The sequence below is a fragment of the Phragmites australis genome, chromosome 18 (assembly GCF_958298935.1).
Source record: "Phragmites australis chromosome 18, lpPhrAust1.1, whole genome shotgun sequence".
NCBI classification, from domain to species: domain Eukaryota; kingdom Viridiplantae; phylum Streptophyta; class Magnoliopsida; order Poales; family Poaceae; genus Phragmites; species Phragmites australis.
This window is the reverse complement of record NC_084938.1, coordinates 3,604,279-3,665,999: the sequence shown is the minus strand read 5'-3', so window position 1 is coordinate 3,665,999 and position 61,721 is coordinate 3,604,279. Positions and strand designations below refer to the sequence as shown.

At 42.6% G+C, this 61,721-nt stretch overlaps 6 protein-coding genes across 10 annotated transcripts; 3 read left to right on the top strand and 3 right to left on the bottom strand.

Annotated features, from left to right (window-relative positions):
• Positions 1-4,316: 4,316 nt before the first annotated feature.
• Positions 4,317-10,275, bottom strand: LOC133899213 (uncharacterized). Its single transcript, XM_062340186.1, has 13 exons — positions 10,047-10,275; positions 9,806-9,920; positions 9,640-9,718; positions 9,477-9,552; positions 9,297-9,380; positions 9,091-9,195; positions 7,846-7,926; positions 7,685-7,749; positions 6,868-6,937; positions 6,705-6,782; positions 6,196-6,293; positions 5,970-6,105; positions 4,317-4,817 (listed from the first exon to the last, which is right to left on the bottom strand). Exons 1-13 carry the CDS (start codon positions 10,101-10,103, stop codon positions 4,671-4,673), a joined length of 1,191 nt encoding a protein of 396 aa, XP_062196170.1. The 5' UTR covers positions 10,104-10,275; the 3' UTR covers positions 4,317-4,670.
• Positions 10,276-12,352: 2,077 nt separating this feature from the next.
• Positions 12,353-18,604, top strand: LOC133898710 (DNA topoisomerase 1 beta-like). The gene is made up of 16 exons (XM_062339386.1): positions 12,353-12,516; positions 13,062-14,322; positions 14,464-14,658; positions 14,887-14,967; positions 15,311-15,370; positions 15,458-15,552; positions 15,645-15,801; positions 15,881-16,006; positions 16,376-16,456; positions 16,551-16,641; positions 16,766-16,899; positions 17,314-17,382; positions 17,471-17,560; positions 17,653-17,756; positions 17,839-18,007; positions 18,090-18,604. Exons 2-16 carry the CDS (start codon positions 13,117-13,119, stop codon positions 18,156-18,158), a joined length of 2,727 nt encoding a protein of 908 aa, XP_062195370.1. The 5' UTR covers positions 12,353-12,516; positions 13,062-13,116; the 3' UTR covers positions 18,159-18,604.
• Positions 18,605-20,445: 1,841 nt separating this feature from the next.
• LOC133899767 (sm-like protein LSM2) lies at positions 20,446-26,380 on the top strand. Of its 2 annotated transcripts, none has more exons than XM_062340830.1 (4): positions 20,446-20,631; positions 20,877-20,920; positions 21,026-21,184; positions 25,929-26,380. In XM_062340830.1, the coding sequence occupies exons 2-4, from the start codon at positions 20,918-20,920 to the stop codon at positions 26,046-26,048; spliced, it is 282 nt and encodes a 93-aa protein (XP_062196814.1). In that variant the 5' UTR covers positions 20,446-20,631; positions 20,877-20,917; the 3' UTR covers positions 26,049-26,380. The 2 variants fall into 2 exon arrangements, with proteins under 2 accessions (XP_062196814.1, XP_062196812.1); XM_062340828.1 differs by having other exon boundaries at positions 20,447-20,651.
• A 9,336-nt stretch (positions 26,381-35,716) lies between these two features.
• LOC133898497 (oxysterol-binding protein-related protein 2A-like) lies at positions 35,717-43,426 on the top strand. 4 transcript variants are annotated; one of them, XM_062339213.1, is made up of 10 exons: positions 35,717-36,135; positions 37,871-38,233; positions 38,481-38,559; positions 38,788-39,182; positions 39,647-39,802; positions 40,093-40,260; positions 40,358-40,498; positions 42,281-42,508; positions 42,612-42,725; positions 42,822-43,426. In XM_062339213.1, exons 1-10 carry the CDS (start codon positions 35,788-35,790, stop codon positions 42,975-42,977), a joined length of 2,148 nt encoding a protein of 715 aa, XP_062195197.1. In that variant the 5' UTR covers positions 35,717-35,787; the 3' UTR covers positions 42,978-43,426. The 4 variants fall into 4 exon arrangements, with proteins under 4 accessions (XP_062195197.1, XP_062195199.1, XP_062195198.1 ...); XM_062339215.1 differs by lacking the exon at positions 35,717-36,135 and adding an exon at positions 37,403-37,466; XM_062339214.1 differs by lacking the exon at positions 35,717-36,135 and adding an exon at positions 37,524-37,609.
• A 266-nt stretch (positions 43,427-43,692) lies between these two features.
• Positions 43,693-46,878, bottom strand: LOC133898498 (uncharacterized). Its single transcript, XM_062339217.1, has 8 exons — positions 46,584-46,878; positions 46,316-46,422; positions 46,183-46,233; positions 45,857-46,000; positions 45,661-45,750; positions 44,329-44,435; positions 44,141-44,225; positions 43,693-44,021 (listed from the first exon to the last, which is right to left on the bottom strand). Exons 1-8 carry the CDS (start codon positions 46,777-46,779, stop codon positions 43,923-43,925), a joined length of 879 nt encoding a protein of 292 aa, XP_062195201.1. The 5' UTR covers positions 46,780-46,878; the 3' UTR covers positions 43,693-43,922.
• Positions 46,879-49,853: 2,975 nt separating this feature from the next.
• Positions 49,854-55,826, bottom strand: LOC133898763 (protein NRT1/ PTR FAMILY 6.3-like). Its single transcript, XM_062339468.1, has 4 exons — positions 55,598-55,826; positions 55,121-55,338; positions 53,950-54,545; positions 49,854-51,138 (listed from the first exon to the last, which is right to left on the bottom strand). Exons 1-4 carry the CDS (start codon positions 55,725-55,727, stop codon positions 50,271-50,273), a joined length of 1,812 nt encoding a protein of 603 aa, XP_062195452.1. The 5' UTR covers positions 55,728-55,826; the 3' UTR covers positions 49,854-50,270.
• Positions 55,827-61,721: the final 5,895 nt, after the last annotated feature.

The window sequence follows — 61,721 nt, the reverse complement described above, 5'->3', positions numbered from 1 at the left end:
CGGACTTGGAAATGGATTGCAAACGAGGGATTTTTATGCAAGCGAACTGCAGGACCAGAGTTTCAGACACGCGCCACCGAATCGAAAATACAAAAGAAATCGAAAGAAATTATTTTTTTCCCACGAGAAATTAATTGCGTTGAGATCAAGAAATGAAATCAAGAAAAGGAATGTGGATTTGATGATCCCAAGAACACGTATCACGACCAAGAGAAAAGATTTTCAACTCAAAAAGAAAGAGAAAAAGATTTTTTTTCCAACGTCGCTGCAGATTTATTTTGAGAGGAGAGGCCGGTCGTTACGGAGTTTATAGGACAAATCCTTGCATGAGAACGGAGAGCCGAAAAGACCACGACGAGATCGCGCGATGGAACGGAACTGCTCACGCGGAGAAGAGAAAATAAAGGAATTTTCAAGACAAGTTCATCGAACAAACAAACGTCAAAACTCGAAACAATTCGAAAAGATGACTTTTTCGCCAGATCGAGGTCTTACGAACCCGAAAAATGTAAGAAACGAGAGCGAAAACCATGGAAAAATTCTAAAGAAATTAAGAATTTGACAGCAGAGAAACAGAGAAGAAAGAGGACACACGCAGAGAGGGGTAGCAACAAGTAAGTGCCTTCTGCGCGGGGCCGAGGGGCTCCGGCGTCAGGTACGCCACCTCCCACCGTCAGTTAGAACCTCCGATCGAGTTTTCAGCGGTCAGGATTAGGTCATGTTTGTTTAAACTTTTGTTTTACATTTTTCTGAAAAATTATGTTTTTTTTTCTTGTTTGAATAATTGCTTTTGGAAATAATATATTAATTTTACAATAAATTTTTAATTTCTCAGCACATAGTTTCTCAGATAAATATCTCTTAGCGAGTTTTTTAGTTTTAGTTCATTTTTCTTATAAACAGACTTCAGCTTCTTCGTAACTCTATTTATTCAGCTTTTAACCTTAAAAATAGGAGAAACAGAAATAAAAACAGAAAACAACTATGTACTTAAGCGCGGTTAGCTACCGCCTCGGAGGGCATCATTTGCGTCATCCGTGCGAAGCTGAAACGACTATATGCGCTCAGAGGGCCTGCACTCGGAGCAGCTCCAGAGTAATTCGACCAATCATCAGCAATGCAACCACTATATATGCGCCAACAAAGACGGAGCTAGAAAATAAGCAGTGGATGTGTACAAGCATAACAACCTAATTAACCACATACAATTAGATTAATACTATACAAATTTATATCTAATATTAAACTAGGTACTTAGTAACATCTAGAATTTTAGAGAGTGCCTAGATATACCAGAACACCTCTAACTCCGCCAATGTGCACCAATATATGAACCCACTGATATGTAGAAGTAGTAGCCATAAGATCATATCCAATTGATTCTTTTTTATCCAGAATCCCTTCACAAAATGATTTCCGTTCACTTTATCGTTTCAACAGTTTTCTTTCACGGTTCACTTTACAAAGAGATTCTCAAGACCATTCCCTTAATAACGATATTTTCTTTTCTTTCTCTTTACGAATTTTTTCTAAAAGAAACTATTAGAGATAAGAAAAAAAAGAGAGAGTGAGAATGAGGAAAAAAAAATCAGAAAGAGAATAAAATGAAGAGAAAATTGTTAGAAATGGACTAAGTAAGAAGCACGGGAAGGGGGGAATTGCAAAGGAAACCAAAGGAGAAGGTAGAGGGATCTGGAAATTGCAAGGTTTTAATTATTTTTTTCTCCTCTTCCCACCGGTTAATTGCTTACCAATCCATCCACCGCATCACGCAGTCAATCGTGTAAGAGGCTGCGCGACGAGGGTAGCCGCGGCCTGGAGTTGGGCGCCCTGAGGAGGCGCGGACGATGACGTACAGGCGGAGTGTGCCTGCGCGACTAGGGCGGCAGCGGCCTAGAGTTTCTTCGACTCATTGATGCGGTGTTCCTCGAGCTGCAGCATGGAACGGGCCTTGAGGAACGACGGAAGGCGACGACGCAGCGTGATGTGGGGAACGACGTGGTGGAGCCGGGGGTTGAGGCTGCGCACGATGTTGTAGATGAGGTCCTTGTCGCTGACGGGAGAACCAAGGGCGGCGAGACGATCGGCCAACGTCTTCATGCGAGAGCAGTAATCAAGGACCGAGAGATCACCTTGGTAGAAGTTCCTGAACTCGGCGCCGAGATAGACTGAGCGGGTCGCCTTGTTGTCGCGGAACAAGGAGCGCACGCCGCTCCAGAGAGAGTAGGCGGTGTCGGCATCGGTGGAGACCATGGAGAGGAGCTCGGGGGTGATGCGGGTGTAGAGCAAGGAGACAATGGCGCAATCATTTTGCACCCAGTCATTGTCGCCCTTGGCCGGGGAGCCGTCGACGTGGTCACCAAGACCATACTGGCCGAACACAGCGGAGAAGGAGCGAGACCATGCGATGTAGTTGGCCTCATTGAAGTCGAGGATGAGCGGGACGCGCGACTGGATGTTGATGCCGTGGATGACGGCGGGAGCAGCAGGCTCGGTCTGGACCCGGAGCGTGTGTGGCCGCGGCGACTCGGCATCGGAGTTGGAATCCGACGAGGAAGAAGAGGAGGACGATCCCATGGCGGCGAAGGTGTAGTGAGCAGCGGAAAGAATGGATCGTAGATCGCTGATACCATGTAAGAGGAGGGAAAACAGAAGGATCACAACTCAAGTTGTATTGATCAGAGGTTTTCAGTTTTATACATGTACAGCGTATGCACTCAACTAACTGACTAGCTACAAACACGGAGAGCCACTTGACGTGGTGCTCAGCTCGCTAACAAACCGGCTGCCCGGCTGACCTTGCTCTACAACTTCGGCAATAGTCAGTTTACCACACCTACTGACTACCTAACACAAACATAAGCAGCGCAAGGCAAGTTAAAAACGCAGAATATGTGAATACTCGACACAAACATGTATTCAGTGTGATGCATATCAGCGTTCTTCCGTAAGTAGGCAATGGTGGCGCCTAACGTCTATTATTTGTAATCGTATAAAATACACGAGTTATAATATATTCAATTGATCTTTACTGTTCGACCGACTTGATCAAACGGTCGTGCAAAATTGGATTTAGTTCCTCCTTTTAAAAATATATTTCTATAAAATACACAAGTTGTGACAGATCCGATCAATCTTCAACGTCCACCCAACTGGATTAAATGATCACCGTGCAAAGTTAGATCCCGTTTCTTCTTCTAAAAATATATTCGATCTCTCATTATATACTTTGAATATCTAGACGTTCAATATTTGACTTTCATATATTCCAAAAATACATTTAATCCACTATTATTTATCTTTCATATCTAGACGTTCAATATTTGTCTTTCATACAATCATCACTAAATTTCTCCAAAGTGTACACTACCTTCTGCACTTCACCTACAACATTAGGTTTCTCCATAGGGTGTGCTGTCTCCCCCACTTCACCTACAGAGCTAACTTTCTGGAGAAGGTGCGTCACCACCCGCACGTCGCATCCACCACCGTCTACCACGAAGATCACATCCGTCATGCTATCTTTACACCAAGGTACTATATGAATTGTTTTCATCTCCTCACAAATCGGTTATCATTTTTATCATCTTTACAACGTTGTTACAAACGATCAACTCTAGAGATATGGTCCCCCTCCAATCTCTTATCTAGATACTCGCTATTCTCATTACTACTGAAACTACATAATTATGTTGTGAATTTAGTACATGCAAATCTTTTTTTATTATATTATTTATTTATTTATTTAAATTGCTATATCTTAAATTGATTTTACATGTACAGTTGCTAGTCGATTAAGCGGACTAGGCGAGAAGGCGAACGATTTTGAGCCGGATTCTGATTAGATGTAGTTGATGCCTCAACATTTTCCCGGTTTTGCCACGCCACGGTGCAATCTTGTGATCACATTGTCTGTTCTTTGGACAAGATATTCTAGTGACAAAGTGGAGAGCAACCACAGTTTATATCCTCTGATCCTCGGCAGCAGTCACAGGCCCATAGCCAACTGGAAACACCAGGTTGTTTTTGAAAGTAAGCAAAGTATACAAAGAACACTTGGAATCGCATAAGGGCACAGCTAACAAACTAATAAACCTCGGAGGCCACTAGCTCCGTCTGCACATCGTTACTTCTTCCATTACTCCCATGCCACGAGACTGGAAGGGAATTGAAACATTTCCTCAGTAACATCGCAACCATCTTGTACGCACCCATCCACCATTCAGAGAACCCAACATCAGCGGATTGGGGCGCCACTGCCTGCAGACCAGAATTCTGAAGAATGATGAGCCACACTCGCCGAGCAAACACGCAAGTAACCAGCAAATGCTGAATGGATTCAGCGACATAGGATGACTTTCACTAGCAGACATAGGGAATTATGGAACCAACGTTGCCAATGCCACCTGAATTAAGGAACTGTTGCCACCAGTGCGTGCTAGGACATTTGCAGGAAATACTCGGTAGTAAGTTCAGACCAATACAGCAGAGCATTTAAAGAGACAAGGATAATACTCATCTCACTGGCTAATGTAAAGCTGGAGCACTTCGTTTCATATCCCAAGAGAAGTGTTTTCCGAAGTAACAGGGCAGATGTCGGTCAGCGACATCCTTGCCTGTTGTTATTAACTCCTTGTTGGAACCGAAAACTGTCATACAGTGAGGCGTCCTTAAACGTTGGGAGGTGGCCAGATCTTCCCAAAGAGCTCCTCCACGCGGCGTGCTTGGTTCACGTATCCCTCCAATCCCGAAGCGAGTAGCTCTTCAGCAGCTGGCCCCATCGCAGCTGCTAGACTCAATTGGTCCCATTTCACAAGCTGCATGCATCATTCATCAGAAGTATGAACAATCAATCCGCATACAGATACAAGACCAAAACCACAGTATGATCAGCTTGTTTTTTCTTTGTTTTGTTTTATTTTATCTTCGTGAAGGTTATCAGAGAATCATTTTCGTTTAGCAATTCTGAAAGCAGAGTTTTCCCTTGCAGGCAGTTCAGCTCATTTGTTGAATCACGATTATACCTGCTATAAGCCTCAACATCACGTTCTGTTTTCTGAAGGGTGACATGTAAAAGGACCCAACTTCAAAATTATGCTTGGATTCAATATATCTTTTCCCTGTCCTTTTAATCAACTTCTCTTATAGTTCTTTTCTCTAGAGTGGTCTAGTGGTAGTGGAAATGCACATGCCTAGTGACGATAATATCAATTTAGATACAAAATCACTCTTACTCAGTGGCTTAGCATGGAATTCGAGTGACCCGGGGCAAACTTTTACTTTAAAATATTGGACACGGCATTATTAAACCAAAATAATCATTAAACATAGGCTCAACCTATCATGTTTTAACTATCATGATTGAACAAATAGGAAATAAAACAAAAAAAAAAGATCATATATATGGAGTACCGATTATGAGTCAAAGGATGAAGTTTGCCTACTTTGTATTGGCATTAGGGATAATACTTGAACGAATTTGGGAGGCAAAAAAAAAAAAAGCTTGCTGAGTCATATATGGTGCCTTGCTGATGCACTGCACATTGTTTGCCGTGCTCATCTAGTGCCCACCGCCTTCGTGCCGCATGGCCGCATCACACTGACCTGGGTGCACCTTCAAATTGCCAATCCCCAGTCAACAAGCCAACGATGGCAACAGAAATGTGTTGCGGTAAATATATTGGGTTACGGTGGGCTTGTAGTTTCCCAGCCCAAGAGCACCTAAGTTAGCCTTTTCAATCTTGGGATCAAAACATAGAGCGCTTCAGACCTAGTTAGCTTCGTTGCATCAACAATGATCGCCATCAGGGCCTACCTAGTCTCTTGCTAACTCTGGCGTACCCAGGGCAGCTGCCTGGGCTTGCCTCCCTGCTTACGCCCCTGCTCTTACTATGACTCCCACAGCGGATAGCTAGTTAAACGGCACAGATATGTGAATTTGACACAAGATCCAGTGCAAGTGGACGAACCTCTTCTTCAGTGAAGTCGTACGTCTTACCAATAGAAGGAGTCAATCTCGGGACATAACTGTACTTCACATCAGGATCAGTAACAGATTCTTCCAGAGACTGCAGTATCTTCAGAGGTGCAATGATGTAATCAATCCTAAATTTAATAAACGTCAGTTCCCAATTAGCACCCTTGACTTGTGAATTTGTACCTACAGTCCAGCAAAAATAAGTAACGAGGATTTACCCCAGAAGGCTAAGTACATCTTGCTTGTTCCGTACGGCAGCAGCCATCAACTTTGTTTTGTACCCGTTTCTGTGAATATAGGCATATACTTTCTTCACCTGCATTACAGTTCACAAGTATATGGAGTATTAGTTTAGTAGCAGAAAATGTAAGCCGTGCACAAAATATGGATGGAGCATACTAGCATCTAAAGGGCCGACAAGAGCTCTTAAGTGTACCATTGTTCATTCGTAACTAACACATGATCTGCTAAAAAATTACTGATATCAAGGATCAAATGATGGACACTCAAATAATGACGGAAGTTAGTACAAGAACTTTGAATCTTAATTTTTCGTTTTTAGCTAATTAGTCAAGCAGCAAACACAGGACTAGTGGAAAAAGCCAACACCAAGTATCAAAACTATCCAAGCCAGTAAAGTAAAGCAGATCCTTTTCTGAGACATTGGCTTATGTTTATCTATTCTGCAGAAAATGATCAACAAAATTAAAAGAGAACTGAAGCTAACCAAAGCAAGCCCAGCATCTTCTCCCTTCTTCAAAGTTTCATCTATCTCTGGGTCACCGGAGTGATTCCTTGCCCAGTCCTAGATAGTTTGTGGTCAGCATAACATTTTTGTTATTCGCAAAAAAAAAAGCATAACATCGGAAAAAAGGGTTTGATGAAATTACCCGAATCCGCCCAACAAATATCTGTACAACAGATGCACCTGCTTGTGCTGCCGCTGCTGCTTGTGCAAAGCTGAACAAGAATGATCAACCACAAAAAAGAAGCTGTACATAAGTTTTCAGTTATTAGCTATTATGTCACAGTTTAATATCTAGAAGTGAAAGCAATCTCTCTCAGACATTACCGTCGTGCCATCATATGTAAATAGCAAGGCTAAGTAAGTGCACCTGCAATAGTGCAGGTCCTCTAGTGTCCAACTTGTTTTCCCAAATTACTAGTCAGCCAGATTGAGTAATATCGAACCCTGGCACAAAGCCGGAGGGAGAAGACATCCCCCTGGCTTTGTCTTAAGGGAGGACAGCATCGAACCCTGGCTGGCCAGGAAACTCGCTAAAACCATTTCTCAGAGAGGTACCCACTTTTAGCAAGCACCCAGGTTCAAGCCCAGGTGGAGGCCTCTCAACTAGAGGGTCCACCAACCGAGCTATCACTTGGTTCTCAGAGTATTATAATCCACCAGACAGACTCAACAGAAAGCCTCTCTCCATGTGCTAATGCAAAAGCACAATTGTACTTATGTTGAGTGACAATCTAAGTGGATTGTCAACAGCTCATTAGCCCACTTACAAGTTTTCTATTGGTAAGCTCAATAAATGGGATGCAGTTCTCCTGCCCCGCTTGAAAAAAAAGAGGGGGCTGCTAAGCACCCAAACATTGCAACATAAAAATGTTTTGGGGTGAGAAGAAAAAGCATGCATACAGTTCTCCACTATAAGCAATAGGATAAGGAGCAAACGAAGTAAATATATTGTATGCTACCTGTAAACAAATGTTAGATGTGTTTGAATTCCTTCAGATTCAAGCAACCTTGAGGCTTCAATACCCTAATTGTAACGAGTTGAAAATAAAGATCTATAAAGACAGCAGGTATAACCAGGCAGAACTTACAGAGTAAATGGATTGCATACTTTAATACTTACTTGCCATGTAGCAGGAATTTTGAATAACAGGCGGTCAGATGAGACATCATGTTGATTGTATAGATTCAACAGTTCATGCACCTAAACATAAATATACAATTTTTTTTTATGAAACTGTGACTGAGGAGCACAGATGTTTTTCTCAAATAATATCTGACAGTTAACACAGTACATGCTTCGTCACCAACATGAGCCAGACAAGGGACATGGATAAGACCAATCTTTGAATGCCAACACTCAGATAACAAGTATCTTAACATGCTCGTACTGAGGTTTAGGAACAATTACAATAAATAGAAACATCAAATGAACACTACAGTTGAATTGTAACATCATGACTAAAATGTGATTTATAGAGTAATTAAAAGTGAATCAAATGTTTTGAACAAAAAATAATCAGTAATATTGATCACCACTACAGTAGGCTGATGTAGTTGACAAACTAAGCATGGCAGTGATGAAAGGATGCAAAGAAAATGGAAAAGGATGACATGATTCTAAAATATGTTCTAAGAAAAAGCTCACTCAAAGCTAAATATACATATTTGAAGTGTCAGAAGGATTGTTTTCCAAATGTGGCCCCATTAATCAGTTGACAATTCCATATTCCACTGTACATTTGTATATCAAGCTAAAGACTAGTTGTTGCTTTGTTCACTAGCTCTAGCTCGTCCGAGCCAAACGAATCCTTGTTCCGTGACAAATTTCAAATAATTTAAACACTAAAGATAAGTGATTACTAATCAATTTTTACTTGTACAATAATGTGATGGAAGTGAGCTACGAAGGAGAAGTGTTTCACAGGCATAAAAAGAAAGTTAGTACTACAAGCCCTAATACTCATCCTAGTATCCTACAGCTGGTATGTCCCCACTACTTTTCGTCAATTCAGCCCTCTTTGGAAGCTATGCCACAAAAAAAGTTTTCGTTTTACCTTGGTAGTACTGAGCTATCATTGTGCATATTTTCGTATAAAACACTAGCATTGGTAACACAAAAACTTAGATTGGAACAAAAGAGAGTCTTGTATCGTGTACACAAAAACTAGCATTGTGTACATTGGAGTGTCACGTTGCAGGTGCTTAACAAGGTCAAACAGAAACAAAGCTAACACGCAGACATTGTTAGGAGGAACTTCTCGCCGTATATAACATTCTACTGATTATGGGAGTACACACAATTGTTGATATGCATTACACCTCCACTCAAGCAACACGAGCAGCAAAAGAAGGAAGAATCTCATACCCTCTGGATAATGCCCTGAGTGTCATACGCCAACCGAGCATCTATTTCAGTCGAAACACGTCCAGGAACTAGATGAGCCAGTTCAGCTCCAACATTCGCCAGCGCCTGCCAAATTTCTTCTCGATTCAACTCCCCGGATGAACAGAACTCTCACATTGCCTAGCAAACAAAGTGGCAATACCGAAACCAAAATGCGATATGCTGACCTTGGTAAGGAAACAGGACATCCTGTCCTTGGGCTTCTCCAGTGCGTTACACTCACCATCTGCTAACGCAGTATCTATAGCACTCTGGAAAAATCAAAATAGCCCGAACAGTAACCATGTCACTCTTCCACTGCAAGATTAACAGGTTAACTAAAATTTTCGATAGCATTAGCCCCTCACCTTGAATTTGGTATTCGGGAGACTCGCGATCCCAAGCAGCAGCGACGAGCTCACTGTAGCCGCAGTAGGCGCAAACCTGCAGTAATTTGACAGCTCAATGCATCAGCTTTGATCAATCAGCGAAATTCAACGGGACAAGAGCAATGAAAGAAGCGACGATTACTTCTCGAAATCATCGAACACGACGGTGTCCGGCACGATCTCGCTGAAGCTGGCGACCGCATCGAGCTCAGTGATAACCTCTGCACCCACACAGGCCGAATCAAGAATCACGAACGCTACATATCACAAGAAGCAGGAAGACAAGGGGAGACCAAGATGACCAGTACCGCCCACGGGGGAAGCGGGGGCGTTGCCGGCGGCGGCCCGCGCCGCGAAAGCCGGCCTCCGGAGTGTGAAAGTCGCAGGCTTAGCCAACCTCGCCGGTGAACTACACCTGCCAACCTGAAGCAGCGAGCAAGGACAGGTGAGACCGGGGAGGGGACCAAGAAACGGCGGCGAGGAGCGGCCAGACTGGGCAAATGAGAATTTGCATGGAGAGACGGCGAGAGGAGGAGAGAGATTATGTACCTGGCGGGATGCGGCGAGGAGGGGGTACGAGGTGGGAGTGGAGATGGAGAGCGCCATGGGAGTTGGGATCGGAGCTGGTGCGACTGAGATCGAGGATGGGGAGTGGAAGAAGACAGACTTACTCACTTATAAAATCGAGAGATATCAAAAAATAATTAAGCATTCGAAATGACGAATTTGCCTCTCTTATAAAATCGAGCATTTCTCTTCAAAAGACTAAATTTTCATTCTGGCCATCCAAATATCTGGGGTTTGATAAAATTTCGGTAGATGTGGCATATGATCCGTTTGTCTGATCTTCAACATTCAGCTTCACATCAGATTTTAAAATTATAAATTAAAATAAAATAATTTAAGTATTAATTTATAGTGTAAAATAAAATAAGATGACTCATCTAAATATATTTAAGCTCAATTATATAAATTTTTAGAGTTAGTAACACCTAACTTCAGATATTTTTGAAACGAAAGCTCTATCAAATAGATCACACTTCTGCATCGTGTATTTATTTCAACCAATTGTTCTCTTTGAAAAATACATTCATTTTTTTTATAAACTTTACGAGAGAGTTTGTTTGCATAGGAGTTAAGGGCTCTTTTAAATTGTATGATTTTTTTTCGAATCTTGTGATTTTTTAGAAAATTAAATTGATTTTTTGAAATTTATGTGCCATTTTTGTGAAATTTACATGTTCCGAATAAGCCCTCAACAGGGTCATGAGTTTTGGTAGGGCAGTGGGCTGATTGGTAATTTGCGCGATGTTTATCCATGGAGCTCCATGGGGGTTCGTCGACTCAGGCATCGAGGTTTCGATACCACCGAGGAGAAAGATGATGCTGACGTGTACATACTACGCGACAGAAAAAAAGATTTTGGATAGCCATCTAGTAATAATTCGCTCTAGAATTGGATATTACTGACTCTTTGTTTTGTTCTTTATGGCCAGATTTGGAACGATTTAAATTGGAATATATATATATATATATATATATATATATATATATATATATATATATATATATATATTCTGGTGTTTTTTGGAACTAGGTTTAGGTTCAACTCTGGCTGTGTATGCTTATAATCAATTTAGATATCTCCTTATTGGAAGGATGTCCTTTCCGAATGAATATTTAAGAATTTGTCATTTCAGCATGCTGTGGTAGTATGGTTTATATGATATGCAACTCTGTCTGACTATGTATATGTTAGTGAGCCAAAGTGAAAAAAAAATAAAGTGTAATATTAAGGGTGATAAATTCTTAATGTCTTTTTCCCGAAAATTCAAATTGATTATCATACATATCCTTAAGCCTTACAACTACAAAGCCATAAAACCAACTCCTAAAAGAAATCACAATAAACCACATAATATCTTAGTTGCTGAATCTCGTACGGCACAAGATATGCATATCATACTAGTTGCATTAACGACCAGTAAAACAGTTAGAAAAGTATTTATGATGAGATAACTTGTGTCTACATATCTTTCATTTGTTTTGGTGATGAAATGTAAGCTTCATATTTGCCTGCACAGAAGAGATAGAGGGTGCATTTTGATCCTTAGACAAGGTTCATCTTACCTTGCCGAGTGAGATGAATGTGGATCAATGTTTGGTTGAGTGACGAGCTCACCTCGAAACTTGCGCAGGCAAGAAAAAGCCTTTCTAAAACCAAAGAGTAGATTTTGCTCGCATGCGCTAGCAAACAAGGCTTGCTCATGTTGATGAGGCTAGACAAAGCTCGTTTGATAACTAAACAGATCTAAAGTTTATATATAGAGCATGTTTATTGAAGTTTTTAGTGCATAATAGGTAGTCCCATGCTATCCAAACAAAAATCTTACACGCCATCGAATGAATGATCTTGAATTATCCACTACTTGAATGGAACACGCACTCCACAGGTCATCTATACATTTTCCAATTTTGGAGTCGCCTCTTGACGCTAATCCACAACCGCCGCACGTGCAGCCACTGACACCCCATCCCCACCGATAATTCGTCTCACCGACACGCGGGCCCGGGGCTCGGGTTCTCGCGGTGGTAGCTTCCGGTTCACCAAACAGCGAGCGAGCCGTGCGCCCGCCCGTCACGCATCCAACCCCTCTCTCTCTCTCTCTGCGGGTGGGCCCTTTTACCCGCCCTCTCACCGCTGTTTCGGTTTCTCTCCTCTCCCATCTCCCTGCGCGTGGGCCCCTTTTCTCCATCCACCCACCGCTCTCTCTCCTCGTCCGTGTCGCTGCCAGTGGGCCCCATCGTCTCTCTCTCTCTCTGTGCTCTGGGAGTCTGGGTCCGAACAAGCAACCAAAAAAAAAAAAACGAGGGAGAGACGAGACGAGGGCTGATAGATAAGCAAGCGGCGCGACCAGCCCAGCCCTAACCCTAGCTCCCTCTCTCCCGCCGCCGACCTCCGCGGGATCCATCCGGACGGCGGCCCTGCCCCGCCCAGCCCCCCGGGGCGCCTCGGCCGGTGCGTCCCTCGTCGCTGGCTCTCTATCCCTCTCCGTTCGTTCCTCGCCTCTCGCCGCGGGTGGCTGCGCGGGGCTGGGGCGGTGTGTCTGTGGATGCGCTGACAGGCCGATGGGGTCGTGGTAGGTGGGTCGGGGGAGGGTTGCGCCCTCCCGATCGGGTTGCGCCATTGGGGCGGCGTTTTTCTCTCGGCGCGGGGGGGGGGGGGGGATCTGTGAGGGAGGCGCGGGGAAACGTTGGTTGCATTAGTCTAGTGTGTGTTACTGATCTTAGTATGGTGTCAATCAGTTGATGAACAATGTTTTGGAATCCGAAGTTGGCTGTGCATAAGGCGATTGTGTTAGCGTCTAGTGATTATGTGAAATCAGGGCATGATAGGAACAACAATTCGTAGATGGGTTAGTTTCGAATAGGGTCTCAGATGAACAAATCATGCGATTTGTGGATAGACCGCTTCGTATGATACAATTTACTATACTGGTCTCCCTTGTTGAATCGGTAGAATGTCACATGTGGTTTGCTTACATGTGTCACCTTTGTTTGCAGGTGTGGCTGACTTGGTCCTTTTGATCCGGTGGTGGCAGGCTACCGTGAGGGAGCGATGGCTGTTGTCAACCCTAACAACCCTGTTATGTTTGATAATGATGACGATGACGGCCCGATTTCATTCAAGAGGTCAAGCAACTCCATGAAGAGCAGCCGACCTACCCCCTCGAAGCCGGAGGGCTCATCAGGAAACGCTGCTGCGCCTGTCAGGAGCTTAAAACCTGTGGCTCCGAATCCGCAGAAGAATGGGGTGACCAATACTTCGAGGCCACTGCATCTGAAGCCGCAGTTGTCTAGCCCAAACCATCGGCCTTCGGGATCTGGGCTGCCAAACAGGTTGGCAGAACATAGTTCTAAGATCAACAATGCTGATAAGAGTAAACTTAAAAGACCTCTTGTGAAAGAAGAGCAGGCTGATGATTCAGATGATGACACAACACCAATTGGGTTAAGGAAAAAGGTCGAGGAGAAGAAATTGAAGAGAGTTGATACAAGGGGTGAGAAGGCAGATGATTCAGATGAAGACCATAAGCCATTGAGTCTCAAGATCAACTCATCCAAAATGCCTGCCAATAGCACGAGTAAGGCTGTTTTGCAGAAAACTGCACCAAAAATTGAGCAGCCTGATGACGATTCAGACGATGATAAACCATTGGCAAGCAGGTTGCCCACTAATGCTGCTCCAAAAAGTGGAGGTAATATGTCTGATGATTCAGAGGACGAGAAGCCTTTGGCTGCCCGATTTTCGAAAGTTACTGGCAATGCAAATCTAAAATCAGGTTCTTCGAACAAGGGGTTAAATAATGATGCAAACGACCCACGAAATTTTGGTAAAAGGCCTCTAGATAATGATAATCAAACGAGTTTAGCTCTCAAGAAGGCAAAGCCTTCGAATGTTTCAGCTTCTGCAAGTGTCAAAAGAGAATCTAAGGCAGATGACAATGACAACATGCCTCTTGCACAAAGGCTGAAAATGGGCGAGTCTTCAAAAGGCAAACCATCTGCAAAGAATGTCACCAAGAAGAGTCCTGCATCATTGAAGAAGGACAGCAAGAAAATGAAAACGAAAATGAAAACAAAGAAGATAATGAAAAATTCTCAGTTCTCTAAGAAATTGAGGGTCCCTCCTGGATCTGGTGGTGGACAGAAATGGACCACCTTGGAGCACAATGGTGTTATTTTCCCTCCTCCATACAAGCCTCATGGTGTCAAAATGCTTTACAATGGGCAACTTGTTGATCTGACGCCAGAACAAGAGGAGGTGATATATGGAGCATTAGCTCTTTCTTGCTTTATTTGCAACTTTTGATCTGTAGCAACAAGAATGATGTAGTAATAAGATTACTCCTAAATCCAAATCTTGTTTTCTCATATTTGCTCCTTTGTTTATTCTCTATCGCAGGTTGCAACAATGTTTGCTGTGATGAAAGACACAGACTATGCGACCAAGAAGACATTCACCGAGAACTTTTTCAACGACTGGAGAAAAATTCTCGGTAAAAACCATATTATCAAGAAATTTGAGCTGTGTGATTTCACCCCGATATATGAATGGCACCTCAGGGAGAAGGAGAAGAAGAAGCAGATGACATCAGAGGTAACTGCTTGTGATCTTTGTTATAACAAAGCTACACATCTGACTTATTCTGTAGATTGAATTTTAAGTTAATGCATCATATTGATGTGCTCTTAGAGAAATTAGACAACCGGCCTTTTGGTGGTTTATGATAGGAATCGTGTCCAAACTGGAGTAGCCTGGGGAAAGCAATTTTTACCTTAATTCCTTGCCACCATCATCTGAGTCTTTGAAATGCTTTCTTTACAGGAGAAAAAAGTATTGCGGGAAGAGAAATTGAGACAAGAGGAGAAGTATATGTGGGCTGTTGTAGATGGTAAAAAAGAGAAGGTAATTTTCCTTATACTCTGAAATAGTTCGATAGCTTATGCCATGTTAATTTATAAATACTTCTCTTGTCCCCTTTTGTTCCGTTCTTGTACTAGATCGATACTTTTTTTTTGTTAGCCAGGATTTTTTTGGTTGACAAGGCTACTTTTCTTTGATTAAGATTCTTGCACTAGATACGAATAATAGGGTGTTAATGTACTATAAACAGTTTCCTTAGTATAACTTAACTTTTTCTATGATTCTATTATCGTATTTGTATAGTAGCTGTGTTTGCTATCTACTCTACTATTTCAAGAGCATTTTGCCAACATTTCTTCTGGGCCAAATTGTTTATTCGTTTCAGGTCGGCAATTTCAGAGTAGAACCACCTGGCTTGTTCAGGGGACGTGGAGAACATCCAAAGGTGCAGATATAATAACATGTAAAATACAGTTTTTTGCTGTTTTAAGTGAGTGCCTTCTTTTTTAGGCTTTTTGTTACATTGTTTTAGATGGGAAAACTGAAGCGACGCATTCAACCAAGTGATATTACAATAAATATCGGAAAAGGGGTTCCAGTCCCTGAGTGTCCGATACCTGGAGAAAGGTACCATTTTCCCTGATATTTTATTTATAAACTATATTTGTGAATAGGTTGTTTGCATGCCAGCAGTGTTTGATTGGCCATGTGTCCTGCAGCTGGAAAGAAGTCAAACATGACAATACTGTTACATGGCTGGCCTTTTGGAATGATCCAATTAGCCAAAAAGATTTTAAGTATGTTTTCCTGGCAGCAAGCAGTTCACTGAAGGGGCAAAGTGATAAAGAGAAATACGAGAAGTCCAGAAAATTGAAGGTGAGGAAGTTCGATTTGTGGGTTTGGAGGATTCAAATCTGCATGTACATATAATTTTCTTTCTGCATGTCCATGGCAGGGTCACATACAAAAAATTCGTGACAATTACACGAAGGATTTCAAAAGCAGAGATCAGACAAGGAAGCAAATTGCTGTGGCAACATACCTTATTGATAAACTAGCCCTTAGGGCAGGCAACGAAAAGGTATTATCCAGGAACCAAAGTTTGATAGCTATGACTTGTATTCTAAACAATTAGAATGTATTTTGTGATGTCTCTGTTGGCGATTTGGTTTTGTGCACAAGTATGCTTGCTTTTATGTAATATCTCATCTGCATCAGCGACATTATTATTTAAAATAATAATTTTGCATCAAGACTGATTTATTTCGGTTAGCTGAGGTGCTGTGGCCGCAATGATTTTACATGATGAACTACTCTTCTACGGAAAATATTTTCCTTTTACCATACAACCTTATACCATAAAGTTCTTCATTACTATTCGGCTTTGAGCTTTATTGAAATATTTTAATATGAGCTTTTATTCTTAGTTACTATTTTAAATCGTTTTCAGGACGATGATGAAGCTGACACTGTTGGTTGCTGTACGCTGAAAGTTGATAATGTTACTTGTATGCCCCCAAATAATCTTCAGGTCTTGATCTTCAATATTTTATTCATCATGTTTACTCAATATGGTAACTTAATTCTGACGCAATCTGAATATCTGATGTTCATGAACTTTACAGTTTGACTTTCTTGGTAAAGATTCTATAAGATACTTCAACACCGTAGAGGTTGAACTGCTCGTGTACAAGGCAATTGAGGATTTCCGTGCTGGTATATCTCTCCCATGCTTCTCTTCTATTTTAGAAATCTCTCTCTCTCTCTCTCTCTCTCTCTCTCTCTCTCTCTGCCCTATTCTAATCATTCACTTCTGTTTTTTCTGTATCTTGTTTTGTAGGGAAAAAAGCGGGAGAACCTCTCTTTGACAAGCTCGATACAACTAGGCTAAATGCTCACCTGAAGGACCTAATGCCTGGGCTTACTGCAAAAGTGTTCCGTACATATAATGCTTCCATCACCTTGGATGATATTGTAAGTTGAAAGCAAACTTAAGTTTTACCAGGTTTCTGTTTGCTATTCTTTCAAACTGTTTAGGCTTGCACAGACTCTCAGAGCAGTGTGAAGTAAATATTAAAGTTTCTCATGTGTAAAACAATTTAGGAACATCTGTTCTATTGTTTTCTTTTGGCATCTGCTCTTTTGATATTTTATACTTGTACCTGCTGCCCAAGTTACCTGCAAATATGTCATTAATCAATGTTAGATCATCATACCTTCAGTTTTCACACTTGTCTGATTTTTACTTCGGATAAGAGCGTATACATATGCAATATGTTATTATGTTTCATGCGACTTTCTCTAAAAAAAATGTTTCATGTGACTACCATGTATGGTGTGCTAATTTATTATGATTTAAACATATATGTGTTTGTGTTGACATTACAGTTGCACAAAGAAACGGAAGATGGAACTCTTCTTGAAAAAATTGCTGTCTATCAACTAGCAAACAAAGAGGTACAATCTGTTAACTATTTAAGGAAAAAATGATGTACTTGTATCATCACTCATCTCGACTATGGACTGTCCTTTCTCATATACTCAGGTTGCCATAATCTGTAACCATCAGCGTGCTGTCTCAAAATCACATGATTCCCAGATGACCAGAATGAATGAAAAGATCGATGAATTAAAGGTTGGCTTTCTACTGCAAATTATCAGCTCAAGCTTCTGCCATCGCTTAACCATTTGTTGCAAAGTCTCAGTTACACTTTTCTTTTTCCTCAGGCCCAGAGGGATGAGTTGAAAGTAGACTTGAGCAAAGCAAAGAAAGGAAAGCCTCTAGGCAATGATAAAGATGGGAAGCCAAAGAGGAATTTGGCGCCTGAATTGTAACATCTCGATCACAGTTTTATCATATTTTGTATATTTAAACGAAGATCAGATAGGCAATCTCACAAAATCCACTTGCAGGATTGAAAAGAAGATTGCAGTGGCTGAAGCCAAGATAGAGAAGATGGAGATGGAAAAGAAGATAAAAGAGGATTTAAAGACAGTAGCACTTGGAACGTCAAAGATCAACTACCTTGATCCTAGGATTACTGTGGCATGGTGCAAACGACATGAAGTCCCTATTGAAAAGGTATGAAAACATTTGTTCTCTAAGTTCCCTATTGAGAAGGCACGTAGTTACTGAACCTGCTCCCTACTGTTTTCGCTGACAGATTTTCAACAAATCGCTTATTGCGAAATTTGGATGGGCAATGGACGTCGACCCGGAATTCAGATTCTAGGAGCACTGGTTGTGATGCCCGGTCAGTTTGATCCAGCTTCCAGTCCTTCTCCCGGACACTAATTGCAGCTAGGAAAGGAAGAGCTCGGTGTTAGTTTTGTCAAGTCTCCCTGCTCCTGGAACGAAGGAAGCACCCGGCATTCACTTTTTAGGCCATTCTTCTTCTTCTTTCCCTCCCTCCCTCTTGGTGTACTTGCCACCGTTCGATTGCGTTAAGTTCTGTATGCATTTGCTGAGGAATTTGATCTCGTTGAGAACGGATGGACAATCAATTTATACCGAGTTTGTCTCAAAGATAGATGACTTGTTAAGTGATGGTCTCGTGGGACTGCAATTGTGTATCATGAGGTTTCATTTGGCCGAGGAAGTGAAGTGTGTTAAGTATGTTGTACTCGAGAAGTGTTCATTGGTAATGGAAGAAGTGCCGAGGTGTAAAGTTTTGATCAATGGTGTTACATCCGTCCCTCTGTGCCATCTTACATCAACTTTTGAATATGACATGTTCTGAACTTGTCTAAAATTATGGTTTTGTGCAATCTGTTCAATCCTGTGTCGTCTTATGCTGCAAAACACGTGCTGGCCGGCCAAGCGTTTATGCGCCTGTTTGTCGTAAAAAATGTTGTAGCTGCTTGGTGTAGGCCGTGTCCTTGTCTCATGTGCGGGACCTTGAATGAATTTTTTGATGGAATGACATCTCGAATTAAAAGAGTGGATCGTGCTGATAATATGTTAAGATGCAAACAATGCTCCCAATCCTGGGGTCTTCTAAATTCTCTGCCTTCAACAAGTTTTGCATCGACCTAAGACAATAAGTTGGGGGTGTTGCTAAAATCCTCTTTGGACCCTAATTCCTATTTGGACAGGCAAGGACCATTTAATCAAATCTCCAATTGACAGGAAACCATGAGCCCGGTGAACTCGCTATATGAACTTCGTCACATTTCTCTTAAGAACAATAAATAGAACCAATGATATTTTTCTTGCATTCCTCATTGATTTACACTGTATAATGCATACTCCCTTTTCGTACTAGAGTGCCACGTCATCACCAAATAGGGTGATCCATGGCTTTATCGGTTTAAACATGAAATCCGGTTTAATGATTTTAAGATGGATTTAAAATTTAAGTAAAATAGTAAAATACTTCTTTTGAATGGAATTTGAAGTAAAATAATAAGAATCTGACTTGATGATAATGAAAAAAATAAGAAAATTATAAAGAAACTCGTCTCACCCCACAACCCTAGCTCCCCATGCCTTCCACTCATCGCCACCGAGCACGTCCGACCCCTTCCGTTGAAAGCGAGGCCTCCGGTGAAGCCTCAAATCATTCTCTGGTCGTACGCATCCTACTCCTCCTTCCTCTGCTTGACTGCATGGAGCAAGATCCATTCGGGCCCGGATTGGCTTTTCCCGTCACTGGTAAGGAAGCCCTAATTTGGATGCATTTTTTGTTTTGCTATTGTTAGAAATTGAATATGTTGACTCTTGGGGATTCATTTGTTGTGCGAAGGGAGGATTATAGCGGATCTAACATTTGGATATTGGGTGTTCGTAGTTAATAAAAAAATTTCTTCAATAGTTAGTCATATAATAAATATATTTTATCTCAACTCTTTGCTAGATACATTTTGTACTATGACTCAAGTCACATTTTTTCATTAGTTGATTCAGATTAACTATTGTTTGGGGCTAACTAACTATGTGTCTCATGTGATCACCTCTAGATCTTATATGCATTTCTTATCATAGATTATTCTTTCCTTGTATTGGTTCTTGTTTTCCAGAGTTATAATATATGTTACTCGTTGCAATACTGCTACATAGCAAGATCTCAATCAACATTTTGCCTAAATATATATTTTATATTCTTTGGAAATATAAAAATTTAGGTAATTATTGCACCACTCTTTAATGTTGAGGACATTCTAAACTTTAGCTAATTTTTCTCCTATTTTTTTATTTATTTTCATTAGTAAAACGGTTACATATTTGTAGCCGGTAACAAGGCGAGGAGGATGTAGGATGAGGATGAATAGCAAAAGTAAGTAAATTATTCAAAATTTAGAGATTTTTATTAGATAAAAGAAGAGTATAGAGAAGAGGTGATACGATAATCAACTTGCATTTTATATAATAGTAGAGGTTTATCCTGAATGGAGCTGTTAATTGATGGACCAAACCAAATCTTTTGGGCCGGGCTCCTGTATTTCTTCAGGAATTGTCTGTAGAGAAGCCCAATACTGGCCGAGACACGCAGTAGGGTTCAGAGTTTCCCTCGATGAGCAGCGACCGAACCGCGGCGCCGCAGCTCAGCTCCCACTGACTCGATTCGGCCGCTCCGACGCTCCGTAGCCGCCGGGAACTGAGCGGCAGCCACCCGACTCCGGTGGTTCCACGGAAGAACGGCAGGCAGCCAGTCACACTTCCCCCGCCGACGCGTCGATTGGATTGGATTGGATTGGACTGGACTGGTGATCCATCCCAACTTGGGGTTGTTTTCTTTCGTTGGACCGCAGCTAGTTTATTTTTGCAAAAACAATAATGATTAGGGTTTAACTGAACACCCACGACTATTTCCTGTGAGATCTGACGGTTTTATGCGAATCAGTATGCCTCAGTTAGTTGGGCAAACGAGAGAGAGAAGGGGGGGAATCAGCCTTTGCTTCCTTGCAAAATTTTGGTGCTAATTTTGCTGTCTTCTTTGCAATTTTTTCAGGGGTCAGCTGAGCCGGCAGCAGCGAGAGTTCTCAAGCCAGTATGGTAATTCTTCTCTTGTCCAGATCGTTTGTCTCTACTTCAGGTGTCCCTATATGTTGTCAGGAATGCGGTGCAGTTGGTCAGCGATGTTCCTTTTTTCCTGTGCAGTTGTTCTTCTCCTACTTCAAGGAGCTGGTGGGGAAGGAGGTGACAGTGGAGCTTAAGAACGATCTGGCGATCCGCGGGACACTCCACTCGGTCGACCAGTACCTCAATATCAAGCTCGAGAACACTCGCGTCGTCGTCGCGGACAAGTATCCCCACATGGTATGCCGCTGTCGTGTCTAGTTATGTCATTACAGAATCGATGCCCTTCAGCTTAACTTTATCGTTTAGAGTTTGTATGCTGCTGCTCTTTCCTTGGTCGTTCACGCCATCCTTGTTTGATCACTTAGTAGGAATGACTGGAAAAGACCATAGCCGTTAATTGAATTTTTTTAATATTACTTTTTTTTACACATATTACAGAAATAATACTGAAAATGAAGAAATTCCAAAAATAATACATATTCGTCCAACGGTTTGGCGAAAATAGGTGACGTGTTCCCGACGGCAGCTTCGAGGTTATTTTCGCCAAACTGTTAGACGCAAACTAATCTTTGCCAAATAGTACACGGAAAATTAATTTTCGCCAAACCGTTGACGGAAAACTTGTTTTTGCTAAACGGTTGAACGAAAAATCCCCGTGAGCTCAACGTGAACCCTATCTCCTGCATTGGCCCGTAAGCTCAGTGTGAACCCTATCTCCTGCATCGGAATGGCCGAAAATCTTTCTTCTGTCGACAAAATATTATATCACTTTTTTATTTTGCGATTGAACTTATTTCTTATAAAGAATAGAAAGATGTAAAATAAATCGTAGAATCGCTTGTCCGACAATAGGACGTAGTTGATAAAAATTATATGGGAGGCTACAATAATAGTTGTAAAGTATAAGTAGTATAGAACCCGGTACAGATGTTACATACGCTGATGAACATTACATGTGATATGGGATTTTTCGTCGTAGCGCGAATAGACCCTAACCATAAAGAGCTGACGATAATAAATATTGACATGTACGGTACGCCTAAATAGTAACCTAATACCGTGCCGCTGCTAAACCTAACATGTTTTAGGAAAAGAAAATATGTCGGGTTACAATAGATGCTCTCTACTGAGTGCACCTAGGATATTTGCCATTTCTTAGGACATGGGTGCCCGCCGCCCTAGCACAGCGGATCCTCTCTCGCTTCCTTTCCCTCTCTGCTTCGCGTCCCTTCAGCCGCGGTGCGCTCAGTTGTTGCCTTTCTCATGCGCTCCTTCTGATGCTTCAGTCGTAGTTTCTCATGTTGTTTCTCGTACTTTCGGCGTTTGTACGTTTTTATTCTCCACCACATGCCCATGTCGATCCACTGTTTCTAGTGTTCATTTTGCTTCATGTTGAGCCATTACATGAAGTAATAGGTAGGTGAATGAGACTGGACAAATGAAACAAGAGGGGAGATTAGTAAGACAGAAAAGTGTCACATGAGTGATCTATGTCGCTATACCGGTGGGTACTTATACGGTCTATATCGAAACTTGTCGTACTGATAGTTGACACATATAAAGAAGCGTAGACCATATGTGTAGGATATATCCTGAGACTTGCGAAGCCTACAAGTATCGTCATAGAAGCACATTGGCGGTTCGACCCCTTAGAGGAAATCCCCTAGTGTTTCTTAGGTGGGTTTAGTGGAGCTAAGGAAGACATTGCAGTAGAGAGAGCTGAGGAAAGAGTAGTCTATCCATCGATAAGGGTGGAGTTATTTATAATGGATAGGGACTGGAGCATAGGATTCCCTATGAAAGTTGAAAACGTTGTGGCATTGATGTTTGACAGAGATTTCCTGTGGACGCTGTTGCTTGGTGTGGTTATTTTATTCTACAAAAGTTCAGCATATAGTTATTATTACCACTCTTCATTGAGTTCATGTAGCCTCATCTTCGGCCGTTCAACATCCGCGCGCCTCATTATCTCAGCCTCATCGTAGCCGTAGTTGATGTTCGCGTACTCTTCTTCGTTCGCGTACCATTCGTACTTTTACTTGGTTGCCATACTGTTGGAGGAAAACAAATAAATTAGATGAGATTCGTAGCATGATAGGATGTCATACACACTTACCTCTCATCAGAACCAAGCGACTGTGGCAAGCGGGAATGGTTGCAGACGTGCTATTTTACAGCACTCGCACCGCGACATGCGTGCTTCATGCGCTTCTATCTTCAGCTCAATCTCCCTCTTTTTTTTTGCTCAGGGTCTTCATTTCTCTTTCACTTTTGTTCCTCACGTTTGAATCTATCAAGGATGCTCTTGCCCTTACCCTTACCCTTGTTGGACCCGGACCCTGACCCTGAACCGGTAGCTATGGAAGGGAGTGTGTTGAACTGTGTTGGAGATGAAGTAGCCATGGATGGGTTATCCTTATATGCATCCGGTAGCCATGAAGGGGGATGAAGTACTCGATGTGTATGCACAAGCATTGGAGTGTCTAAAGGCTGAGTTAGGATAGAGCTGTTGTCATTTCATGGATTAAGCTGAGTCGTGTGGTTTAGCAAGGAGTTATTGTTGCTTCAGTATGAAAGGCAGGGAATCATATGAAAGGTTTGTAGAATGCTGCAGTGCAATGCGATGATGGGTCTGTGCATTGCGATGTGCGTCACTGAAGCGTATAGTGAATGCATTGGATGCGTTCCTGCAGCGAGGGGTCAGTGGACATACAGATAAAGCAATAGACATACATCTAAAAACAAAATTAATTTTTTTTTACTTTACTCTTCTTCTTACTCCTTCCCTTCTCCTCCCTCCTCCCTCCTCCTCCTTCTCCCTCCTCCCTTCTTCCTCTTTTCTCTTCTCTCTTCTCCTCTATGCTCGCGCGGTTGCTTTCTGCTCGCGCTGTCGTGCCTGGCCAGCGAAATGAGATGGAGTTCACGGGTGCGGACGCAGGGGTGAAGGGTCACAGGGGCATGGAGTTTTCGGCCACTCGTTTGGCGAAAATTAATTTTCTGTCTACGGTTTGACGACAATTAGTTTTCGTCCAACGGTTTGGTGGAAATAGCCTCGAAACTGCCACCGGAGACCCCTAACCTGCCGCCGGGGACACGTCACCTATTTTCGCCATACGGTTTGGTGAAAATAGTTTTCGCCAAACCGTTGAACGAATAGATATTATTTTCGGAATTTCTTCATTTTTGGTATTATTTCTGTAATACCCGTACAAAAAAGTAATATTAAAAAAAAGTCCGTGTTAGTTCCCCTTTTCTAGCATCTTGGGTTGTGTGGTGGAATGTTCCTATGTTGTACGAGTAAAGGCCAAAAGGGTTGCTTTTGCTGCTAATCTAGCATTCTTGTGGCAACCTTACACTAATATAGTTGTGATCTTGACTTGTGTCAGTCTTACCTTAGCTCAATCAAGAATTCATATCTGCTTGACTGTTGTATTGTGTATAAACCACCACATTCTCATATGTTAAGTGATTAAATCTTAACTGAGCCCCTCTAGCATGTGCCTGAATTATTTTGTGATGAATGCTGTATTGCAAATTTATGACATCCTGTCAGTTTATGTATAAAGTTCTGTTTCAGAATCAAGGTCCTGAAGTTGCATAAGTGAAATAAATATGATAGATCCAATGGCGTTGCTCCTAGAGCTCAGTTCAGTAGAACAATGTTTAGATAGATGGATCAAAGATTGTTGAGGCATGCCAGCTATGTCGGTCGCTCCTCTACTTGCGGCTGTCTTAACTGCTGAATCCATCCACTATATCTCGAGGCTATCCAATTGATTTTGCATATAATGATCAATGAACCCTTTATTGTTAGGCTTTCAAATATGTTAATATGTTACTACAGGTCTTATTATGTCTGCACCTGAAATTTTGAAGCCTGTTAATCCAAGCACAAGATCTAGATAGACCAGTGCAAGATATAGATAGACCTTTCTGTTGTTGACTGAAAAACCATATCATTGTGTATTATTGTTCAAGCAACTTACGATAACCATATGATGGTCTCCCCAAAGAAAAAAAGAGTGACACTAGGAGGTTGACAGTTGACACATGTGCTGGTTTCTCCTTCTCTCATATGACTCATGGGTGTGCAACTTGGATCTAGTCAATTTGCACTAATCTAGCGTTTTAGCATTCTTGTGGCAACCTTACACTAACAATTAGTTGCACTCCTGACTCTGTAGCAGTCTGACCTTGAAATTGACCGTTGTAACTCAGTGCATGGGCAATGGATGGTGTCCACACTCCACACATACAGAATAACACCACAAATGTAGCCATGGAAGAAATAGAACATGTGTATCCAGAAGATTAATATCTTGTATTCTTGTGCATAAACACCCTATAGTTGCGTAAGTGAAATGAGTGACAGATCCAATGTGCTTCTCCTACTTCAGATGATGTTATTACTGCAGGTCTTATCAATGCCTGAACTGCACATGAAATTTTAATGCCTATTAGTTCCAGTGCAAGTTACAGATATAACCATCCATTGTTGAATGAGAAAAGTATGTCACAGTTTGTTGTTCAAGCAGCTTTTGTTTGCATAACTAAACATTGTGAAGTTTGATATATGCGCTAGCTTCTCCTTTTCACATGGAACTCTTGGATCTGTGATGTTGCATCTAATCAGTTAGCACTGCTGTAGGCTAGTAGGGTGCTGATCCTGATATTTAACATGAAGTGTTCCCAAAGCAAAGCAACTTATTCCTATCCTATACCATGTTTTGTGGGTACTATAGTTATCCATTGTCTGACATGTATCCTTTTTTATCTGTTAGGTGAATGCACTGTTATTCTTGCCCTCTTTTACACTAATGCTGCATCCTTTTGTGATTAATCAATCAGTCTTTTGTAAGCCTCCAATGCATTTCTTTCCTACAAGAAAGAAATAGGCACATTAATCAAATATGTACTAGCAAGTAATATTCAATTACTGATGTCGACTGTGCTGATAAAATTCATCATTTTCCTCTGGCAGACATCGGTGCGCAACTGCTTTATCAGGGGTTCCGTGGTGCGGTACGTACTGCTTCCACAGGACGGTGTGGACATCGACATCCTCCATGATGCCACCAGGAGGGAGGCACGCGGAGGCTGATGATACTCAGTCCTCTTCTGCTTCCCCAAGAGGAGCCCCCCACTGATCCAAGGTAAACGAAACATGTGTGCTGGTGTGATAGACACTGGTGTTGACAGAACTCTATCTATCAATCGCTCCTGGTACTTGAAGTGACAAACATTAGAAGGTTATTGTATGTCCTGTTATTAGGGAATGCAATCGGTAATGCCGTGGCCCTGTGTATTTCTTGTGTATTTCAATTAGTAATATTGTTAGACCAAACAGGGCCCATTGATTAGCTGTGATGTTCTCCTCTGTCTGGCCATGTTCTTGAGAAGTTATCATTGGCATGACGTGCAAAGCATTGTTAACCGGTTGGTGGCCATTGATCTTGAATTATTAGTCTAGAAATTAGGATGAGTGTGACCTGAAGTTAAAGCGACGCCACTGGTCGAAGTGGAAAGCGAAAAACGACGTGTAACCCTATCGGATCTGACGATTGTGAACCAAAGCTGGATGTATTTAGATGTTGATTCATGCTTGTTAAGCCAGTTTGACCGGAAGAACTTGTATGGCAGCTCAGCTTGCTCAATTGGTGGGCATCCCGGTACTCTGCTTGCCACTGTCACGATCATTGGCAAAGTTAGCAGCGTCAGATCGGGATATTAGATATGGTGTTTGCATATTAGCATGATTCTATATCGTGGGACTGTGCCTCGGAAAACATTGTTCCCAATATTACGATGTCTGGACCGCTATTTTAATTCACTTATGATGCCAAATAGAGTGACCTGCGTGGAGACAATGCGTATGACGACCATAAGACTCTATGAATCGAGAAGTTAGAAATTAATTGATGTTTGTCTAACTGTTGGGAAGTTGCTTCCGATAGTTGATTAATCAAACAGGTGTCCGTTCAGAAAGTATATCTCCTCGAACAGATATATCATCAATATGTATATATTTGGAAACAATTATCAATAAAAGATAACGAGTTTGAATTATTTTTTTACTATCTACTTTGTAATCTAAATCAACTCATAACACATTATCAGCATGTGAACCTTCACTGAGCCATCAACACAAGAACAGGAGGCACCAAGCCCTCCATCAATAGTAGAAAGTGAGAAATGGTAAGGATGAACTTATCTTCGATTGTCGTCGTTCTTCTTCGTGTCCTACGCCAGGCAGGCCATCGTCGCCATGATCTTCGTCGGAATGATGGTTGGCGTCGCCACTACGCTCCTATGGATCGCGGCCACCGTAGCCACCGCTCCCACGGACGTGGTGGCCGTGACCCGCACATGCCTCGCCGTCCTCCGGTGGTGAGGCACCCCGCTGGCCCAAGCCACCCACCTCCAACCCTGACCGCGCTCGGTGATGATGCTCCTCCACACGCACAAGTCCACGCCAACTGTCCCGTGCACGGCTTCATGCCATTCATGAACACGCCGACGACCCGCTGCTTCCCCGCTGCCAATGGAGGTTGACGTCCACGTCGACGTTGAATCGACGCTCCCTTCCCCGACACATGCACCGACCGCTCCGATGGCACCTGGACCGAGTCGCCCTGGCCAACTTGCCGCCACAGTTGTGCGCTGCATTAGCAGCGGCGCACTATGGTGGCTCGCCGTGGGTTATCCCCTTCTTCAACGACCTTGCAGCTGGATCCAACTCGGGCGGCTCCTCTCCTCCATGTGGTGCAGGCCCCGTCCTCACCACTCCCACAAGCGAAGGGACCTCGATGACGCCCTCTACTCCGGCTGGCCACGTCCTTCGTCGCTTCACCACTGCAACAACGAACCGTCGTCCCAGCTTACGCTCGAGCTCTTGGTCATTGGCGGCCACATGCCTTCGCTTCGAGGCCTCGAACGGCAGCACAACGGGCTACCTCTCCCCCTCGTCGGAGGAGGATTACAACCCGCTCAAAAGCACAGAGGCACGTCGACGGCGGAGCAGGCACGGTGGCAAAGCTGCGCTATGGCGACAACGCGTACGGGCGTGGCTGCCGGGGCTAGGGAATCCCTAACCTTAACCGCCGGCCACGGCCCCTTTTATCAGCCACCGCGTGAGATCTCACTTAGGCCGGCTGAAAGGCCGCCAAGGCCCAAGCGCAGGTCAAGCTGACCTGATCCTTCCCACTCCCGACCACACGGGTCGAAAGGCTGTTTGTGCTTCGGCCCAGGTCGCTTTGCCCCATGCGCCAGCCCAAGCAACAGAGACCATAGGCTATTTTGCAAACCCCTCGGGGTTTCTCACAAATTGCAAGATGGTCCAACTACTAGTACAATGTATTAAGTATTTTTTATGTTTAGGACCTTGATGTTTACTATAATTACATTTAGTATTGTTTATTGTTATAATTTAACATTCAAGACCCTATTTTTCTGGAATATTATACATTGTTTAATGTGTTTGCTTCATGCAATCCTTATAACATGCAATTATGTTTACGACCACTTTAGTTTTGCAATTGAAATTATTTTTTCTTACAAGATTATACTGTAGTTGACCTTAATTAAGCCCAAAGAGCTTTTATGCCCAAAAGTGCTTAATTCAAGAATAATTATAATGAAAAATCAAATTAAGTGATTACCTTAATTTAATATTTGAGAAACACAAAGCAATGGAGATATGGATCTACAACATATTTGCAGATTATCCACTATTTCTGTAAGGTCTACATTTTGTCATCCTGATAAAATGATTACCTACAATGGGCTCTTTCAAATATTATACTTAGCATAACACAAGGTAATAGAAATATAGGAATCTACTGACATTGTCAGATTATGCTTCTACTACTGCGAGATCTACATCATATTTGGTGATTATCTTCAACGTGTTAGCTACATAATTTGATGTTCACATTATATAATTAGGTCTCAACTTAATTTTACATATATTGCATCATTATTACGACAATACTATGATGATTTTTAAATTTACCAATAGCAAATTAATCAAATCTATGGTTTAAATTCATGTAGGTCAAGATGACCAACAAAGAGTTCGATATACTCGCATTTGATGGTCACAACTACCCGACATGGGCAATGGACGTTAAGGTTAGCCTTGCGTCCCACGAAATGGTAGCGGCACTCCAACCTCCCCAACAGGTAGATCCACCGCTCATAAATCAAGTTAAATATGGTGCATTATACATAATAAGGCACCATATCCATCCGGTTCTTAAATTTGAGTATCTGATGGAAGAAAACCTGAGCACATTATGGCTAGCTCTCAAAAGAAGATATGAGCAGCAAAATGCAATCATTTTGCCTAATGCAAGTCATGAATGAACACATACCTGGCTCCAGGATTTCAAATATGTTGGATATTACAATCATGTTGTTCAAAAAATATGTTCTAAGTTGCATTTTTGTGAAAAAGAGCCCACTAAAGCGGAAAAGATAGAGAAAACTTTAACTAGTATACTTCTCACTGATAGGATTTTACAGCAACAATATCATGCAAGAGAATACCAATTTTATTTGACTTGATACATGCATTACTTCATGCCAAAAAGCATGATGAATTCCTTAGGAATTATCATCAGCATTCAATAGACGTTTCTCCTTACCTAAAGTACATTCTAATGTCCAGAATAACAATAAGTTCGATAGCTCTTCTAGAAGCCAACCAACAAACTTTAAAGGTAAACATAGACGCAACAAGAAGCAGAAGCCACATGCACCAGAAAAGGGGAAAGACGTATCTAAACCCAAATTTGACAAATATAATGTTTATCGCAAGTGTGACTGCTACAAGCACACTATTAAGAAAAGTTGAACCCCGAAACATTTAATTGATCTCTACTTACAATCCGTAAAACGTAACCGACCTGCTCAAGGACAAAGAACACTTCAATTTTCAAACTGACACTGCCAAGGAGGCTAGTTGTTCACAACAAATTCCATAAGAACCAAGTAACAACCAGACTCTTAAGCGACCAAAAGATTCGATGAGCATGGAAAACATGATCGTCGAATTTGCTTCGCATGACATGTTTAGAGACCTTATTTAATCTTCCAATTTCAAAGATACTATGTTATCTACGTCTATTAGTTGTTGTAATAATAAGTTGTCATCATTATATATTGTATGCCATAATATTGCATCAACACTTATGATACTAAATAAAGTTTGTATGTATGCTATATATCTGATGAAGAATTTCACATTAAATTCTTCAACTCTATATATAGATTTCTACGAGAGCCAATCCGATAGAGGAGGAAATATGCATTGTGGACAGTTATACTATAAATTCTATACTTAGGGAAACAAAATATTTTCAAACTCTTACTAAGCGACAATGAAATATTTTGATAATCACTGAACGCGATGCAATGATTGTTGGCTCCGGTCATACCATAATTACTCTTCCTATAAGTATTCAAGTTATAATTAAGGATGCTTTATTATATCCTGATTCAACTTGTACCTTATTAAGTTATAGAGATATCTGTCAGAATAATTTTCATATTAAAACACATGATGACAACAAAGAGGAATGTCTCCTCTTAATGAAAACAACGGATATGATAAACAAGTACTTGAGAAAATTCCCTCTTTATCGTTCGTATTGTACTACATATATATCAAATCCGTAGCAAATGTTATGTATAAGATAATTTTTTAGAATGTTAATGCATTCCAAACTTGGCATGATCACCTTAGTCATCCCGGCATAGGAATGATGCAAAAAATTATTAGCAATTCCAATTATCATAATTTAAGTGATGCTAAATTCCCTCAATTTTCAGATTTTATGCACACTACATGTGCCAAGCAAGCTAATTTTAAGACCATCCTACCTTAAAATTTAAGCAGAACTATTCAAATTCCTTGAACGTATTCAAGGTGATATATGTGGTCTTATCCAACAATTAACTGGATCACTCAGGTATTTCATGGTTCTAATAGATGCATCTACAAGATGGTCTCACGTGTGTCTCTTGTCCACGTGAAACCATGTGTTTGCAAAGTAATGGCTCAAACTATTAAATTATGAGCACATTATCCTAAGCATCGAATTCAATCAATTCGAACGGACAATAATGCAGAATTCTTCTCACGTACCTTCAATGATTATTGTATGGTCCTAGGAATTCAAATTCAGTATTCTGTCTCATATGTCCATACTTAAAATGTTTTACATGATCCCTTATCAAAAGAATTAAGTCATTTCATGACCCTTATTACAAAATTGCAAGTTACCAACTTTATATTGGAGTTATGCAGTTTTATACGCTCCTAACTTAATTCAATTGTGAACTATTGCATATCATAGTACTTCCCCTCTACAATTAGTACGTGAAAATCCACCAAGTATTTTTCATCTGTGTAAATTCGGTTGCGCTACATATGTACCGATCTCACAACTGCAATGTACATCTATAGGCCAACACAGGAAATTAGAGATCAACGTGAGATATCAATCTCCGTCAATCATTAAATACCTCAAGCCTCTTACATGGGACCTATTTATGGCCCATTATGCTGATTGTATATTCAATGAGGATTATTTTTCAGCATTAGGAGGAAATTTTAAGTACTAGAATGAATGCTAGAAAATCAATTGGAATGTCCAAGACATTTCTGCCTTAGATCTACGTGCTCAAGAATCTAAACTTCAAGCTCAGAAAATTATCAGTTTGCAACATATTGCAAATAACCCGTCGGATACATTTACTGACTACAAAGGTGTCACAAAATTCTATAATCTTGCCAAAACTGTGCCTGAAAGAGTAGAGGTACCAATAAAAACACTCAACTCCGTGTTCAAAATAAAAAGGGAAGAAGTACAACCACAAAGAAGGATACAACTTGTTGCAAACACTAAAGGAAACATATAATTAGATTCATATAATCAAACTAAGAAAATAATTGAACAAATGTAATTACCATGTTAAGCACTCTAATTACTATTATTATTGTAAGTACTAATTAAAAACATAATTTAAGTACTTATTGTATCTCACGCTGCTGCTCCTTCTCGCCTCGGGCTGATTCTCCTCTCCTCGCACTGCTGCTACTTCTCACCCCACGCTACTTCTCCTCTCCTCTCCTCTCCTCTCCACGCATGCTATGATGCTGCTTCCCCTCTCTTCTCCTCCTTTACGCTTCTGCTCTCCTCTTGCGCTGCAGCTGCCCTCATGCATGCGCATCAGCTGCCCTCATTTTATAGCGAAGAGTGGAGAGATAAAAGGTGACAACAATATGACACGATTTAACTAATTTGATGGGACGCCGAAAGCAGGGATAACACCATATGCGCCGAAAGCATGTAGGCTGAATACGACACTGTTGCCCATATTCGACACCTTATGTCCCGGATCCACGTTTTTCAAAATTTGAGATACCGAATATGAGTGCTAGATTTATAAATATGTCGATATATTACCTATTTTAAAGAATACGATAATATATATTATTTATTTTTCTATTGGGGAGGGGGGGAACTAGTCGGTTTTAACTTATACTCCTCCCCTCCAAACCATTTCATAGCAACGTACATCCTCTCTTAGACACTAATACGAAATAGCACACAAGCATATATTTGAGCCAGAGATTATCATTTCATTTTTGTGAATCGAAGTACTAGTTAGAGAAACGCCATTATCTATCTAGTTATTTTATGATCTTGATACGTGGGCCCAAGCCTTTTATCTCAGTATTCACCAATTCAATATTTGGTTACCCTTACCGTCCCCCAATTAATTCAATATTTTGCAAATAAAATAAGAATAAACTTGATTATCACTCTCTTCAAGTAGGTAAAGACAAAAGCTGATCTCATGTGGAACATTAGTGTTTATATTCCATCCATCACAAATAGTTATAGTTTTGAAAAATAGCACCACCACTAATTTCTATTATAATATTTTGGAAATGAGATTGTTTGCTGTTCCGCTACAATGATTTCTTAGAAGAGTTTCTGGTTTATGTTTTTTTAGAGGTGTAGACGTGTTGTTTAACTGTGCTAGCTGCTCTGTCACAAACAGCATGACACCGACGAGTGGGACCGGCTCACTGTGTCAGTGAGAACTAGTCGTGTGAGCACGGGTAGCTGCTGCCATCGAAGCCTAGAAGAGAGGCTTGCTGGTCCGGTGGGCCACACCAGACATGCACACGTGCCAATATCAGTGGGCCCTACCTTTGGTTTGACCAATTAAAAGCGAAACATCTCTTCTAAGCAACGGCTTCATTCTTTAGAACACCTAGGACAGGATTATAGAAAGCAAGGCGTGTTTGTTGTCTTCCTCTAGTTTTATATACTAAAGTCCTTCAAAAGTTGATATTTGGCTTTAAAGGAAATAGAACTATGATCCTATTTAACATAGCTTATTGCTATCTTAAATAGAACTATGACCCTATTTAACATAGCTTATTGCTATCTTTTTCTTTTTGGAAGCTATAAACTGAAACAAATATACTGATTTATTGGTGGTTTTTGAAAAATTAGTTTCTGATGAAATAAATTAAAAGCTGATAAGTTGACTGAGAGCGATTTTTTTGAAAAGCTGGTGTGTTGAGAACTTAAAAATTTCTCGTAAAATCAATAACTTTTGGTATAAACAACTTTTAGCAAAAACCATTTTTCAATAAAAGACCATAAATTTCAATTATATCAAACAGAACCTACGCAGCCTTATAATATGTATGCAGTAACGGAAAACAAAAACTCATCTAACACTTAACATTATTTGCTCGAAAAGAAAAAAAGAAACACTCAGCACTGTTTGAGAAATAGAATATTTTTTCGTGGAGTTGAATTTCTTGAATCTCATAAGAGCCTGAGCTATAACAAGGTATAAGGAAACCTCACGAAGAAAAAAATCAGCAGACATTTTGCATTCTTTTTACTTTCCATATGTCCTATTGCAAATTTGTTAGAACTCACATGTATTATATTGCATGGATTTAGCAAGTGGCCGCTCCATGGTGTCCTAGGAAACACACTTCTAGAGTGAGGCAACTGTCTTTCTTGCAATCACAAAACAAACCCAAGAGTTTTGGTGGAAGCTGCCCTCACCAGTCACCACTGGCTACTAGTCTAGTATGTAGTGGAGCACGCTCTTTTCTATTAAAAATCACTAATAGTACACTTTAACTACGCATTAAGGCCCACTAAATCTAGTCATAGCATGTGAACCACTCCTGATTCCTATGATATCATGTGCTCCTAGATCTGGTAAACAGGCTTCATGTTCATGTCCTTGCCAAGCCTTTCTTTTTTCCCTGCATTGTTTACATTTCTTTTTCCTAATTAAAAATCACATTCCTAAAGTGTAACTTATAAGTAGGAGTAATATATAAGGTTCGTTATTTTAAAAAATAAAACAACTTGAAGTTCGGTATTAAAAAAAATCAAAGTATGGAAGATATTTTCTTCACAAAGAAAAACTGCATTATGACTGAAAAAGAGGCAGAAATATCATTCCCTAAAGGTTCAGATAACCAAGTCAACGATCATCTCACCGCCAATAATCCGTATGTCTAAATAAAGCTCTAAAGTAAAAAATTCAGAAAAAATTATTAATGTCAAGCTTTATCTTGTACAAAAACTGAAGTTATCAACAATAGAGCAACTCAGGAAAAAAAATCAACAGTATAACATTTACAGATGCCAAGAACTTGGAACCTTCTTTTCTCCTTTGATCGAAATATGGACCACGCCTGAATCGGTTCCCCTTCTTAAGCAGGACGTAAAACAGCTCCAGAATGTCATTTGCTCATGAAGAAACATGCTTTTACGAAATCATGGAATATGTAATGATATGTGGGCCTAAAGTTAGCATCCTCACGTCAAACAGTTCATGTCAGTTAGCAAAACAATATGAAAACAAACCAACAATAATATATTTGTACATGTAACATCTCCAAACCTTTCACGATCAATCGCTCATATTTCAGGAAAACCCATCTTAGAAACAATCCGACTTCCCTTCTATATGGTATATCGAAACCGCTCCAGTTGTCCGTAGCTAGCAAATAAAGGAACATACCATTGATATGAAATATGTACCCTAGGTGGGTCCAAATTAGCAAGCTCACACAAAAGGAAAGGTTTGTGCTTTTGTTAGCAGAACATCGTAAAACAAGCCAAACAATAATCAGTTCACACATAAGCTCTTAATATATCAACCTTAATTTGCCTATCGTAGATGGATAATATTATAGATAACTCTTTCTCTTTGTCAAATAGAAAGATGATCTGATAATCTTAATCCCTATTTTCAGTCCCATACTAGATTAGGCATGAACAATAATACTATATGCTTATGGTAAGTTACTTAAAGAAAAAGTGTTAAACATCAATATAAAAATTATAATTTCTAATACTAACAAAGAGTATAGATGTTTAAATACAGTTACGTATCTTTTTAGCACTAATATACGTAGCGGTGCTTAATTAAGCACATCGCTACCTGTCTAAACATTTGTCAGTGTAGTTGAGAAAAAAATCCAGTTTTTTTTTTATAAATACCTTCTCTAACCACTACATGCTAGGATTAAAGAGGAAGTATGCTGTTGCAGTTTTGTAGACAGAGAAGGGCAAAAAAAAAAAATCCCAAATCAACGGATGGGATTGCATCACGTAAAACTGTGGACGGCTGATATAAGCCACGCGTCACATGTGTACGAGGAGTTGTATTTCCATAAATAGCAACCAACCGATGCTAAATAAAGCGCGGCGAGGCGAGCGTCTCCTGTTCGCGTCTCTCCCCCCTCTCCTGCCGTCGCCGTCGCCGCCGTCGAGGTGAAGCGGATGACGCAGAGCACGAGCAGCCGCGGCGGGAGCGGACACGGTCACGGTCACCACCACCACAGCGCGCTGTGCTGTCTCTCCGGCGCGCGACCGCTGCCGGGGGACGCGCCGCCGGCGCCGGGGGCGGCGGTGGCGGTGGAGGGGGTGCTGCACAAGTGGACCAACTACGGCCGAGGGTGGCGCGAGCGGTGGTTCTCGCTCCGCGACGGCGTGCTGTCCTACTCCAAGATTCGGGCCGACGCGCCCGGGCCGGAGCCGGCGGACGAGGACGGGGAGGTCAGGTTGATCGGCGAGAGGATCGGCGGCGCGCGCCGCACGGAGAAGCCCGCCGGTGTCGTCTACCTCAAGGTCCGGTCCGTTCCTGCCTCCGTCCGTTCGTTCCTTCCTTCTCTCGTGCGGTTCGCGTGATCCGGCCTCGTGGTGGGGCAGATTCCGTTTCCTGATTTCGTCCTCTCTTTTCTCAAGATTTTCTCTCTCACACATTTCATTGTGCTCGTTCAGTGAATGCAGTTCACGAGTTCTTTCCATTCATTCACTGCGATTACTTCCGTCGAATTTGCAAGTTTCTCTCTCCCTCTTGCGAATCTGTGTTCTTGGGAAATTTCGTTGCTTCCACAATCCAGCTAGTGCGCTGTTTGCTGGAGGGCATTACACCACCGGATCAAGTGTTTCTAACTCGCATGATTTTTTTAATCGGTTCCGAGTTCTTTTGGAGGGTGCAAAGTAGATTCTCATGTCGAGTTCTCCTCATGATGGAATGGTAGGTTTAAGACATCGTCGCATTGCTAGATCGAAATGACGTGACCTCTCTTTTTATTTTCTTTTTACGAGGATACTAGCATTCATTTCATGCTTCTTGTGGGTGCACTGCCGTAGCAGATAATCCACTTTATCCTTTTTGTTGGCATTTCCTTTAGATAATCTCTTTTAATTCTTTCAATGGTATCCAATAGAACAGGTTTGACTAATTAATTAATTTGGCTGTATCTAGTTTGGCTATTAACCAACAAAAGGCTTCCCTGATATGTTCTTTCCTTCTTTTCCTGATATGTTATTTCCAAAAGGGCCGTACCTTTCTGTATCACACGATGAGCCGATGAGGCACATCTTTGCACGTAAAGCCCTGATCTTTTCACAGAATTTGTCTAATTCCCAAGCTTGTTCTTGCAATTTCTGCAAACTATGGGGACTTTGTTGCCATTCTATCTATCAAGATCGATTGAGACAATGAAGTTTATCAGTTAGTCACTGTCTTATTACTGTGCACACTTTTTTAACCAAATTAAGGCTGTAGTGATAGAGTTAATCCAAATGGATAAGTACAGGGACAAATGCTACTAGTATACGTTAAGCTGAATAATTTAATGTGTTTACAGATATGCTCTGGGAATATTTTTCGAATTTGCATTATTGATTTGTACTGCTCCAGGGGTTGCTTTTCCACAAGGCTTCTACTGGCTGTTGAACTCGCAGTTTTAGTACTATCACTGGATCTTTTCAAGGCTATGGGCCCCAAGAATTAAAGTATGTACAGTTGATTCAAGTGGTCACATAGAGGGAGGGGTAGGGCAAGGAGAGGGAATAAAATGGTGTCTATGCCAGATTGAATGGGGGGGGGGGGGGGGGGGGCTTGTGGATCTTCAAGAACTGCTAGGTTGTTTGATTGAGATAGATTGCAGGTTGGCACTATTTTCTTTGTTTTCTTGAGATTCTTGTGCCTCTCCCCCCCCCCCCCCCCCCCCCTCAACCCCCACACACATCTTTTTGCTGTTAGATGTTCATTTTGTTTGCCTTTTCCCCTGACCCTTTGATTGAAGTAGAAGTGAGAGGGAACTGTTTCACATGATTTTTTGGGGGAATATCATTCCATGTTCTTAAATATGTTTCATCTTTTCCTTTGTTTGCCTTATTTGTTAATTGAAGTTTTAGAGCTTGTCTATAAATACTGTGGATGCTAGTATGTGTAGTATGCTTTTTGTACGCCTGATTGAAAGTGTTGCATATTGGAAGTTCTATACATTTTCATGTGCAAGGTTACCCAGTTACAAACATAAGGGAGCTAATAAGTCACTACATATACTAGGTGTCAGCATTTCGGGAGAGCAAATCTGATGATAGGAGATTCTACATATTTTCCCCCACAAAAACGCTTCATTTGAAGACGGATTCAAAATATGACCGTGTTTCCTGGATTGAGGCCTTGATCTTGGCAAGGAGTGTTTATTCCCTCAGGTCACTCAGTGGGAGAGTAACTTTCATGCAGAGTGATGTTTCGATTTCAACTGCAAGGCTTCGAGATCGCATGCATCAGGAGGGTCTGAACGAGAATCTTATACAGGAATATGAACAGATTATACTTTCTGAGTTCTCAAGCTACCGGAAGCAACTGAAGCGACGCTATGAGGATTACTTAAGCTTGTTTGGGTCCTGCAGACACCATTTTGAGGTAACAATAACTGCATACGTTCTTTGTTTTGATGTATGACTTTTCACATAAGTGACAAGTAGCAGAAACTGACTCATCCATGAAAGTAAAATAGTTAGAAGTTCTTGACATACTTATTGGTTCTTAAATTCCTGCAAATTGTAGAAGTCATATGGAAATTTAACTTTGCGAAGGTTACTCCTTGAATGGTTACTCTCTTTTTTCCTGCAGGAATTTTACATAGTGTATTACACACATATTTGTGCAGGAAGGTATAGATGGAAGTATAACACAGGGGGCGTTGACAAGAAACGAATTTTCTAGTTCTCGGCATGGAAATTTTAGTGGTATGATCTTTGATACACATACAGAGCTAATTACCACAGCAGATCAGCTAAGTTGATACACATACAAGCATGCATCTACTTTTCTGTTGCTTGTGTCTTTCTTTCCCTCCTCTCCATTTGACCTTTTTTCTTCATGTCTGTGTTTCAAATAGCCTAAGTAATTTATAAGTTCCACCTTTATTTCCGAAAAATAATTTGATAATGGTTTCATGGTTGTTTCTTGACCAGAATACAGCTTAACGGAATCTGATGAGTTTGAGAAGCATGATGGTGTTGAATTGACTTGTGAAGATGAACCTACATTCTTCGATTGTGTAGACTACTTCATTGAATCAAACAACAGATCTTCAACCATGTTAAGTGGTCAGGAAGTTGTGGATACCCAAATGCAACATTCTGATAGCATGTTACCGCAAATCAGACGACGTAGTAAACTACCAGAACCTACTGAGAAAGAAAAAGGAATCAGCCTCTGGTCCATTATTAAAGACAGTGTCGGGAAGGATTTGACACGAGTGTGCCTTCCAGTTTACTTCAATGAACCCCTCTCATCCCTCCAAAAGTGCTTTGAAGATTTAGAATATTCATACCTTTTGGATCAGGCCTATCAATATGGAAAAATGGTAAGATCACTTTCACATTTTTTTGTATTGCATGTCATGAGTTTGGGAGATCAATGAAATTGCTGTTGATCTCATTTCTTGTTTGTTACTGCATCGGGCTCAAATCAACTTCGAGTCCAATCTGTAGATGTGATTGTGAAGCAAATTGATTACAGATCAGGGTCAATATTGTTCTGAATTCTGCAACTATTATGATTTACAGTATATTATGTTCGTCTTGGTGAGTGGTGAAGCGGTATACTCTGCTAGTATGCAAGGCAGTTAATGCAATTCATACAAAGTAAGGTGTTTCAACAATAGTAGTTTAGATCTGTAGTTTTGTTCAGCAATCGATATTCGATACATATCAGATATCACTGTTGAGCTGCATTTCTGTGTTTCAACCTATAGCATGTTTCTAATATTATGCATGTTGCTCTATTATAAGGAGCTTTGCTCATATATCTCCTATATTTGAAATTTAGGGGAACAGCCTCATTAGAATTCTCAAAGTAGCCGCTTTTGCGGTCTCAGGCTATGCTTCATCTGTTGCTAGACCTTGCAAACCATTCAATCCATTGTTAGGAGAGACTTACGAAGCTGACTACCCTGAGAGAGGGGTTCGCTTTTTTGCAGAAAAGGTCAGTTAAAGGACTATTTTTGTTCTTCTTCCTTGTGCAAGAGTTGGTATCTGGGCCTCTGGGGAAATGACTAGAGAGAAACAATCTAAATTTACAAAGAAAATAAAGACTTACATCTTTTTTGTTCCATTTTATATAATGCAAATCTACAATGATGTAATTTTCTGATAAACAATGCACAATGCCCTTTTGGTTATTTTGAAATTGAACATACATATCTTAATACTATGAAACTCTGCATCAGAGGCTTTTAATTTCATCACCTTGCTGTTCGTCGTTTCCATCAATAGGTTAGTCATCATCCAATGCTGATAGCCTGCCACTGTGAAGGCAAGGGTTGGAAATTCTGGGGCGACAGCAATCTCAGATCCAAGTTTTGGGGGCAGTCAATTCAAGTTGATCCAGTTGGCATTTTGACAGTGGAATTTGACGATGGTGAAATCTTCCAATGGAGCAAGGTGTGTATCACAGCAAGACATTACAGTATCTCTGATTGATATTATATGTTTTTTTGCATAACTAAGTTCTGTCTATGACATACTAATGCCTTCTCAGGTAACAACAACTATTCATAACCTCATCCTTGGGAAGCTGTACTGCAGCCATCATGGTATCATGCATATAAAAGGGAATCATCAGTATTCATGTAAACTCAAGTTCAAAGAGCCATCGCTTCTTGACCGCAATACTCGCATAGTATGTTTCACTTAGCTTCCTCTTGTATTGTTAACTCTAGTATTACAACTGTTAGACTAAGATGTGGAGCTCACATGTTTTCCACTTGAATACATCAACTTATGATCAATCTTTGGCACACTCATTACCTAGTCATTCAATGTGTTAATTTGTGAAACATAACTGTTTTTAGTGGATCTATGTTTATCTCTTGCATAAATTGTGGATTTATGTTTTTTTTTTTTTTTTTGGAAACGACGGCACAAGATTTGCCAATTTTATCATAGAATAAGATAATTGACTCAGTTTATGAGGTAAATTGGGTCCGAAAACCATACAACCGCATGATTAATTAGGGGAAACTGGCAAAGACCCCAATTGTTGGAACGCCACGATCACCAATAACCAAAACGATGCACTAGCACACACCCAAACAAACACAACCTAGGGATCCGACGTGGGTCATCGTTGCTAAGCTCGCCGCGTTAGCAGCACAGTAGCTCCGACTTCCCACGAAAAACCCAACCACGACGCAACAAGTCCCTAACGAGGCTAGGTGTGTACAAACTTCACCGTCGATCGCAAACGCGCAACACCCAAGTCGACACCCATCAAATCATAGTGAGGGTCTTCCAAGACGATGCCTCCAAGAAGGACGCGATTGGGTTTACACCCGGAAGATCCCATTGAGGTGGGAAGGGAAGTCACATTGACAGACTCCTCCATGCAGGGGGGCGGTGCCCCAGGTTGTCACCATCGTCGGCACCGGTAAAACCGGGCTAGGTTTTCGCCCTGGGCTCCCTCAGCCCACCCACTGTGAAGATAGCCTGACCGTGGGCACGCCACCACTACTGTAGCCACTGTCTTCACGAGAGTGCACCACCCCATAGCCTCCCACACACCGAAAGGCTCCCTGTAGGCCAAATCTGGGGGAATAGGTAGGTCCGACAAGGGGAGCCCGAGCGACGGAGAGACGGGGGTGGCAGCATAGCCATGGAGATCGGCAGCTCCAGCAGCAAGCGGCCAACACGCGCAATGTCACCATGTGCCTACACTGTCGCCGTCGTCGCACATAGATGCGGCCTCCGCCATCACCATCTCCGCTCAGGCCACCACAGGCGGCCTCCGAGGAGACCACAGACGAGTTTGTCGGCTACTCCGACACTACGCCAGATGGACCAGGATGTCGCATTGCTCTAGAAGCACAGCACAGCTGGCGCAATATAGCACAGCACGACACAACACAACATGACACGACCAGCGGAGCACCGCACGGCAATGTAGCATAGCACGACACGGCGGCGCAGCACCGCACGACCAAAGCAACACCACACGGCGGCGAAGCACAGCACGGTATGGTGGCGCAACATAGCACAACCGGCGCAGCACAGCACGACAACGGAGCGCAGTGAGCAGCCGCCCACACGCGCCCACCGTCGACAGGGCGCAAAACCGGTCACCCACCTACAGATCCGCGGATCTGGCCTCCAAAACAACAAAGCAGGCCCAAGCATGTGCCGATCTGCTGAATCTCGCCGGTGTCCCACTGGAGAGAGGAGAGGGAGAGTATAACGGAGGGAGAGAGGGGAAAAGAGGGGAGGAGGGGAGCACCGTGACGGCCACTGTTTGGCGTCGTCACCGGCCGCCGTCTCTAGCAGACGGGTGGCGGCAGTGGCAACTTCAGGACGTAGCAGAGAGGGCCTCTAGCGGCGGCGGCGGTGGTGTCGCCTCTCGGGAGACGACGCGGGGGGCGCCTCTCACTGTTTCCTTATGTTTATCTTTTGCATATACTTTTGTCCACAGGTACAAGGCTTCGTAGAGGACAATGATGGGAACAAAGCTTCGTTTTTAATAGGGAAGTGGGACGAAAGCATGTATTATAGTAATTTAGATACTTTCAAGGTCAAGAGCGCTGATCAATTGCAAGGTGCCTCAGTATTGTGGGAAAAGAACAAACCTGCTGCTAACCCAACTCGATACAATCTGTCTTCTTTCACGATCACATTGAATGAGTTGACCCCAGGGCTGCAGGTATGAATGTTAATGTAATGTACTCGTATAAATATTCCGTAATCCATGCATTGGTAACTTTTTATCAAGTTTTCTTATCCTAATTGCTTGACCATGGATAAAGGATAAACTTCCTCCTACTGATTCACGGCTGAGACCAGATCAGCGTCATCTTGAGAATGGTGAATATGAGAAGGCCAATGCAGAGAAGTTGAGGTTGGAACGACGGCAAAGAATGGTACCCTCTCCCCCTCTTTCTGAATGGATTTCCAAGAGGTTTATCTATTATAGATCACCTGCCTCACGCAGTTTCATCTTATCTGTCTTATTGCAGTCGACGAAACTTCAAGACAATGGCTGGAAACCCCGGTGGTTCGAGCAGGACACTGAAGACGGGACATACCGCTACAAAGGCGGATACTGGGAAACAAGAGAGAAGGGACGCTGGGACGGATGCCTCGACATATTTGGGGAATTTGCTGAGACATGAACACCCTTTTCTTGAAGCATCAAACCCCATCCGGTAACGCTTTAAATCCTTTCCCAGACCACGTCTCCGGATTGCTCTTATCAGAAGCATTTTCTGGTTCAAGAAGAAAAGGATAGCAACGCGCGAGGAGAAAATCATTAGAGAAGAAGGCATTGCCATCCTCAATGGTAGTAGATATGGATGGCCAAGGAGGCCGGCCTGTTAGTCCCAAGTAATAGTATGGCTGTTCTTTTGTTCTTTCGTTGGGTTGAACATCTGTTGTCGATTGCAGCTGGGCGGGCACCATCTGTAGAAAATAGAGATGATAATAAATCTACAAGAGATGAAGCGACTCGTCATAGAACGAAGAGAAACTGACATAATTCAGCAAAGAAATTCATCTCCTTTCGCTTTGGTGAACTTTTTGTTACCAGCTTTTCGTAATAAACACAGTCCGTCATCTTGATGTCTGTCAATGCTGTGTTGGACCATCTTTGGTTACATTTTTCTTTCTAGCTGATGTGCAGCATGAATTGGTAGACGTTGCCTCATTTGTGCTTCCACTCGCGAGATGAACATGATAGGCCAGGCCGACATGTGTAGTAAAAGTAGGCTGTTAATGGACCCAGCATTTTCGACAAATGGACCGATTACATCAAGGAGAAAGTTCGTTTGGCCTCCCTCGACTATCGCGAAAATCTGTTGCTTCTTCTCAAATGCATGAACTTAGAAAGAGTTTTTCTATGCTGACATGTGGGCCCTGCTGCCTTCATATCAAAACCAGCATTGAAATGAGTCGCGAGGAATGTTAATTTCGCAGCTCAAAACAAGGATCTTCAACAGCTCCAATAAAAATTCAACGCAGTTCAGGATGCATCGACAACATCTAGCTGATTAACCTGTGCTATCGTTACAGACAAAGCTGGTGAACAAAATTTCTGTACTGCACTGCCGGCCAACCAAACTCTAAGCACCAAGAGTCTTCTGCTTCTTAGCGGTGTTGATGTACGGCCGTAGTACAAACTCGCTCTGCGCTTCAGTTTGCTCCACGGTTCCTTGTTTGATCTGTCCGACAAGAGAAACGTATTAATACCAGCAAGTAACTTTTTACGAGCAATTAATACCAGCAAGCATTACAGCTCCAATAGCTTCAAACATAATGACTGGATGGAGGTGTTCTTTACCCGGTACAGCCGCAACTCAAAGCGTGGGCCAACCTCCTTCAGGTCAATCGATTTGGGGCCGCCATGTTTCTCGTAGACATGATGCCTAAAATAACGAAGTAGATGTTTCTCAAGAGGCAGAATAGATGAGCTAGCAGTGCTTCAAATCTTAGTTATGGGAAAACTTATAAACATACTGAGATGCGAACCTGAAAGAGATGTAATCTTCTCTATTAGCAAAAGTAATTATCCGCTTAGAATCTGGCTTTGGTACCGGAAAGAGATGCTTGATAATGTTGGCAGTCCTTTCACCAACCTGCAATAATAGATGCTTATCAAACCATTGTGATAATGCAGGCAGAAACAAAATTCAGTGCTCTAAAAAGTACAAAGAGAAGCATAGACACTGTATCTGTGTGCCGAAAAAGTTTGCTCACTTTCAGCCAAATCTAATCATGTAGGCAATGTGAGCAGCAGAAATCACTAAAAATGGATTCAAGCTAACCCAAGCAACAACTAAAAGTGGAGGTGCTCAGTTTGGTAGTTTTGAATGGAGTGAGACTTGTCTTCACAGTAGTGACAACATCTCAGGTTAACGAGAAAAACATCATCACAGCCTCCAAATCGTGTGGAAAATAGACACAGGCATGAGGGCCCACATGCAATTTTATCATATTTACAACAGCAAGGAATAGAACTAAAAGAAGAAAACAAACAGAAAATGGAGGTGTTCTCAGTCTTGAGTTATGAATGGATTGAGGTGTCTTTCATGGAAGAAACAAGCCTCAGGATAACTAGAAAGACATTATCTGAACCTCCAACTTTACAAGGCAGGTATGCAATTCTGGGATGCAAGGCACAAATGATAATGCTGCTCAGTTATTTACCTTTTTATATCCTAACGCTATTACTCCAAAAAAAAAGTACCACACTATTACCTTTTTATATAATTATATCCTAACGCAATATCAATGCTGCTCAGTTATTTACTTTTGGATGGATAGATATTATCCTCATAGTATGTCTCAGGTTAACGAGAAGTCCATCATTGCAGCCAAAAGGAAAAGCAAACTATTAACTGTAGCATGAACAGCAAATTAGCTTAGCAGCAGCAGAAAAATCTCTCTCCCGCTCTGCCTGACTGGTGAACAGAGCTAGAAGAAAGAGTTTTTATATGCTGACATGTGGGCCCTGCTACCTTTGTGTCAAACTATTAACTGTAGCGTGAACAGCAAATTAGCTTAGTAGCAGCAGAAAAATCTCTCTCTCTCTCTCCACCTCCCCTCCCCTGCTGCCGCCGCTTGCCTCCCCTACCCTGCTGTTGCCGCCTGCCCTCCCATTCAACGTGGCCGGACGTGTCCGATCGGCGTCGCACCGCATTGGACATGAGTCAACACGTGGTTACATGTCGACACACCAAAAGAACTTTGGGCACAGATGTCACAGTAACACTGAAGAAAACACAGTAGCAGCAATGGATGTAGAACTGGAGGGTGCCCAGCATTTTACGATTCAAAAGGCTATCATATCATCTTTTGTACCTGGGTTGAGAAGTTGTCCATTATTAAATGGGGGTAAGCTTCTGACATTTTGCCTATCGCTTTCCTGTCCTTAATATCGTGCCGTGTCACCTGCACAACAACAAACTCTCAAGTTATTACCAGGTGAGATGGTACCACCCATATTGTACACAGCACCAGCACAGCATATACTTATAAAACAGATGAGCACACTTACCACATTGAGTAACCCAAAGTATGCAGTGGGACCAAGTGGAAGATGGCAGACAATTAAACCATCAGGCTGACCACGATGTTCATGGACCAAAATAAGATCAGTGATCTCATGTGAACGGCAGGATTCCACAATTTCCGATATGACCTGTCGAAAAGAAAATGCAGATCAATAAGAAGTAAAAGAATAAGAACTAATAAATGCATTTTGCACAATACTCGTAATCACAACTCAAACATCATGTACAACTAGATTCTTTTTCTTGCAAGGAATGCTAAACAGGTATATGAACAAAAGAAACATAACATGGTAACTCTGCGGCGTTATACCTGGCCACCACGGTTCATTCTTTGCGAGTTGGGAAACACAACCTTCAGCTCCTACCAAACAAACAGAACAAGAAAAGCCGATTAGCTCAATGCAACGCACCATTTCAACTTCATTTCCAGTTAAAAAAAGTACCTTGACAAACTGAGTCAGGGGCGCGCTGGGATTGCGAGACGTGGTCAGGAGTATCTTGGGCTCACGTACGGTGGAATTAGCGTACTCATCATCGATGCTCCTCGGAACTGCAGTACCCAATCACCAATCACAACGACACATCAACACATCGTCAGCCACACACACACAAACAATTCGCACAATTTCTCTCCACACCCAACAGGGCACCAAACCAACAAACGAACAGGAGCGCTACAAGAAGCGGAAGTGGGGGAAGGGAACAACGTGCCTGAGGTCTGCTGGTCCTCGAGGTCGATCTCGCGGCGCAGCTGGTGCTCCTCGTTGCGGAGCTCGGTGGGGATGGGCTTCCCTTCCTCCAGCGCCTCCCGGACGCGCCGCTTCTTCTCGTAGTGCGCCCGCTCGGCCCCGTCCAGGCTCTTGCGGTAGATGTACTCCCGCCGCTCCCGCACGATCCGCCGCAACATCTTCGCTCTCCTCCCCTCACCCGCAACCGAATCCTCCTAGGGGCGCTTGATCGGAGCGGCAGCGAGAAACCCTAGCGGCTCAGGTCTATGCGTCCGGCGGCGGCGCGGAGGTGGCGGGGTGGGGACGAGGTTTAATAGCGGCGCGGGTGGGCCGAGATGGGCTTTCCCGGCTGGGCCCACCGGACCATGGGCCGAGTCTATCCGGGTTGAATGGGAATTTTTTATTTTTATATTTCTTAAATAGAAAAATTGCAAAAATAAATATTCGTTTTGAAAAATCAGACATCTTGACAAATGTCGCTCTTCCGCACTGGTAGGCCGAGATGGGCTTTCCCGGTTCGGCCCACCGGACCATGAGCTGAGTCTATCCGAGGTTGAATAGAAATTTTTTATTTTTATATTTCTTAAATCAAAAAATTGCAAAATAAGGTTTTAAAAAATCACACATCTAGACTAATGTCGCCCGTTGTAAAGGTGACACGACATGTTTAGAAATAAAAATGATACATTATATTGCTTTTAAAATTTAAAACACTATCAAAATAGTAATAAAAGATTCGGAAAAAACTTAGTTTAAACTTGTCACCCATTGAAAGGATCTGGATGAGAGATTTTTTAAAACGGACGTCTATTTTTATAATTTTTTAATTTAAAAATAAAAAAATAAAAAACTCATTTGATGAGAGTAATAGTTTGAGTTTTAATAGTGTTCTGATTAATCAAGTACTCTCTCACCTCAAAAAAAACGTTTTGGATATGTTACATCTTCTATGTATATCTTTGACTATTATTTTTAACTATAATATTTTTATATAATCTAATAATTTTATAATATTTTAAAAGTATTTTTAAGGACGAATCCACACATGCAATTTTCATGTTTTGAAACTAAATATTTTAAAAATTATTAATGGTCAAATTTTTAAAAATTTAACTGCATTTTGTCCAAAACGTGATGTATTTGTGATCGGATGGAGTAAATCATATTGTAGTATTTGTCCCAGAGAAAATCAAGTAAGTCATATGCATTTTAATACAATCCAGTCATTTTGATACAAATCCTGATATTAAAAATGGGATCTAAGATCAACTTTTGTTGTCCTTGCTACGATTAAAAAATTCATACATCAAAAGCATGTCTTTCATAGGGGATGTGAACAATCTTCTTGTTGTTGAAAATTGACAATCCAGTCATTTTGATACAATTCCTGATATTAAAAAAGGGATCTAAGAGCAACTTTTGTTGTCCTTGCTACGATTAAAAAATTCATACATCAAAAGCATGTCTTTCATAGGGGATGTGAACAATCTTCTTGTTGTTGAAAATTGAAATCAAGATGAAGTATCTAACCATTATGTAGATTACAAAATTATGACAAAAGTCGTGTAGTTCTAAAGGAAAAGGAAACCCTCTTTAAGCACACATCTGCTACCTGCTCTGCTAGGTGAGTCTCCCTGGACATGGCTCCTTGTGATGGATCTTGCTAGGAACTTCAACGACAACATTAGTAAGGTTTTGGGAGAACAAATCCCACAGCCCATGGGAGGAAAGTAAAAAGGTGGCCGATGTTGACCCTTGATGGCAAAACAACGGCCAGAGGTGGTGGCAGTGGCAATTCTCAAGTGCGGCAAGATGGAAGATGACAACCTTAGAAATGGTGCCATTGTAACATAACATCACCGCTTTATTCACCCCAAGACAGGCAAAGCCGAGTGAACCTCACCTCAATTTTCTAACATATTCTAGTGCAAGCTGGACTCTTTTTAGTTTTTAATAGGTCCGGCAACAGGCACGGGCTAGGTTGGGTCCTCGCGGAAAACACCCTGCGAGGATGTGGGTGGGAGCGGGGATGAGGTTTTGCCCAAGGGGTCACGGGTCGGGGGCCCGATTGCAGGTCGGGTCAGGGGCGAGAGCAGATTTTCACCTATAGGCCCCCAGCGGGCGCTCGACTCCTAACTGTTGTTTCCCGCTCGCCTCTCGGCTATCCTTACTGTCGTTTATCCTTGCACGCCCTCGTCGTTGCATCACGCCTTCTCCGTTGCTGCATTGCCATTGCTCCCCTCTTCTATCATGCCGTAGATGCTCTCGACACCATCTCGCACTGTCACGCCAGAGACGCTCTCGGCGCCATCTCGCATCGTCCCACCGCCACCGTCGTCATGGTCACGATCGCCATCGCTCCTGGACGTGTCTCCACTTCCCTTATTTTCCATTTTTTTTCTTGCACGTGGATGAAAGCTCCGTCATTGGTTGTTACATCCGGGGCTATATACGGTATACGATTGGTCACCTCCTTCTGTACGGATGAGTCGCTTGGTACATGTTCTACGTCGTCGGATCAAACCGGTTCTCTGCAAGATGCGACGTGTCCTGTCGGATCGGCAATTGCCACCAGGATATCTGCCCAGTTGGTGGTAGAGTATCTCAATAATAAATAGGTTTTGGACGTCTATTTTTGGGGTAACGCAATGGGAATCCATCTCAAAAAACCGGCATGCAAAAGCATAGAAATTTACTGTCTGATTCTTGCAAGAATTTTGGGTGTCGACTTGAAGCATCCACGGAGTTATCTTATGAGACTGTTCGTAATACGGGGAGGAATGACACCTGAAATGTTCTTCAAAATTCACATGAAATTTGGCTCAAAATTTGGAGGAGGGATGTCTATGCGGTTCCTTTGTTTTGGCTTTTTTCCACGCTAGTTTTCTTCGTTCTAAACAGGTGAGCTAGTTGTTTTATAAAGCTCTATAACCCTATAAACCAAGGGTTTATTTTTTCAAGAATCCATAGGAGGTCCACGTGTAATTCTTCATTCTATTAAGAAGATATGCATATTACTCAATTGCACGTGGAGCATCAACATACACAGGTAGATCCACCAGATGTACATGTGAGCCTCCCTCCTCTTCAATTTTTAAGTATGAAAGAGGAATAAGAGAAAAAGAGAAAAAAAGAGATAGAGCCCCTTACTAATACCCCGCCTCACACCATGACTTTATCAAAGAAGAGTTTTAAGCATACTTTCATTATTAAATTGAGCTTTGGTAATCCAAAACACGAATACTGGATATAGTTCTGCACCGAGAAAAATTGCCATCACATTTTAGATTGGGATTGTAGGTCAATCAATTAAAAGCACACATCCTTTTTTTCCCCTTGCATGATGATTTTTACATTGCCGTCGAGGTTTTCTCCAACCCCTGTCCTCCCATTACAAAATGCAGCAACATTGAGTCACTGACACTCCGACCCCACCGCTCTTGGTAAAATCTGATGAATCCGCCTAACCCTTGCGGGTTTTTACCATTCCCCCCTCTAACAAAGAAGTTATTAATTTATACTACACGTACGCGGGCACACGCACGTAAATACACACGTATACAAATGGCACGATGATTTCCATACTAATACAACACGTGGAAGAATCAGCGCCGTCCGATCGGCGGCTGATGGACGGACGGGCCGATGGGTCCCGGTCCGTCCCGTCCCGTCAATGGAACATTGGCTCGGCGTCGGCCATCTCGACGCCGTTGACGCTGCCGTCGGCGCCGGCGCGGCCGTCCTTGTACTTGTACCACCTTGCGGCGACGAGGTAGACTAGCGTGTTGGCGAGGCAGAGCCCAGCGAGCAGCCAGTAGAAGTTGTAGAGACTGCCCTGGTTGAGGTCGTCGGCGATCCAGGGCCGGCGGTCGCCGGTGACCTTGTGCACGGCGGTGACGAGCGCCGAGCTGACGAAGAAGCCGAGCGAGAGCGTGCTGAGGAACAGCCCCGTGCTCATGGTCTTCATGCCCTTGGGGCACTCGCGGAGGAAGAAGTCGAGCTGGCCGATGTAGGTGAACGCCTCGCCGGCGCCGACGAGGAAGAACTGCGGGATGAGCCAGAACACGGACATGGGCACGACGCCACCGGAAGGCAGCGGGGCCGCGTCCCGCGCCACGCGGAGCCGCTTGATCTCGGTGAGTGCTGCGACGGCCATGGCCACGACGGACAGCACGAGCCCGATGCCGATGCGCTGAAGCGGCGTCAGTCCGTGCGGGTTGCCGCTGAGGCGGCGCGCCACGGGCACGATGACGCGGTCGTAGACGGGGACGGTGAGAAGGATGGAGCCGACGAAGAAGACGGTGAGCGAACCCGCGGGGATCTGGAAGGAGGCGCCGATGCGGCGGTCCATGGTGGTGGCCTGCGACACCGAGAAGGTGGTCATCTGCGCGTACACCGTCCAGAACATGATGGTGGTCGCCCAGATGGGCAGCATCCGCACCACCGTCTTCACCTCCTCCACGTCCGTCAGCGTCGCCAGCCGCCACTTGCTCGGCTCCGCCGCCGGGTCCTCGTCGATCGCAGCGTGGTCAAGGAACCTGTAGCAACGACGCGCGCGCGCGCGGGGGAAACCAAAATTATTGTTAGTTCAGACCAAAAATGTTTCAACTTGAGAAACACTTGTCAGTTGATACTATGCAGGAAGAATCATGGCTCATGAAAAAAAAACACTTATGGATGTTGTTACCATTGTTAATTTGGTTAAAATTTAACAAGTCAAGAGAGGTTTTTGAACTCAGGTGAGTTATTTCCAGCATCAGTTTTAGCCTGACAAAACTGAAAGAACAAGCAGGAGCTTCAGAGTTTCCTTTGCTTTCTTCAGATTAGAAACAGATTTTCATTTTCAGCGTTTCATTTTGCAAAATCAAGCAGTCTAATGAAGTCTTCACTTTTTATAAAAAAATAGTTTTTTTAAAAAAAAATTTAAGTTGCTGTCATTGGATTACTTCAGTTGAAACAGAGAGCATGCAAGGCCCTTTTCAACTTTGAGAAAATACCGAAGAGGCCGTGCGCAAGCTAAAGCAGTGGTCACAGGGGCAAGATTCTGCACCAGATAGAGACTTGAACCCAATCAAACACCTAAACAATTCGGCGGAAGCAGCTGGCCAGCTTACGATGCGTTATGCAGGGCATCTACTTGTATTTTAAAACTGATCAAAATCTTAATCAGTTGGAGAATCATGGACAACTAAATCGTCAGAGTTTATCTTTTCAACAGAGCTAATTTTGTCAGAGTCATGGTATGAAACACGAGAGGATTAAACAAGTGATCAAGTGCGCCATAGGTGGCAATAATCTCCCCCATTTGCACATGCTGAACTGACGAGACCCAATCATAATCAAGGAATAAACACCTGTTCATGCAATGATAAACTGATAAATGAGATGCAGTTGTAAGCATCCCAGATAGAGCTGAAGAAACGGCTCCAAAATTTGGCGAATCATGGGCGACAACTCAACTCGAAGCGACTAATTATAATTTTTAGGTTATCGATATCCACTCGGTAGGATAACGAAAATAGATTAATGGCCACATCCCCGTCTACTCTGGCTTTAGTACAAGCACCTAATCATGTGATCGTTGAGCAACATGGAGATGAACCCTTGGCGGGGAATTCGCCAAGAGGACATGGTCTCGAACCCGTCAGAAAACTCTGCCAGGTCCCAACCATGTCCGTGCCGATGCCGACCGCCATGACTAAAACCGACGAGATCACGTGTTCGAGTCCAAAAACCACTAACCTCGATCAAAAGTAACAACACTGAAACTAAAGTTGATGTAGATAAGACTGGCATTTTCTATGGTAATTAGGTTGCCTGTTGCTGTAACTTGGCCATTCCATACTCATGTCATGATCAAATCATCAACAAGAAACCACCATTTTCGCCGCAAACGGCAAGGTAATTGCTATGATATCATATGGGAAAAGGCAAGACCTCTTTTTCTTGAGAATGCTAATCACTAGGACTTATACCCCATGACACCTGTAAGCTGAAATGATATTGTTTTTCACCCCACTCCAAGATCCCATTCTGTTGTTGTCTAAACCCCACTGGAGGCTGATGTGCAAGTTCTAGCACACACTTCTGCAAGTTCTAACACATTTTCAATGTACCTTTTAGGACTCCCTGAGGCAAAGGGCACCCAAAACTGAGAATCCAATCCAGTCCAGTCCAGTCTTCAGAAAAAGGTTGGGTAGGTAAGAGAAAGCTCTGCCCCTCTCTCTCTCTCTCTCACACACACACGCACACACGAGTCACATGAAGAACAGATTGAGTGATGCTAATGTAATTTACTACTAGAAAACAAGTGAGATCAAACTCTTTGGCGTTGCCTACCGACCCTTCGTATCTCCCCATTTGGTACTACTATATTCCACATCTCAGAGTTCCAGCAGGTGCGCATGCTGCTCTGTACTTTTGTGCAGGGTTGGTTTATCCAGTTGCTTAGATGCAGATGGTGCAGAGCACCGGGCAGAGGAGGACAGGGGAGCACACCAGGATGACCGGGAGGCACAATCCGTGACCCGTCTCCTCCGGCATTAGAATACCGGCAATTATTGGCTCAGTCCCGCCAAACTCGCCACTTGTCGCCTCCCTCAACCCCGACGGAGTCTAATCCCATTTCTCTAAAGTCTAAACATAATAATGGAGTATTCTATCAACATAATAATGGAGTATTCTATCAATATAATAATAGAGTACAATGCACAGTGATGTAACATAAGATATCTGTTACGGCACGACGTTAACAACTGAGAGATGTGCTATACGGAAGCAGGACATATGACCAAACTTGAGGGTTAGATCCGACAATGGTTGACTCGTGAAGAGTCAAGGCTCACATGTCAGTGGCTCGTCCTAGGTTTTGGCGGGCCATTGTTAATGCTCGGAGAAAACCTAGATGAGGTGGCCTACGGATTTGTGGAGACTTTGCTAGACGATTGCCAGCTCTAATGACCTACTATGAATTTGTCATGAATTCATCCGTGGTACACCACTTGACGATGCAACTGGGGAGAAAATGGATTGGAGGGGACAGCCAGTGCATTCTGAATCCTGCATCTACTTGCACTGCATTGGACCCTTGCTGGCACATTGATTGATTAATCTCTCTCTCTCTCTCTCTCTCTCTCTCTCTCTCTCTCTCTCTCTCTCTGGCTGGTTAAAAGTGAGGGTCAGCCATGGTCAAACTAACCTTATTTGGTTTCAGTGCATGCTACTTTGACTGTATAACTATGGTTTGCTAATCAACTATTAGTAGAGAGATTAACCAACTTAAGCGTAAGAGATGGACTAATTACTATATAATTAATGAGAAGATTATGTTTGCTAATGGGGGAGCTTACTTGAACTGGTCGGTGTGGGGGAGGCGCTGCTTGAACTTGCTCTTCTTGGTGGACCCCTCCTCCGCGGCGGCGACCTTGCCGACGTCGATGTCGTAGAGCATGGCGGGGTCGCTGGGCAGGTCGAGGCGGCGCTTGCGCCAGGCGGCGACGACGACGGCGGCGATCTGGGTGAGCGGGCTCCCTGCCAGCTTCTTGAACCGGTACCTGCGCGTGCCTGCGAGGAAGACGACGAGCCCGGCCGCGATGGCGGCGGCGCAGGCGCCGTACCCCCAGGGGCGGCCGAGGTTGTCCTGGACGTAGACGAGCACGGTGACGGCGAGCAGCGAGCCGAGGCTGATGAAGAAGAAGAACCAGTTGAAGAAGCGCATCATCTGCTGCTTCTCGCCGCGGTCCGACTCGTCGAACTGGTCGGAGCCGAAGCCGGAGACACTCGACTTGAGCCCCCCCGTGCCCAGCGCCGTCAGGTACAGCGCCAGGTACAGCACGCCCAGCTGCGAGCCTGTCGCGGGCGCGCATGCGGCGACCCCGCCGTTGCCGGAGCACGGCGGCGGGCGCAGGCCCGGCGCCGCCGTCGAGATCGTCAGGATCGTCACGCCCTGCCATGCAAATCAAGAATCACTTCACTACTCACAATTCTTCTTCTTGGCTTTGATCATGCGATGCAACCAACAATTAACCGCTTCAACTGTCAAAATCATCATCCAATTAATTTTAACCAAACCCCCCGCAGAAATTACTCTTGTCTGAACACTACACGATCGAATCTAATCTTATCTGAAATCATGCGTGCCAAGATATAAAAGCTGTTTGCAATTGTGCCATATGGATGGACCCATCGACCATGCATCGATCTTGTCAGTATCGTAGGAAGATGACGACGAGGGGATGATGATTAAATAGTGATCTTTCGATGCGCGTTCTTTTCACAGCAGCATCTTGTCAACTAAAAAAGTCGAATATTTATTTTTTAAACAAAAGGCTCCATTTTTTTTACTGCGCGCAGAAAATGCATCTGTTCCCAAGGTAAGATTAAAAACAATTAACCACCAACCAACCGACATGAAGAGAGCAAAAACAGCACTCAATAATTTAAAGGTAAAGGCAGCAAGATAAAGGGAAAATCCCAAACTTTCGGAGATGAGCACGAAGGTTGAGGCAAGAGGATACTGACCGAGGCCTGGACGGCGGTGAAGATGGCGATGGTGAGGTACCGGCCGAGGAAGGAGTCGGCGACGAAGCCGCCGAGGAGGCAGAGCATGAAGGAGGTGCCCATGAAGTTGGTGACGACGTTGGCGGCCTCCGCGTTGCCGACGTGCATCGTCGCGGTCAGGTACGTCACCAGGTTCACCGCGATGCCCAGCGTCGTCAGCCGCTCATTCAGCTCCGCCACTGCACACCACGCCGCCGCACTTCCATTAGCTCGTTAGTTAATTCACACCGGCCGCCATGGACAGGCAAGAGATCCAGGATCCGCCACCGATCGGGTTACTCGACCCAGGCCGCCGCCGCGCCGGCCGCAACAACCGCAACCTACCAGTGCAGTAAATGCGGCACGGACGCAGGCTCGGACGATGATCGATCCGGACAGGAGTCACAGGACACGCATGAAAACCCAACCCAATCTGAGGAGATAGAGAACGGTACGGACCTAGGATCATGGCGGCGGCGCCCCACCGGCCGGTGGAGGACCGCGGGGCGGGGCGGCCCTTGTAGTCCCATGCGTCGAGGAGCACGTCGGTCTCCGCCGGCGCATTGGTCTCGGGGAGCAGGCTGACCATCTTCGCCGCCCTCGGGTTCCTGGCAGGCAGCGGAGGAGAGGATCCGAGGGGGGATCTGTGTGTGTGTGGTGTGGGCAGTCGACTGCTCTCGTGTTGCTTGCCGCCGATGGTAGCGGCGTCGCGGGTATATATAGCCGCTGCCCCGCAGGGAGAATCTCGTGGGACCGCTTGACAGGCCCCACATGGCCATGGAATGCATTTTTTTTCTTCGTAACCGGTAACGAGTCTAAAGATAAAAATAAGCAAATTATTTGTAGAAATCATTATTAGATTAGGGAGGGAGAAAAGATGATGCGAGAATCAAATTGTGTTTTATGTCGTAGAGTTTAACTTAACCTAAAGGCAAAGTGAATTAATTTCGTGATTGGTTGATCCTTCAAAAAGAAATAAAAAAGAATAGTGTGATTTGGGTAGGGTGATTATCGCTTATCCGGGGTTAGATAAGGGTAGGCTCTGAAAAAGGAGAAGAGGATAAGGGTAGTAGGCCGGTTGCAAAGTTCTGGAAACTATTCTGGGCTCAAAATCTTAATGGCTTAAGAGCTATTTGTTTCAGTTGTGTATTATGAAAAGTAATTTTTATCATAGATTATAGAAAGTTAGATTGTGAAAATCTGATGATTCAAAATCTAAGAGCTGTTTGGTAACTTGATTTTAGATGGGTTGGATTGCTATTTGTGCATGTAAGTCTGAAATGCCCTCATCTATATTGAGTACCATGTTTACTATTTCGTGACACGTTTCTCACTTGATCGAATTTGTAGTTTATTTATAAAATACGAAAAAATATAATTAAATTGCAAAAGATACATCATTCACGCAAAATTGAATTCATAATTTTTGGACTTTTTAATTATGGATTTAACCAATTACAAAACAGTTATCAAATTACACAAATTCTACTAGGTCCCTTGTTGACCCTGGTCAAAATCGATAGGAGGTGGCCATGGCGGCTCTGCTTGAGTCTGTCGGCAGTGATTGGCGACGTAGCTCGGCAATCAGAAATCAGAAGGGGCTTCAGCATGCGATAGGAATCCGTTCAAGGTATCACTTAGGGACCTCTGGAGTTTGGCCGGCGGTGGCAAGGGTGGTACGGTGGCCTTGAGCTATGCGACGATGACAACCGAGAGGAGAAAGAGTTGCATGGAGGGCATTAGGAGAAGGGCTTGAGCATCAGGGCATCTTCGAGTAGATCACTGAGGGGTTTGTGGCAGCGGAGGAGCTCTAGAGTGGCCGGTCGATGGTGGGGGAGATGGTCGAGCTTACGTGGTAGCTGAGGTTGGGGAAGATGGCTTGTGCCCAAGCTCGACCAGTGGGGAAATGGCAGCAGCGCTCAATTTGGGTCAAGGAAGAGGGCGGGCATATAGTGGAGGAGGTTGGTGGTGGTTGAGGGCCGACGGGTGCAGCAGAGCACGGAGGTGAGGATGCAGAAGTTGGGGGCATCGTGGAGGAGGATGGAGGGGTGACACTGAGGAATGTCAGGGAGGAGTAGAGGGCGACGAGGAGGGACTTGAGGGCACGGGTGGTGCGAAGGGGGTAGTGGAGAAGAGAGTGGCGGTAGCGGTGTTTGGCAATGTCACACGAGTACCATGGTAAACGAGAGGCAATGGTGGGTAATTCCACTTCAAGCTTGATAAGCAATTTGATCTTTTTACAAATCAAAAGCTGAGAAAAATTGATGGAGAGTGAATTGTAGGATTGCGACAATCTAGCAATCGAACTGTAGAATCTAGCTTATAAAAATTGTCTGTTCATTTTTTACTTTAACTTATAAAAATTGTTTTCTATAATCTGTAGTGTAAATAAACACGATCTTATTATTTATGACCGTGTAAGTAGCCTCGAGGACCCATGATTTCTAGGCCAGACATTCGAACATCATTAAAAGAATAAACATTTTTAATAGCAAAATACATAATACATTACAAATTGTTTATATTACATATCTCAAATAGTTAAGAGAAATTACATGGGCTTTGCTGATTAGTTTTAGACGGATCCTTTGCGGACTGCGGATGAGTTCAATAATTGGAAATAATGTTACAAGGAACTAGCGTGGGTGTAAGTCATGAACTCATGATACACTACAAGACACGAGTACCATGCAACTGGACTATCAACGTCTCCGAGAACTGTTGAATGTATGTATCGTCCAACCGTGATCCTTAGCCACAAGAAACACGTTGTGTCAATTGGATTATGATTGGAGCTAACAGCTCCGATATTCAAATTAAAACACGTATATTTGGATGGTGCATGCTAAAAGCTAGCTACTGATTTCTTCGCCTGCTCCTCGCTTTGGATATACCTGTTAATATATAGTACGTTGCTAGTACAACTATACACGGCGAGAGTTAAAAAGAAAACCTGAAAGATTAATCAAAATAATTAGTAACGGTAATCGGGTTGATGTAATTTGAAGGCTCTCCAATGTTCGATTCTCTCGTGTGTTTTCTAAAGCGATTCTCAAGAATTTATGAAATAAATATTTGATGCAAAAAGGCCAATCTAATCCGGATGTACTGAATGGGATTTATCAGATAGGATCGAATAATAGCGCTCAAAGGATTTCAATCGACCGGTGTAATTATCGAAGAATGACAGGAAATTCCTTCGTTCACTCGAAATGGTATATGTGGATCCACCTTTTCTAGTCAAGAAATGAATAATATCCATGCATACCATTTTTTTGACGCGACTAAAGAATGCACATGTATGCTATGGTCATACAGTAAGTGCATAATTTTTCTAGTAAAAAAATGTCTGAACATACTCCCATTTCTATTTTTAATAATATCTTATACTACGCGAGTGTGATACAAACTGCACATGTTCTTCCCCTATTCATCTCTCCTCTATCACCAAAGTGTATAAAGCAAAATCAAATTTAGAAGCCGCGTGAAAGCAAAATCAAATCAATATGCTACATGTTTTCAAGCAAAAATCAAAGCAATTTGTATGAAACAAACACCATGCAAAAAAGACAAATCTAAGCATAAATTTGTCCAACTTCGGAGAGCATAATTCGTAGATCAAAATCAGTTCGAATTCAGAGAACATTTACTTCGATGGAGAGCACAGTTGTAGGAGCAAATCAATACAGATTGACAAGTAAATCAATACAGATTGACAAGCAAATTAATACTGATTGGTAGGCAAATCAATACAGATTGAAAAGCGAATTAGTATCTGTAGAACAAAATCAATACAAGTTTACCGGGAATACAATTGCGAGCTCCATCCATGTCGTTCTTCGCCGTAGACTTCCCTCAAGCGCCCTCACTCCGTCTGTCAGTAGAAGGCCAACAGGTCTTCTAGCATGTCTGAATCTTCGCCGTTGTCGTCAAGGTAATCTCCTTCCAAAAGAGGCATCATATTTTAATTCACATGTAACTTTTTATTTTTTTCAGATTGTTATATCCTTGATTGGTTTTTCTATCTGTAGGTATATAATTTCGTTATTTTTTTGGTTTTACACTAAATTGTGCTATAATTTTTCTTCACTTGCAACAACACATGTGAAATCAATAAATATTATAATAGAAGCTGAAAATAAAGATTTGATGCCCTACACATGCACACCTATAAAATTTTGGTTCCCACTACAATATTTATTGATTTCACATGTTTGTACCACGTATGCGGTTGCTAGTTAACCCAAGAGTAAATTGCACAAAACTATAGGTATTTTACCTAGTAACACAAAACTAGAAGTATTGTGTACTAATTTCATATAAAATCCGATTTTAATTAGATTCACCTAAAAAATAGTCGTATGTTTTTTAAAAACCCTAGAACTTTTTATATGTGTTCCATAATACATGTGCAACCTATTTTATTGGATTCACCCAAAAACCTGCGTAGAATTTAAACTAAAATTCTCAAAAAAAAACTACTTTTATAACTCTTAACAATTGTTAGTGTCTCAAATAAAATCCCAAAAATATGCAAAAATTCATTAATATTCTTCTTATACAATGGACTAATTTCTAAAATTATTTCCAGTCCTAAGTTATATGGTGAAAAAGTGAGTTACTTTGTAATACTCCATTTATTTGCTCAATTTATATACTTACAAAGTAACTCACTTTTTCCCCATATAACCAAGGACTAGGAATAATTTTAAAAATTAGTTCATGGTATAAGAAGAATATTGGTGATTTTTCCGTATTTTTGGATTTATTTGAGACCATAAAAATTTTTAGGTATTATAAAAGTAGTCTTTTTGGATAATTTTAGTTTAAATTGTACCCAGGATTTCTGGGCGAGTCTAATTAAAATGGGTTTCATATGGATTATGAAACATGTACAAAATATTTTAGAATTTTTGGAGAAACATAAGACCATTTTTTGGATGAATCTAATTAAAATGAGGTTTTTATGTAAAATTAGTGTACAATACTTGTAGTTTTGTGTTACTATTTACAATACTTGTAGTTTTATGTTACAAATATCATAATATTATAGTTTTATGTTACAAATGATATAATAATTGTGCAATTCACTCTAAACCCAAAGGGTTTGTCATAAAGTGATTCAAAGGTGTAGATTGTGATGGCATTACACTATTTTGGGTTCTCCACACTAAATGAGACAGAATAATAGCTCTTTATGTTGGAATTTCTTATAGCATTAACCAATAGGAGTAGTTGTCAGTGCTCCATGGGTTACTTGCAATGGTTGGTTACCTCACCAGATAACGCCTTTAGCTAAACCCATGGCACCGGGGACATCTCAAATGTATTTGTTCGTGCATAGATGTCTTTTACGATGGATTGTTGCTCTGCAGTTGGTCAAGCTCTATACATTTTTGGGTTGGATTCAAAGCGCTAGTGACCAAATCTACCCAGTAAAAATCTGCCGCACCTATAAGTTAATTCCCCTTGTATATTTTACCGGATGCATCTGGTGCATGATCCTTCACTCATTGAGCTCATTGCGCGGCAGTCACCTCCCTCGTCTGGGTATATATCCGCATCGTCGTAGCCAGCGGTCACCAAAGAAGAAATGGCAGCGGAGGAATTACTGATTTTACACGCCATTGGAGTTTGCTAGAGCTCTGAATTTTCCAGTGACATGGATTAATTAAACAATGGAAAAGAAATTCAGGAATGCAAAGCGGAACTTTGCAAGCAGATGCTCCTATTGGGAAGGCGTCCAGCCTATCAAAATATTCCACCAGTCAAGAGAGAGAGAAAGCGAATGGGGGAGCACAGGTGCCCCCAAAAAGGCCACGGAAAAGCAATGGAAATCTTTCCGTCGATCGGCGGAGCGGATGCGATGGGCCGGATGTGGATAGATGCATGGATGCCACCCTCCACCATGGTTGCCGTGTCTCCGCGCATCTCGCGGCAACCACGGCGGCATCTGCATCTCTGTCTCTCTCCTCTATCTCTCTCATCAGCATCTGATGGTGATGATGATGAGTTGTGCTGGGACACGTCGGCCGAGGCCGTGCTGGCTTGTCAATGGCGGGTTGGCCGGCGGGCGCCCACGTGGTGCTGCGTTGTCTCGTAGTCCGCTGGCCAGATGTGCACGGATTCGATGCCCACTGCACGGCCACCGGAGGTTGCTGTTAATTCTGTCCGCGTTCTGCTCTGTCTCTCTGCAATCTTGCCATGCATGGATGCCTAATTTTGTAAAACGACACGTGCTGCTAGCTTTTTAACCCTTTCCAATCTCTTTTACCTCTGTGTCAAAGTTAAATTTGTTAGAACTAATTCACAAGAGTAGTTATAAGTATTATCTTATCAATGTTGGTTTTTAATCTTTTGCACGCAGATAATGATTGAACTGCTAAGAACTGATATTAATACACCAGTGTCGATTCCAGTCATGAATCGATAATGATAGTCCTATTCAATGTCAGTTCTATCTATCAAATGACATTGATATTTGCTACAGTATAAAATCTCACCTTCTCTCTAAGCTTGACCAGAACAGAGCCACCACGAGCCCACGCAGAACAGCGTCGGCCGTCATTTTTGCTATTGTTCC

Bases quoted from the DNA above. Each gene is read 5' to 3' on its own strand.
- LOC133899767 (XM_062340830.1), top strand. The intron at 21,185-25,928 runs GTATGCCGCTGT...TTCCTCTGGCAG, and splicing joins CGGACAAGTATCCCCACATG to ACATCGGTGCGCAACTGCTT.
- LOC133898497 (XM_062339213.1), top strand. From the start codon at position 35,788: ATGACGCAGAGCACGAGCAGCCGCGGCGGGAGCGGACACGGTCACGGT. The intron at 40,261-40,357 runs GTGTGTATCACA...ATGCCTTCTCAG, and splicing joins AAATCTTCCAATGGAGCAAG to GTAACAACAACTATTCATAA. The intron at 42,509-42,611 runs GTATGAATGTTA...CCATGGATAAAG, and splicing joins AGTTGACCCCAGGGCTGCAG to GATAAACTTCCTCCTACTGA.
- LOC133899213 (XM_062340186.1), bottom strand. From the start codon at position 10,103: ATGGCGCTCTCCATCTCCACTCCCACCTCGTACCCCCTCCTCGCCGCA. The intron at 7,927-9,090 runs GTATGAGATTCT...ATTTATGTTTAG, and splicing joins CTCAGGGCATTATCCAGAGG to GTGCATGAACTGTTGAATCT. The intron at 6,294-6,704 runs GTTAGCTTCAGT...ACTGTAATGCAG, and splicing joins AAGATGCTGGGCTTGCTTTG to GTGAAGAAAGTATATGCCTA.
- LOC133898498 (XM_062339217.1), bottom strand. From the start codon at position 46,779: ATGTTGCGGCGGATCGTGCGGGAGCGGCGGGAGTACATCTACCGCAAG. The intron at 46,423-46,583 runs GCACGTTGTTCC...TGGGTACTGCAG, and splicing joins CGAGGACCAGCAGACCTCAG to TTCCGAGGAGCATCGATGAT. The intron at 46,234-46,315 runs GTACTTTTTTTA...TTTGTTTGGTAG, and splicing joins CCCTGACTCAGTTTGTCAAG to GAGCTGAAGGTTGTGTTTCC.
- LOC133898710 (XM_062339386.1), top strand. From the start codon at position 13,117: ATGGCTGTTGTCAACCCTAACAACCCTGTTATGTTTGATAATGATGAC. The intron at 15,553-15,644 runs GTACCATTTTCC...TGTGTCCTGCAG, and splicing joins TGTCCGATACCTGGAGAAAG to CTGGAAAGAAGTCAAACATG. The intron at 16,457-16,550 runs GTCTTGATCTTC...TGAACTTTACAG, and splicing joins TGCCCCCAAATAATCTTCAG to TTTGACTTTCTTGGTAAAGA.
- LOC133898763 (XM_062339468.1), bottom strand. From the start codon at position 55,727: ATGGTCAGCCTGCTCCCCGAGACCAATGCGCCGGCGGAGACCGACGTG. The intron at 55,339-55,597 runs GTCCGTACCGTT...CGTGGTGTGCAG, and splicing joins CGCCGCCGCCATGATCCTAG to TGGCGGAGCTGAATGAGCGG. The intron at 51,139-53,949 runs GTAAGCTCCCCC...TCGTTGCTACAG, and splicing joins CCCCACACCGACCAGTTCAA to GTTCCTTGACCACGCTGCGA.